The sequence below is a fragment of the Heterodontus francisci genome, chromosome 48, assembly GCF_036365525.1.
Source record: "Heterodontus francisci isolate sHetFra1 chromosome 48, sHetFra1.hap1, whole genome shotgun sequence".
In the NCBI taxonomy this organism is placed as follows: Eukaryota; Metazoa; Chordata; class Chondrichthyes; order Heterodontiformes; family Heterodontidae; genus Heterodontus; species Heterodontus francisci.
In genome coordinates this window covers 10,681,791-10,742,738 of record NC_090418.1, presented here as the reverse complement: position 1 = coordinate 10,742,738, position 60,948 = coordinate 10,681,791, and the positions used below count along the sequence as shown (strand labels likewise).

Sequence of the window (60,948 nt, the reverse complement as noted above, 5' to 3'; positions counted from 1 at the left end):
TTTGTTTACCAGAACACAACCCATTCAATACGTCAATGATTCCAAGGTCTTCACCTCTATCATTCTGTTCAGAAGTCCCAACTAAGTATTGGCCACTCCCTGTTTATCATTCCTGATCTCATTCCCAAAGTTACCTTTTACTATTCAAACCTGTGTCGTTTGTTTAACCGTTTCCATATTGTTCACTATCTTATATATCACAATAAGATCACTGCTCAGGTAGCTCAAACGCCCAAGTCACTCCAATCTTTCCTCATAACTCAGACCCTACGGCCTGGGGATCAGTCTTGTGTCTCTTCTCCTCACTGCCTCCGGTGTTTGAATGCCTCACTGGTGTTTCATTGACCAGAACTGAACGTAGTCCTCAAGCTGTGATCTGACCAGAGTTTGATTACAATTTCTTGCTGTTCTGATCTATGGAGTTCAACATTGCATTAACCCTCAAATATCGAGGTGTTAGTGTGGAGAAAGAGAGGGATAAGGGCAGGATAGAAAGGACATTGAGAAAAAGTGAGAGAGGTTTATTCATAAGGAGAAATCAAACGGACAAACTGGGAGATAGGATCAGCAGCGTGAGAGAGAAAGATGGCTTACAGAGAAAGAGAATACACAGAGGCAACGATTTCCCCTTTACTGTCTGTGTTACAGAATCTACCTGGTGTCTGGTACCCAATAAAACAATTACCTGTAGGAAGCTGAGAGACAGCGCTCCATATTCTCGAATCTTTCTCTGTTGTGTCGAATACTGATCCAACAAACACAGCTCCCTGCGATCGATGTGCTGGTTAATTTGAATGAGATTCAATGATATTTGGAACAGACCAGCAAACAGCACTCGGCACCCCTTTCAGAGCCTGCAGTCCAGCCAGTTATATCTCAGAGCAGAGTTTGAAACTGTAGGAAGGGCTGGTAAAAAATACCTGAGGGAATAGATTAGGATTCGTCAGACTTGGCAGCTGGACAGAAAAGCTTGGCAGTGAGTGAGACAGAATAACTGAGAGAATCTTACCAGCGGGCAATGTGAAGCTGCCATTTGAGAAAAAATGCAAAGTAACTTGTTATTCCTGATTGACTGTTCTGATAACAGCAATGTAGTTGGGAAACGAGTTTATCCTGTAACAAGCTCAGTTCAGTTCTAATGAAATAATTCCTCATCATTAGCTTCAATATGTGATCCCACACAATGTGTCAATTTAATTCCTTTCATTACACTGCAAGGGAATTGCTCCCATTCCTCTTGGCATTTCCTCGCTGATGAAGATTTTGGGAAGGTTGTACCCACCGGTTGCAGGCAAGCTGGTGGTTGGTCAGGCCTTTCCGTCATCAGCAGATTCTCCCACAGTGGGTACAAGTGAAGGTGTAGTTGCTGCTGGGGGTAATTGGATCTATCCTTCTCCTCCTTTTCTCTTTCATGCTGGTTCTTCGCTCAGTCTCAGAGGTGTCTGTAGCCCTCTTGATGTAGCATCTCCAGGCATCACGATCTATGGTCTGCACTTCCCACTGGCGATGGTCGATGTGACACACAGAGAGGGACTTCTTCAGGGAGTCCTTGAAACATTTGCATGGGCCCCCTCTGTTCCTTTTACCAGTGGTCAGCTTCCCGTACACCATGACCTTGGGCAGGCGACTGTCGTCCATCTGACTAACGTGACCCACCCATCACAGTTGGCTTTGCAGGAGGATGGCCTTGATGCTGGCGATGTTGGCTGTTTCCAGGACTTCAATGTTTGTGATGCAGTCCTGCCAGCGGATCTTGAGGATGCTGCGGACGCAGCACTGATGGAGGTGGTCTAGAAGGCGTACATGATGGCGGTATAGGACCCATGACCTGGTGCCATACAGAAGGGTGGTGAGGACTTTGAGTTTGTACACTTTGAATTTGGTCTTTGCTCTGAGGCTGTGGTTGCTCCACACACATTGGTATAGTCTGCCAAATGTACTGTTTACTTTTGAAAGCCTATAGTCCACTTCCATGTCTATGGTGGCATCAAACGAGATGACACTCCTCAAATAAGTAAATTGCTTGACGGCATTCAGCTCGGTTCCCTCGATGACCATGCTCGGTGGTCTATATTCTTCTTGGGGTGCAGGCTGACGCAGGTCTTCAGTTTTCTTCACACTGATTTTTAGTTCGAAGAGTTGTGCTTCCTTGGAAACATGTTGTTATGTGTTGCAGGTCTGACCGACTGTGGGCCAGGAGAGCACAGTCATCGGCGAAAAGAAGTTCACGGATGAGTTTTTCCTGTATCTTTGTGTGAGCCTGAAGACGCCTGAGGTTCAAAAGATCTCCATCAGTCCAGCAGTGAATGTAAACTCCCTCCTCAAGGTCTTCCGTTGCCTTCTGCAGCTCAGCCAGCCAGTCAAGAGAAAAAGACAGCCGACCGTCAAGCATGCAGCACCCTTTGCAGCATCATGCTGAAAAAGATGGTGAATAGGGTCAGGGCCAGCACACATTGGAGATACGGAAGGGACTCAAGAGGTCGTTGTTTTGCTTGACTTGTCCGTACTGATTTTCATGAAACTGCTTCACCATGGCCAGGAACCTGGGTGGACATCCAAGTTTTACCAGGATTTTCCAAAGTCTACCTCTGTTCACAGTGTCGAATGCCTTGGTGAGGTCTACGAAAGTGGCGTATGGGCCTTTGTTTTGCTCAAGACACTTTTCTTGTAATTGTCTGAGTCCAAATACCATGTCTGCGGCGCCTCTGTTTGCTCTGAAACCACACTGGCTCTCTGGGAGGTTTTCTTCCGCAATGGTAGGCACAAGCCTGCTCAATGGTGTTCCAGCCAGGATCTTCCCAGCAATAGAAAGGAGGCTGATCCCGGTAGTTGGAGCAGTCTGATTTTTCTCCTTTGTTTTTGTACAAGGTGATGATAACGGTAGCACGAACATCCCGTGGAATCCTGCCCTGTCCCCAGCAGGCCGTGAAACACTCCTGGAGCTTGGTGTAGAGGGCAGGGCCACCTTGTTTTAAGGCTTCGGGTGGAATTCCATCGGCTCTGGGGGCTTTGTTGTTCTTCGTCTAGTTGATGGCGGTCACAGTTTCCTCCAGAGTTGGGCTCTCACCCAGTTCTTCTTTGGCAGGCTGTTGTTGGATGTGTTTGATGGCAGTATCATGCACTGTGCACTTGGTGCTGAAGAGAGTTTCAAAGTGCTCTGACCAGCGTTCCAGGACTGACTCCTTGTCGGTGTGTAGGGTCTTGCCATCGGTGCTCCTCAGGGGGTTTTGGATTTGATTTGCTGGTCCATAGATAGATTTTAATGTTTCGTAGAAACTTCTTATGTGGCCAGTTTCAGCGTACAGTTGAGTTATTTCCACAAGTGTGATCCACCAGTCATTGTGGATGTTCCTCAGTTTGCATTGTAGGGTGCTGCATGCTTGACGGTCGGCTGTCTTTTTCTCTTGACTGGCTGGCTGAGCCGGGTGACCCTGATGAGCTGACCTTTCTCCTTGTCATTTTCATCAAACCAGTCCCTATTCTTCTTGGTGCTGGGTCCGATGACCTCGTTGGAAGTATCCAATACAGAATTGCTCCCATTGGAGGAGAATCAAACATCGGAGACAGTGCGGATAAAAACCACGAGGCGGATTCCTAGCAGCGGGGTTCTGCGTTACGAGGAAAGTCGGGAGAGACTTGGGCTTTCCGACCTGTCTAAGAGGTGATCTTATAGACCAATAAAAGGTAGTAAATAATAGGGAGAAACTTTAACTGGTTTGAAATAAACTCTAAGGCCTCAGAATTGGGCTCCATCATGACGTCAGTGCCGGACTGACAGAAGCCCTGAAGGGAAATAATGGCGGATACGGGGAAAGAGCCAGGGAGTGGGACTTACTGGATTGCACTTCGGAAGAGCCGGCACAGACTCGTGCTGAACTATCCTATGATTTCATAGACTATCCCAGCACAGAAGGAGGTCATTGTGCGACAGAGGCTGAAAATCCACAGTGCGTCTTAAATGCCAAAGTACTGAGATGCACCCTCTCAAAATCATAATGCTTTCCTGTAGGAAACAAATGGAAAACAACAATCCAGTCCAAGACTTCAAAGTTACAGCCTGACCCTTTGTGGAGTATCCTAGAATCATACAATTATAGAATCTTACACTACAGATGGAGGCCATTCGGCCCATCGTGCCTGTGCTGACTCTTTAAAAGAGCTCTCCAATTTCGTCCCACATCCCAGCATTTTCCCCATAACCCTGTAAATTAGTTCTCTTCATGTACCTGCCCAATTGCCTTTTGATAGTTCCAATGGAATCAGATTGTACCATCCTTTCAGATCATCTGTTCCAGATCAGAACAAGCCTCCGGAGGCAGGAGTTTCTCTTCATTACCTTTCGAGTTCTTTAGCCAATTATTTGAAATCGGTGTCCTCTGGTGACCCACCCACTTCCCAGAGGGAGCGGTTTCTCCCTACTTGCTCTATCAAAGCCCCTCACGATGTTGGACACCTCGATTTAAATCTCCCCTTAACCTTCTCTGCTCTAAGGAGACCAATCCCAGCTTCTCCAGTCTCTCCACATTACTGATTCCCTCATTCCTGGTATCATCCTGAAACTCTGACCCCTCTCCAAGGCTTTGACATCCTTCCTAAAGTACGGTGCCCAGAATTGGACACAATGCTCCAACTGAGGCTTAACCAGAGAGTTGTTTGAAAAAAAGAAAGTCTTGCATTCATATAGCACCTTTCACGAGCACAGGACATCCCAAAGCGCTTTATAGCCAATAAAACAACTTTTGAAGTGTAGTCGCTGTTGTAATGGAGGAAACATGGCAGCCAATTTGTGCACAGCAAGATCCCACAATCAGGAATGTGACATTGGCCAGATAATTCTAGACTATTGTATGAATAGTTTCCGTCAAAATGAGCAATCGTGGAGCTGATTTGTGTCAGGTGACATGGGGAAACTCAGAGTCACTCCTATTGGTCTAAATAAAATAGGCCCGCCTGGCAATGAATCCATGAGTTCTGTCATTGGGTGTAAATTGTGGAGATTGGGGCTGGTTAATTGGCTCAATGTTGCTGCTTCTGGGATCATTGGTGTCAGGTGACTGCAGGTTGTGTGTATAAAAGGAGCTGGTTGGTGGGTGAAGGGATGGTTGAGTTGTTTGGTATCATGGGGGATTTTGTAATGAGGGGTTTGTTCCCAGTGCTGGTGTTAGTTGGAGTTGTCTGTTGCTCTGATACTTGGCAACAGTTTCGAGACCAGAGGTTTCCATGGACAATAGTAAAAGCCACCCCTGTGCCTCAGAGAGTCCCTCCAACTGGGTCTCCCTTTGGTTCCCATTTCCGTGTGTCTGAGGGTCGAAGTGTGTCTCCACTGCAGACTGTGACGGTGCAGTGTGGAGAGCAGAACCTGCTGGTCAGGGTCCAGATGGATTTATTTGGAACCAGGCACCTGATTAAAGCTGCTGACCTGACCCTGGGGACAGCAGGTTGTCGGCCGACCAGGATCTACTCTCAGAACCACACTGTCCTCTTTGACTATGGGCTCCATGAGTGTGGCAGCAGATTACAGGTAATGAGTCCTTGACTCTTGCTCTAAGCTGGGTGTATAGATTGTTGCTAACTCTTCATTCCAATACATTGTGAAATATCATTGAGATGTCTGTCTCCTGCATTATCAAACTTCAATCTTGTTAGTTGTGTATTGTACTTTGTTTTATCCAGTCTCTCCTTCTTTCCCACCTTGTATTATCAGCCCAATTGGTTTTGAACCTTCTCTTTGGTCTCCAAGCTTTCCTTTTTTTTTCTTATCCTCATTAATTTTTTTTTCAGTTCTACTGCCCCTCATTAAACTCAACTTGAATCTTCAGTTTCAGTCCAGTTTTATTTAATCTGGTTGACTCTTCAATGAACAGAATGAAAAATTAGGTTTGATGCCACATTTCCTGCTTTCCCTGTAACTGGATTACGTGCAGCCCTGCTTCAAGACTGGTTTATTTCAGGGCTCTAAATTGCTGTAACTTGTGGCTGTTAAGGGAATGGCCCAAAAGGACAGCTTCACTTTTATTTTGTTTAGTTCGTGTGCTCAGTCTCTCCTTTTTACTTGTGTTAATTCTCCAGAGCAACATGCTGTACAGCCCCTCTAGCTGCTTTTAAGATTGTGCTTAAACTTCTCAAATTCCATGTCCTCATCTCATTCTGATTCACTTTATGCCCAAAAAGATATCCATCCATCTTGAATATCATCCATGAGGATTTGTCTGTCTCGGGTAGAGAATTCCAAAGATTCATGGTTTTTTGAATGAAGCTTTTTTTAATCACGTCAATCGTGAATGACCCTGTATCTGAGTCTACACTACTTAATTTTACTAGTCAGTTGGGGAACTGACTCAGCACTACCCTGTCAAGCCCACTAAGAACTGTTTTGTTAGGATCACTTCATTCTTAACTCCTGTACAGAGTATTTTCCTTTTGGTCTGATCTCCCTGCTTCAATATGATGTCTTTCAGATGGCTGGAGATTTCCTGGTCTACACCACCCACCTGAACCACACCCCCCAGTATCATGGATCTGTCATTGTGAGAACAAATGGAGCTGTCGTTCCCATCGAGTGTCATTATTTTAGGTAATAGATGAGTGATTTTTATTCATGAATTTTCAGTCCAATGCAAGTTCTCTGAAGTTGTCCTAAAATGACTCTCCTGTCCTTCCAGGAAGGGCAATGTGAGCAGTAACCCCATCAAGCCCACCTGGATCCCATTCAGCTCCACCAAGTCTGGAGAAGGGCATCTGTCATTCTCTCTGCGCCTAATGAATGGTATGTGATGGGTGGATGGGGAGTGATTTCCTGTACTCACCCACTGGGAGTTGTACCCACTGTCTCCAACCCTTGTCCTCTTGTACTTCAGATGACTGGCTTACAGAGCGCACCTCGACTGTCTACTACCTGGGTGACCTCATTCACATTGAGGCCTCTGTTTCAATGACCAACCACATGCCCCTGAAGCTCTACATTGACCACTGTGTAGCTACATTGAGCCCAGACAAGGATTCCACCCCGAGATACAGCATCATTGACTATAATGGGTAAGGAGCTCTCTGCTTTCTCCAGTTGGTCCCATCTCAATGGCTTCACTTGATTCAATTCATGTCCCTTTTTTGAATCTTTCTCCAGTTGCCTCCTGGACAGCAAAGCTGAGGACTCCTTTTCAACCTTCGTGTTGCCAAGAGACGAGCGTGAGCTGGACAAGCTCCGGTTTGACCTGGATGCTTTCCGCTTCTTTGGAGATGACCGTTCCTTGGTAAGAGGAATCTGATCATTGGGCCCTCCATGTTTGGAGGGAGTCACTAAATGACTTGTGTTGAAATTTATCCCTCAGATTTTCATCACCTGTCACCTGAAAGTTGCTGCAGTGGATCGGAGAGATTCCATGAACAAAGCTTGTACTTTCCAGAAGATGCAGAATGTGTAAGTTCCTTTTTCTCTCCTGAGGGATGTTGTATGGAAAGGTGATGGACAACCTGTTTGAGCAACTTTGTCTTGTTTAGCTGGACCCCATTGGAGCAATCCAACAATGACATTTGTGCCTGTTGCCATGTGGGTAACTGTGGTGCCACAAGGGAGTTCTGATTTCTTTCCAGAGGAAGGAGGGATCTTGTACCTGAAGCTGGTAGGACATTGATCCTCTAGATGTGGGAGGTCTCCCTTTACCCCCTCTAACTGGCATGTTTGATATTGCAGAGATTGAAGTGGGAGGGTGAGGCCTCACTTGGACCCCTGGTCATTCTGGATACTGAGGTGACTGACCTGGCAACGGAGTCCTTGAATGAGGTTGAGCGAAGGCTGCAGGCGAGGTCTCCAGGTGGTGAGTTGGCTGACTGCTAGTTTCCATTTTCCCTTCAGTGTTTCCTTCACTAACCATTGGTATCTCATTGCTTTGTAGGTGTGGAGTCTGAGGTGGTCCTGATTGTGGCCCTGACTGTGACAGCTGTCTGTCTGATCTCTGCTTCATTGATTGCTTTGTTCCTGTACAGGAAATGCAAGCAAACTCCAGTTCTCCAATGATCAATAAAGCAATGATACTTGTATCTTTTTCTATTTATTTCGTGTCAGCCCAATGAACAACAGCCCAGTTTAGTGATACTAGAGCATTCTCCTAATTGTGAAATAGACCAATTTCTCCCGAACCTATTTCGGGTTTGGACTTGTCAAGTTGCAGCCTGACCTATAAGAAGGATTAGTGAAATGAATCCGATCTGAGCTGATTTATCTATTCAGCTGCATCTCAGTCCCATGTTGCTGAGATTTATCCACCAGTTAGAGGAGCTGTCTGGTTGGCCAATAAAGGTCAACATTCTGAGGTCCATGGATGTATCCTCTCCACCTGAGTTCATGTCAATGTCCCATATCCCTGGTTTTCTACAACCTAAGGGTGTTGCTGTGCAGAGTTGAGGCTGGATGTTAGTTTCCTTTGTCTTTCATTGACAGCTTAGATTTTTTTTTTCATATGGGCATTCAACTGACTGTCACTTGTGGGAAGCTACAAGCATTGGGGAGGATGAGCAGTTTAGCTATGAGTTGCTTGGTCAAGTTCTCTAACTGTCGAAGACTAATTGGATTTTGAAGTTACTACCAAGTGAGTTGTTTGGCATGTTGTCTGTGGACCTCAAAAAGGTTCCCTGTAAGACTGAGGCAGCCTTTTCCACTTGGATGTGGTTTTGGGAGATACTAAGTGTTTATATTGACTGGGATGTGACCAGTGGTGATCCCTCGGGTTCTACAGTCTGTACTGGCTACTGTTACATGAAGGAATCTTGATGTGTTATATCCAAGTTTGCAGGTGATCTCCTGTGCCAATGAGAGCAGGAAGTTCCAAAAGGGGCACTGAGTGGATGGGCAGAGTGACAACTGCAGCTGACTGAAATTCTTCAGACTTGACTGAAGATTAAAAATTTAAGTCAAATTATCACCAATGAGATTTGAAGGTCCAAGTCCTTTATTTTAATAAACTATAGCAAACATTTTGCTGAACTATAGGCTTGTCACAAAGTGGAATGGCTGATGGTTCAGTTGCTGTGTACTTTGTCCAAACTCCAATGTTTTGGAGTACTACATAAATTTTTGGGCACTACATCTGGGAAGGATACTGCTGGATTTGGTTGGGTTGTAGCACGGGTTGACCAGGGTTAAGTTGAGGGCTAGTTGCACAAACCTGTGAAGATGATTGGAAGAATGACCTAATCAAGGGCCTGTTAAATGTTAGGGTTTGATAGGATAGATAGAGATTATGGGGAGGTGGTGGCCTAGTGGCTTTATCACTGGATTAGTAACCTGGAGACCCAGGGTATTTCTCTGGGGACATGGCTTCAAATCCCACCACAGCAGGAGGTGGAATTTGAATTCAATTAATAAATCTGGAATTAAAAAGCTAGTCTAATGATGGCCATGAAACCATTGTCTGTTTAAAAACCCATCTGGTTCACTAATTCCCTTTTTTTTTTTAGGGAAGGAAATCTGCTGTCCTTACCTGGTCTGGCCTGCATGTGACTCCAGATCCACAGCAATGTGGTTAACTCTAACACTCAGTGCAAGGGTGATTGGGGATGGGTAATAAATGCTGGCCTGGCCTATGACACCCACATCCCGTGAAAGAATTTAAAAAAAAAAAAACTTCATGTGGGGTGTTAAAGGGAGCTAAACTTAATAGATTATTCAGGAGTTCTCTCTTACTCCGCCATTGTGATGTGATGTGTGTTTGTCAGGTTACCTCCGTGTGACTATTTGAGCGGCACCATCTTTAGTCCTGGCATCCAGAAGTCGCAGTCTGTGACGTTTTAGAGGCACATGCTGCATGTGCGCAACAAGATGGAACAGGTCCCAGAACCCAGGGAAGGGGGGTCAGGCTGACTGGGGCCAGTCAGGCTGGGTCGTAAGGGGGTTGTTGGCGAGGGCAGAGAGGAGGGTGTTTCAGTGGGGGCAGCCCTCCACCGGGTGTCCCCTCCATGGGCCACAGGGTGCCCGATCAGGAGGGCTCCCCATAACCCAAGACCACATGGAGGACGACAGCTTTTACTGGGTAGACTTCCCACGTGCTGGAGGGACTCCCAACCCATCGGCCATTGGGGCTCAGGGCAGGAATGCCATCCTCCACCATCCCCCCCCGATTGAACTAGATGGAGTCGGGAACGGCGACAGGCATTCCCCGTCCCGCTTTCCCTTCCGATTCCACGACCACCTACGAACCTATGAATTAGGAGCAGAAGCAGGCCATTCAGCCCCTCGAGCCTGCTCCGCCATCAATAAGATCATGGATGATCTGTTTGTGTCTGAATTCCACACTGCTTGGAAACATGTGTTTTGTGTTGCAGGTCTGACTGACTGGGGGCCAGGAGAGCAAGTCATCGGCGTAAAGAAGTTCACAGATGAGTTTTTCCTGTACCTTTGTGTGAGTCTGAAGACGCCTGAGGTTGGAAAGGTCTCCATCAGTCCGGCAGTGAACGTAAACTCCATCCTCAAGGTCTTCCGTTGCCTGCTGCACCATCATGCTGTGCAGGAAACGCGAGCAAACTCTGATCATGATCAAATGATCAATAAAGCAATGATACTTGTATCTGGTAGCTCATTTGTCACTGGATCCTCTTAATTGACTCATTTAATGTATCTAATCACTGGTATCAGCCTGGAACTAGACTTGAGGTGGTGAGGTAGAACTGGATGTTATCAACATATATGTGGAAACTGACTGTCTTTAGATCACCAAGGGGCAGCATGCCAATAAATAAGAGGGAGCTGATCGAACCTTGTGCCACACTAGAAAGTGTTTCTGGAGTAGCACGAGTAGATGTTCCTATGGCTCGGACTGGATTGCTAAGAATAGAACCAGGTGACTTTAAAGCAGCTGCCCAATGAGGGAGAGGAATTGGAGAAGCAGGTTGTGGTTGCTCCTGGCGGACTGCAGCTAGGTCAGGAATGACGGAGGGATAGTTTATCACGGTTGCAACATTCCATTTGTATTTTTGATAAAAAGCCATTCTGGTGTTGCGATTGACGTACTGCTAATTGGAGTGATGGCAAACATGGGGGTCCCATTTGTCTGGAACTCAATATGGGAGGTGTCATGTTCAAGGATGTAGGTGATGGAGAGAGAGGTAGATTACAAGGACAGAGGGGTCAGCTTGGTTGAGAAGGGGGGGTAATGATGGCAGATGTGAAGGGGAGGGGAACAAATGAGAAGCAAGTATCAGCTAATTTAGGGGCCGAGAAGGGAAATTGGGTGGTTTGCAGTTTAGTGGGAATAGGGTTGAGAAGATGAAGTGGGGTGTCATAGACAAGATGAGCTTGGAGTGGCACTGAGGGAAGATAGAGGAAGATACATTTTAGGGCAGGGTGTCAGGTGATCCTTTAGCCCAGCAGGCCAAACATGTTGCTAGGAAGTAGCAGAAGCAGCTGAATGGTCTTTGTAGTTAGATGTGAGCGTGGGGTTAGAGAGTAAATCTCCCTCGACTCTGCCCCATCTAACACTCCCAGGACAAGTTAGAGTGTAGATGGCATGTAACCTCTGCAGCATGAGGGAAACCCTGGTCCATACGTACATCCTAGCTGCATCTACCCTGTCTATCCCTTTGAAACTTACAAAATACTTAATGAGATCACCTCTCATTCTTTGAAATGCGAGAGAATACAGGCTCAGTTTTCCCAATCTCTCTTCATAGGACAGTCCCATCATGCCAGGAAAAAGTGTGGGGAATTTCTGTTACACTCCCTCTATGGTAATAATATCCAGGTGCTGTCTAACCAAGGTTCTATACAATTCCCACGTTCTATTCCATCTGCCACATTCTTGCCCACTCACTAAGTCTGTCCAAATCCCTTTGAAGCCGCTTTGCATCTTCTTCACAACACACATTCCCACCTAGTTTTGTGTCATCCGCGAACTTGGAAATACTACATTTGGTCCCCACATCCAAATCATTGATATGTATTGCAAACAGCTGGGGCCCAAGCACTGATCCCTGCGGCACCCCACTAGTCACAGCCTGCCAATGCGAGAATGGCCAGTTTATTCCTACTTTCTGTTTTCTGCCTGTTAACCAATCCTTAATCCAAGCCAGTATATTACCTCCTATCCCATGTGCTTTAATTTTACTAACCAACCTCCTGTGGGGGACTTTATCAAAAGCCTTCTGCTTATCCTCGTATACTACGTCCACCGACTCCCCTTTATCAATTCTGTTAGTAACATCCTCAAAAAAACTCCAAGAGGTTTGTCAAACATGATTTCCCATTCATAACTCCATGTTGAGTATGCCCAATCAGATCATTATTTCCCGGTGTCCCTTTATCACATCCTTTCGAAAAGATTATAGCATTTCCCCAACAGGTCTGTAATTCCCTGTTTCTCTCTCCCTTCCTTCTTATTTGCTACCTTCCAATCTGCAGGAACCAATCCAGAATCTATAGAATTTTGAAAGGTGATCACCAATGCATTCACTATCTGAATAGCTACCTCTTTCAACACTCTGGAATGTAGAATATCAGGTCCTGAGGACTTATCAACCTTCAGCCCTTTAATTTCTCCAATACAACCTGCTTACTAATACTAATTTCCTTCAATTCCTCATTCTCCCTAATCCCTTGGATCTCTAATTCCGGGAGATTTCTTGTATCTTCCTCAGTGAAGACAGACACAAAGTAATCATTTAGCTTCTCTGCCATTTCTCTATTCCCCATTATAAATTCTCCTGACTCTGTCTGTAATGCCTATGTACTGTCATGTGTATTCATGTATTTTCCCAATCCACCTCAGCTACTTAGGCCCTTATTCTTCAAAATTCCCTTTGTTCAAATTTAACACCCTGGCTTCAGATTGAACTACCTCACTTTCAAACATAATGTAAAATTCTATCATATTATGGTCACTCATCCCTAAAGGTTCTTTTCCAACAAGATTATTAATTAGCCCTTTCTCATCACATATACTAGATGTAAAATAGCCTGTTCCCTATTCGGTTCCACAACATACTGCACCAGAAAACCATCCCTAGCACACTCCAGACACTCGACCTCCACAGCATTAATGCTCATTAGGTTTACCCATTCTATAGTTATTTTCTTTGCATTTCAAAAGAAGTCAAATGCAGACACCATCAATCAATACCTGCCTGTGTCACACAGCTTCATGCAGCTTTTATGAAAACTTAGAAACTTCAAGCACACCGTGGACCAATTTTGTAGCACAATCCACACACACACACACACACACTCTCTCTCCCCAACTTTTTCTTCTGGTCACACATTCCAGAAGCATCAAGGTAATTAAACAATCAGAATCAACACAAATTGTCGACTCTGTGAAATAGCTCAGAAATTCCAAAATGCCAATTTGTGATGGAATACAGGGATAATAGGCTGGAGTAGATATATTTTCGGCATACTTAATATATTATACTTCTTAGAATTAAAGATTGAGTGAATGGTTAGGTTTTCAAGACTCAGTGACATTCCCCTTTAAGAAGGTAGACTTAGAAATTTCGAGGTCCCTGTTGCAAACTTTTAAGTTGGAGAATCCATTTCAGTGCCTCTGTTGCGAGGGACTTGGTAGATAAACTTGCACATTGAAATATCCTGCGTCATATCAGTAACAGGTAACCATAAATTTAACTAATTGATGGTGTTGGTAAATGTCGACAGATTGACCCACAAGGGAAGTTCAAACTACAATAAAAAAGGCAATCAAGAGTACTCACAGGAACAAGAGGTCAGGTAAACACAATTATAAACGTTTTGACTAGATAAATGCTCACAACTTCAAGAGCAAGAGAACTCCAGTAAAACATTAAGTGGAGATGGTAAAGATATGGATTTTAAAAAACAAGGAAAACACACACAGGAAGGTAATGCCTATATGCTAAAAGTCAGATGACACTTCAGAAACAGTAAAAACATGAGAAGTTTGAAGCAAAGATTAGAAATATTGAATCCTCAACAATGCTTCTCAACTACGGGGAATTTAAGGTAAAATTTTTACTTTAAATTTTGATGGAAATTCGGGATATTCTAAGATATTTTGCTGTAACATTAGCAAGGTTAAACGTTTGGATTCTATGTTAGAAATAAGATTGTGTTACATCTTTTAGTAATATTTAATATTGTAATATACTTATCCACTTAGACGTGTATTGCATGTTAACATTTATATATTTATTAAATAATTTAATAAATTGCCACATGTAACATTCTGTATACAACTACAAAGAACCCCCTCTCTGTGTCTCTTTAAGTGGAGAGATACGTATTGAAGAGAGTTCCCAGACCCTGACAATATCTGGGATATTTATGACTTAGCCATAATTATTAAAAGTAGGCTATCCGAAAGATGGTAATATTCTCTGTTGGTTTTCTTTTCTTGAGGGAAACCTAGTATAATTCTTTGGACCCAAATAAGTGTCTGAGAATTTGTCTGGTTTGAACTTGATTAAAGGAGATTCATAGGGATGTACTCCTGATTTGGTTTGGTCCCTATAAGAGGTTAAAGTCATAAATCACTTCAAATTATTGATTTGATAATCTCATGTTCCAGAATTAGAGACTCTCATGCAATTCACAACAACCAGAATTTCACCGTGGCCGCAATGAAAGACCGGTTTTCACAACTTAATATGTTAATCAAACTGAACGTGTGCTCCTCGTGTCTCAGGAGCTGAAGAGGCATCTGACTGCTGCTCCTCCGTACATAATGTCTTCAGGCACATGGGAGACGGTGGTGTAAGTGGAAATGTCATTGAACTAGTACTCCAGAGGCACAGGCTAATGACCTAGGGATATGGATTTAAATGCCACCATGGCAGCTGGTGGAAATTAAATATTCAATTAAACAATAAAAAAATCAATTAATTCATAAAAATCTGGAATCAAAAGGTAGTCTCAGTAACGGTGCCATGAAACTATCATCGATTGTTGTAAAAGCCCATCTGGTTCATGAATGCCCTTGAGGGAAGGAAATCTGCCATCCTGACCTGGTCTGACCTACATGTGACTCCAGACACACAGCAATGTGCTTGACTCTGAACTGCCCTCTGAAATGGCCTGGCAAGCCACTCAGTTCAAGGGCAATTAGGGATGGGCAATAAATGCTGGCTTTGTCAGTGATGCCCACATCCCATGAAAGAATGAAAAGACTTGAACCATGCGGATTTGGGACTCCAAAGTTAGAGATGATAAAGTGGGATGTGGAAAGGAGCAGTGACCGCACTCCGTGTCCCAAAGCCCCCTTGTCAACTTTTGGAGCTATAGTTTCTGCTTTCATGGACTTACAATCTCAGCTCACTTTATTTTAGATGAGAATTGAGGATGAAACACAATTCCAACAATATTGAGAAATAATAAAAAGGAGAAGAGAGTTTCAATCTGGCAGTGGTGATTAGGGGTAGGTATTCCCACGGTGCTGTTGGGAAGGGATTTCCAGGATTTTGACCCAGCGACAGTGAAGGAACGGCGATATAGTTCCAAGTCAAGATGGTGTGTGGCCTGAAGGGGAACTTGCAGGTGCTGGTGTTCCCATGCATTTTCTGCCCTTGACCTTCTAGGTGGTAGAGGTCACAGGTTTGGAAGGTGCTGTCGAAGGAGCCTTGGCGCGTTGCTGCAGTGCGTCTTGTAGATGGTACACACTGCTGCCACTGTGCGTCGGTGGTGGAGGGAGTGAATGTTTGTGGATGGGGTGCCAATCAAGCGGGCTGCTTTGTCCTGGATGGTGTCGAGCTACTTGAGTGTTGTTGGAGCTGCACCCATCCAGGCAAGTGGAGAGTATTCCATCACACTCCTGACTTGTGCCTTGTAGATGGTGGACAGGCTTTGAGGAGTCAGGAGGTGAGTTACTCACCTCAGGATTCCCAGCCTCTGACCTGCTCTGGTAGCTACGGTATTTATATGGTTACTTTAGTTCAGTTTCTGGTCAATGATAACCCCCAGGATGTCGATAGCAGGGAATTTTGTGATTATAATTCCATTGAATGTCAAGGGGTGATGGTTAGATTCTCTCTTGTTGGAAATGGTCATTGCCTGGTACTTGTATGGCGCGAATGTTACTTGCCACTTATCAGCCCAAGCCTGGATGTTGTCTACACAGGCATTTCTACACGGATTGCTTCAGTATCTGAGGAGTCGCAAATGGTGCTGAACATTGTGCAATCATCAGCGAACATCCCTACTTCTGACCTTATGACTGAAGGAAGGTCATTGATGAAGCTGAAGATGGTTGGGCCTAGGACACTACCCTGAGGAACTCATGCAATGATGTCCTGGGACTGAGATGATTGACCTCCAACAGACACAACCATCTTCCTTTTCACTAGGTATGACTCCACCCAGTGGAGAGTTTTACCGCTGATTTCCATTGACTCCAGTCTTGCTAAGGCTCCTTCATGCCATACTCGGTCAAATGCTGCCTTGATGATACCTCACCTCGAGAGTTCAGCTCTTTTGTCCATGTTTGAATTATGGCTGTAATGAGGTAAGAAGCTGAGTGGCCCTGGCAGAACCCAAACTGAGCATCAGTGAGCAGATTATTGCTAAGCAAGTGCCGCTTGATAGCACTGTTAACGACACCTTCCCTCACTTTACTGATGATCGAGAGTAGACTGATGGGGCGGTAATTGGCCGGGTTGGACTTGTCCTGCTTTTTGTGTACCTGGGCAATTTTACACATTGCCGGGTAGATGCCAGTGTTGTAGCTGTAATGGGGCATGGCTTATTTTGGGGCACAGGTCTACAGTACAATTGCAGGAATATGACTATGATTGTACAGACAATGAAACCGTTGCCTAGATTGCAACATATTGGGGAAGGAGGGACAGTCAGTCGGAGTCTATGTTTGGTCTGATTAAAATCTAGTCAGAATTTGGAATATATCCCCCTCTACTATAAACTCATCTTTCCAATATTGTTTCCCTTTCTGAAGCCCCAGTTCCTTGGTACAGAATTCCCACATCTGGGGGTACAGCGATGGATTTACAGGCAGTAGGCAGATTACATTGCCTTGTAAAGGAGGCAGGTTTTGCAGCTGAGAGAGGAAGACACTTTTCACAGCTGATAAATCTTTCCCAAACATGTCTATTCTGTAAACATAGTTTCCCATTGGATCTCTGTAGGGAGCTGTGCCCAAACTCACAGCACGTGTGTTCTCCTTTCTATCTGCTATCCAGCTGATATCCCGCTTCAGTAAAATATCCAGGTTGCTCTCCAGTGGTTTGAATACGCCTCCTCTGTGAACGATTCTCCTGCCCGGCAGCACTGTGTCAATTACGGTTCTGTTCAGGAATACCGACCTCACTTCATCTGGTTGCAGGGAGATCGGTTCCCAATATTCAGCCCCACTTTTCTTCATGTTACTGATCAGCTCACTCTTCAAAGTGGGAACATTTATTGATGGAAATTGAAGAGAAATCAAGGACTGGAAACAAAAGATATCGGGGAAAGGGTTAGTGATGAAATGTGAGATGAGGATTAAATATTAAATACATGAAATTTAATGCAAAGTGATACATTTTGGTCAGGAGCACGAGGAGAGGCAATACAAAATAAAGGGTCCAATTCTAAAGGGGCTTCAGGAACAGAGGAACCAGGGGGCTATGTGTACACAAAGCATTGAAAGTGGGTAATAAGGCACATGGGATCCTGGGCTTTATAAATAGAAGCATTGAGTCGAAAGACAAGGAAGTTATGAAGGATCCTTATAAAAACATTAGTTTGGCCTCAACTGGAGTATTGTGTCCAATTCTGGACACTACATTTAGGAAGGATGTGAAGGCTTTAGAGAGGCTGCAGAATAGATTCACGAGAATGGTTCCAGGGATGAGGAACTTCAGTTACGTGGATAGATTGGAGAAGCTGGGGCTGTTCTCCTCCGAGAAGAGAAGGTTGAGAGGAGATTTGATAGAGGTGTTCAAAATGATGAGGGATCTAGACAGAGTAGATTGGGAGAAACTGTTCCCATTGGCAGAGGGGTCAAGAACGAGTGGACAATGATTTAAAGTGAATGGCAAAAGAACCAAAGGCAGCATGAGGAATTATTTTATTTACACACAGCCAGTGGTTACGATCTGGAATTCAGGAGCTGAGAGGGTGATGGAGGAAACATCAGCAGGGCTACGAGGAAAGGGAGGGGAGAGTGGGACTGACTAAATTGTTCTTGCAGAGAGCCTGCACGGACATGATGGGCTGAATGGCCTCCTTGTGTGCTGTTATCATTCGATGATTCTATATTATTCACCAGTGGAATGTTTAATAGTAAAAATATTCAGAGAATCTCTCACTATCTCCTTCTTGTAAAATACGCATTTCTGACAAACCCTTTCTGTCAAACCTCATCTGAAACTATTTTCCAGTATAACAGAATTTGTTTATTACTGGGGTTTGTTAAAATATTCCAGGTGAAATCATTATGCTAATCAATGCAAATCTATGTGAGAGTTTAGCTGCATGTTAATCGCACCTGTTTGCCTCGTGGATGAAATCCCTTGAAAATGTCTTGCCCTGTGACACCGCTCTGGTTTTTCACCTCCGGGTACCTCGCTCTTACACACTGGAGAATATGTTTGTAAATCAACCGGACAATTCCTTTGCCCCTTTCTGAAGGATGAACATTTAATGCTTCCATTGCAGCTGTCTGTCCATCATCCACGATGTGAGCAGAAACCAGAGCGACCTGGAAATAGAGAGGAAGACAGGGAGGATTCCCACTGGTGTCCATGTATCAGAAGCACAAGTGTATAAAGCAGAGCGACTGACCTGTTCTTTCTGCCTGATGCTATGGGTTTACATTGGTGTTTCACCTGAAACACTCCAAACTTCTAAGATAAAAGCAAAATACTGCGGATGCTGGAAATCTGAAACAAAAACAAGAAATGCTGGATTCACTCAGCAGGTCTGGCAGCATCTGTGGAAAGAGAAGCAGAGTTAACGTTTCGGGTCAGTGACCCTTCTTCGGAACTGACAAATATTAGAAAAGTCACAGATTATAAACAAGTGAGGTGGGGGTTGGGCAAGAGATAACAAAGGAGAAGGTGTAGATTGGACCAGGCCACATAGCTGACCAAAAGGTCACGGAGCAAAGGCAAACAATATGTTAATGGTGTTTTGAAAGACAAAGCATTAGTACAGATTAGGTGTGAATATACTGAATATAGAACATCAGCAAGTGCAAACCTGAAGAAAAACAACCTGAAAAAAACAGTGGGTAAGCAAACTGAACAAACTAAGATGAAATGAAATAAATGCAAAAAATGTAAAAAGGAATGCAAAAAAAAGGAAGAAAAAATAACTAAAAATGACTAAAAATGAAAGTAAAGTGGGGGGCTGTCATGCTCTGAAATTATTGAACTCAATGTTCAGTCCGGCAGGCTGTAGTGTGCCTAATCGGTAGATGAGATGCTGTTCCTCGAGCTTGCGTTGATGTTCACTGGAACACTGCAGCAATCCCAGGACAGAGATGTGAGCATGAGAGCAGGGGGGAGTGTTGAAATGGCAAGCAACCGGAAGCTCAGGGTCCTGCTTGCGGACTGAGCGGAGATGTTCCGCAAAGCGGTCACCCAGTCTGCGCTTGGTCTCCCCAATGTAGAGGAGACCACACTGTGAGCAGCGAATACAGTATACTACATTGAAAGAAGTACAAGTAAATCGCTGCTTCACCTGAAAGGAGTGTTTGGGGCCTGGGATAGTGAGGAGAGAGGAGGTAAATGGGCAGGTATTACACCTCCTGCGATTGCAAGGGAAGGTGCCCTGGGACGGGGACGAGGTGGAGGGGGTAATGGAGGAGTGGACCAGGGTGTCGCGGAGGGAACGATCCCTTCGGAATGCTGACAGGGGAAGGGAGGGGAAGATGCGACTGGTAGTGGCATCACGCTTGAGGTGGCGAAAATGGCGGAGGATGATCCTTTGGATATGGAGGCTGGTGGGATGAAAAGTGAGGACAAGGGGAACCCTGTCACGGTTCTGGGAGGGAGGGGAAGGGGTGAGGGTAGAGGTGCGGGGAATGGGTCGGACACCTCTACCCTCACCCCTTCCCCTCCCTCCCAGAACCGTGACAGGGTTCCCCTTGTCCTCACTTTTCATCCCACCAGCCTCCATATCCAAAGGATCATCCTCCACCATTTACGCCACCTCCAGCGTGATGCCACTACCAGTCGCATCTTCCCCTCCCTTCCCTGTCAGCATTCCGAAGGGATCGTTCCCTCCGCGACACCCTGGTCCACTCCTCCATTACCCCCACCACCCCGTCCCCGTCCCAGGGCACCTTCCCTTGCAATCGCAGGAGGTGTAATACCTGCCCATTTACCTCCTCTCTCCTCACTATCCCAGGCCCCAAACACTCCTTTCAGGTGAAGCAGCGATTTACTTGTACTTCTTTCAATGTAGTATACTGTATTCGCTGCTCACAGTGTGGTCTCCTCTACATTGGGGAGACCAAGCGCAGACTGGGTGACCGCTTTGCGGAACATCTCCGCTCAGTCCGCAAGCAGGACCCTGAGCTTCCGGTTGCTTGCCATTTCAACACTCCCCCCTGCTCTCATGCTCACATCTCTGTCCTGGGATTGCTGCAGTGTTCCAGTGAACATCAACGCAAGCTCGAGGAACAGCATCTCATCTACCGATTAGGCACACTACAGCCTGCCGGACTGAACATTGAGTTCAATAATTTCAGAGCATGACAGCCCCCCACTTTACTTTCATTTTTAGTCATTTTTAGTTATTTTTTCTTCCTTTTTTTTGCATTCCTTTTTACATTTTTTGCATTTATTTCATTTCATCTTAGTTTGTTCAGTTTGCTTACCCACTGTTTTTTTCAGGTTGTTTTTCTTCAGGTTTGCACTTGCTGATGTTCTATATTCAGTATATTCACACCTAATCTGTACTAATGCTTTGTCTTTCAAAACACCATTAACATATTGTTTGCCTTTGCTCCGTGACCTTTTGGTCAGCTATGTGGCCTGGTCCAATCTACACCTTCTCCTTTGTTATCTCTTGCCCAACCCCCACCTCACTTGTTTATAATCTGTGACTTTTCTAATATTTGTCAGTTCCGAAGAAGGGTCACTGACCCGAAACGTTAACTCTGCTTCTCTTTCCACAGATGCTGCCAGACCTGCTGAGTGAATCCAGCATTTCTTGTTTTTGTTCCAAACTTCTAAGACTTTGCTTCAGATTTCCATCATCTGCAGATCTTTTGCCATTTGGTTTTAAAGAAAAGCAAATCCAGAGTGCGGAGAGAACATTCTAGAATCCAACAGCACAGAAGGAGGCCATTCTACCCATCAAGCCTGTGCCGGCTCTCCAATTCGTCCCACTCCAGCCTCCCACGTTTTCATTCAATTTTCTCAATGTTTGGGGCCTTGGATAGTGAGGAGAGAGGGGGTAAATGGGCCGGACACAGTTGCACGATTGCAGGGGAAGGTGACGTGGGACGGGGACGAGGTGGTGGGGGGTAATGGAGGAGTGGACCAGGGTGTCACGAAGGGAACGATCCCTTCGGAATGCTGACAGGGGAAGGGAGGGGAAGATACCTTTGGTAGTGGCATCACACTGGATGTGGCGTAAGTGGCGGAGGATGATCCTTTGATCTGGAGGCTGGTGGGGTGGAAAGTCAGGACAAGGGGAACCCTGTCGCGGTTCTGGGAGGGAGGGAAGGGGTGAGGGTAGAGGTACAGGAAATGGGCCGGACACAGTTGAGGGCCCTGTCAACCACAGTGAGGGGGAATCCTCAGTTGAGGGAAAAGGAAGACATATCAGAAGCACTGTCGTGGAAGGTAGCATCATCAGAGCAGATGCGTCTGAGACGGAGAAACTGGGAGAATGGAATGGAGTCATTACAGGAGGCAGGATGTGAAGTGTAGTCGAGGTAGCTGTGGGAGTCAGTGGGCTTATAATGAATATTATAAGCTCTCGTGCTCACATCTCTGTCCTGGGATTCCAGTGAACATCAACGCAAGCTCGACGAACAGCATCTCATTTACCGATTAGACACTGCAGCCTGCCGGACTGAACATTGAATTCAATAATTTCAGAGCATGATGGGTCCCACCCCCTTCTTATGTCTATGGAGGAGTTGAGGAAAATAGCTGAGCAGTGTGGGATCACTGTACGTGGCAAGGCTCGGAAGTCTGAACTCCTAAGGCTAGTGGCCAACCATTTTCCCCTTGAATCTGAAGAAGCAGAAGCAGTGTTAGAAGCAGACCCAGACAGGGTACTGCTAGAAAAGATACAATTGGATCAAAGGAAACTTGAATTAGAAGACAGGGAAAGACAGATAGAGAGAGAGAGACAGGAGAGGGAGAAAGAGAGAGCCTTCCAGAAGGAAAGGGAAGAAATAGAGAGAGAAGAGAGAGAGAAAGAAAGGCAGCAGAAGGAAAGAGAGAGAGAGGGAGACAGAGAAAGAATATGCCTGAAAGAATCCAAAGAAAGAGAGCTGAAGTGGCTTGAGTTAACTAGGGGGCGACAGAGTAACCCCAGTGAAAGCATGGTCAATATGCAGGAGCATAATTCAGAGCTGGGTACGAAATTGTTAAAACTCGCCCAACTCATTCCAAAATTCAATGAGGAAGATTGGAAACGTTTTTTGTGTCTTTTGAGAAACTGGCAAGGCAGCTAAAATGGCAAGCTGCGACCTGGTCTCTCTTAATACAAAGCAAGCTAACTGGAAAAGCCCATGAGGTTTATTCCTTGTTGCCAGATGAGAGTTCTCCTCGGAACATATGAATTAGTACCCGAAGCCTACAACCAAAAGTTTAGAGCCCTCAAAAAGCAAGTTAATCAAACTTATCTGGAGTTTGAAAGAAGTAAGCAGCTGACTTTTGACCAGTGGCTGGTTGCTCTTAAAATACAGCTCAGCTATGAGACTCTCAGAGAAGTAGTTCTGTTAGAGGAATTTCAAATATCTCTCCCACTCACAATAAAGACCCAGGTAGAAGAGCAGTGGGTTCAGGGAGCCATTCGGGACGATGAGTTTGCTTTAATTTTTAAGTCGGTTTTCCCGGGGACAACCTTTCCTAATCACCCCCACAAATCCGAAAGGGAAGAAGGGTGAGAAGGTGATATCTGCCCAGGCAGTGCTGGGAGAGAAAGGAAAGCAGGAGACACGGGCAGGTCTGGGGGTTGGGGGGTCCTCCTCTAGCCAAAAAGGAAGGTGCTATGAGCAAGAGGACCTGCATGCTTCCATTGTAATAAAGCAGGGCATTTTAAAGCTAACTGCTGGAAACTAAAGGGAAAACCAGTAGAGTTAAACAGGGCACACCCGCTCAGTGAAGAGAGAATCCTGATGGAAGGCACAGAACAAGCTGTGGCTGTAACTGCATTACGAGTGCAACCCAGGAAGCTTACTGCGGCCAGTGCAAGAAAAGGTAATAAGATTCCTGAAGGTTATCAGGGTTTTATGTCTGAAGGGGAAGTAACCCCATACCCCTCGAGTGGAGCAAGCAAGCCCATAGTGATTCTCAGGGATACAGGAGCCTCTAGATCCCTTTTCATGGGAAAAGGCCTGACCTTTCCCCCAGAGAGTGCAGTGAACACCACAATGGTGGTGAGTGGTATTGGAGGGCCGTGTATACCTGTACCTGTACACTGGGTACACCTGGAGTGCGACCTGGTTTCGGGACCAGTGACCATAGGGATTGTCCCTAGTTTGCCTGGGGACAGGGTTGACCTGCTCCGAGGTAATCTGGAGGGGGAAAAGGTGGTAGCGCCCCCAGTAGTGAATGAATGACCGCAGGAGGTCAGAGAGACAGGGCGGTGGCAGAAGACGGTCTCCTGCAGTTTCCCTGAATGTGTAGTGGGTCAGGCCATGATCAAACCAGCTCCCCCAGAGGAGACTGCATTGGCGCTGCAGGCAGATGACCAGGCCTGCCTGTCCGAGACTTTCTTTGGAAAGTTAGGAGACCCAGGGAATGAATTAAATGGATTTTCCCCAGCTGAGGCTTAGCGAGCCGAAACAGTATTGCGAGAGTTAGCACAGACTGCCCAGTCTGAAAATGAAGCAGAGGGAGTCCCTGATTGCTACTATTTAAAGAATGAGGTAATGGTGAGGAAATTGAGTTCTCCTCACAGATCTGAGGGCAAGGAGTGGACCGTAGTCCACCAGTTAGTGGTGCTGCAGAGGTACCGGGGAGCAATATTAAGAAGGGCCCAAGAGACTACCGTGGCTGTACATCTGGTATACGAAAGACCAAAGCCCGCATAAGACAACAGTTTGACTGGCCAGAACTCCACAAAGATGTGGTGGAGTACTGCAGGAGTTGTCATGTGCCAGGTTGAGGGGAAACAGCAATCTGCAGTGAAACCTGCACCCCTAAGTCCCGTACCAGTGTTAGGAGGACCCTCCAGCAGAGGGCTGGTGAACTGTAAGGGACCCCCGCCGAGAACAAAAGGGGACAGGCAGGCACACGGTTGGCAAAAGTGTGGAAAGAGAAGGGGAAAAAGTGACCAAGAGGGCAGGTTAAAGGAAACATTGGCACCTAGAAAAGACAATTCTAATCGGCTTTAAGATTGATGAATGAATGGAAGTGAATGAGAGAAATGCATGGTTTTTCTTTCTGTATCTTATATTTCTCTCAAACCTTTCAATGAAATGTGCCGTTTTTATTCAAATCACATTTCATTCCCCTGGATGTGGAGGTGTCATGCAGACCCCCACCTGCCAAGAATGAGACACATATTTCACCACATGCACATTGATTTTTAAACTGTTAGTGGAGTAAAGAAAGAATTGGTTTAAGAAAAAACCACCAGACCCTTGACTGGACAGACATTTGCATAGTAACAGACTGTAATTGGAAAAGTCAAAAAGGGGCCACTCCCTGCTTCAATTTAATCCATAATGGACTTTTGATTACCAGACGTTGAAGGTGGAGAGGTTAGCATTCCATGTTAACTGCTAAGATGGCCGAATACACAAACAGACGTGGTCAGACCAGTTTGGTCACATGACCAACTGGCTTTTGGAGTTTTTTGAATTTGAACTTGCCACAGAGAATTTGAACTCAGAAAGCTGCTTGCTCCTGGATTGAAAAGACCTCGCTCCTGTTTGCTCATCTCTTTCTCACCAGCTTTGGAATCCATTGAAGACACAGGAACCCCAAGAGAGAAAAGTCTCCTACAGTGAACAAGGTTTAAGAAGAATACTGGGCCCCAATGAAAAGCAAGAATTACCAACAAGCAAGAACTACCTATAAAAAGGACTACAGTGAGCTCGAAGCACAGGAACAAGAAATTCTTCTGATATTGCCTCAAACCTCTCCACTTTATTTTTCTTCTGCTCTTTTCTGTCTCTATTTGCATGTGCGTACCACTTATGCATGCCAGTGTGGGGCGCGCCTTGTATCAGTAGTCGCTAACCGAATTAGAGTTTAAGTTTAGGTTTTAATAAATTTCGCTTTTCTTCTTTAAACCTAAGAAAGCCTGTTTATGCTCATTTCTTTGCCTTATAATTGGAAAGTGGTGAACAAGGATTCACCAAAGGGGGAGCTCAAAACACAGTGTGTTTAAAATTAAACCCTTGTTACAATAAGACCAGGTGACGGCTGAGATAAACCCCTAGACATCTTTCTCACCTGGTCGTAACAGGACAAAATTGAACAAAAACAGAGATTTGTGGTGAATGGCTGTTTTTCAGACTTGAGAGGGGTATACTGTGGTGTTCCCCAGGATTCAGGACAAGAACAACTGATGTTTTTGATACCATTAATGACGTAAAATTGCAGGTAGAGGGCACGGTTTTGGAATTTTCAGTGTATGTGAAACATCTTGTAGATGGTACACACTGCTGTCACTGTGCGTCGGTGGTGGAGGGAGTGAATGTTGAAGGTGGTGGATGGGGTGCCAATCAAGCGGGCTGCTTTGTCCTGGATGGTGTCGAGCTTCTTGAGTGTTGTTGGAGCTGCACCAATCCAGGCAAATGGAGAGTATTCCATCACACTCCTGACTTGTGCCTTGTAGATGGTGGACAGGCTTTGGGGAGTCAGGAGGTGAGTTACTTCCCGCAGGATTCCTAGCCTCTGACCTGCTCTTGCAGCCACGGTATTTGTATGGCTACTCCAGTTCAATTTCTGGTCAATGGTAACCCCTGGGATGTTGATAGTGGGGGAATTCAACAACCGTATTGCCATTGAATGTCAAGGGGAGATGGTTAGATTCTCTCTTGTTTGAGATGTCATTGGCTGGCACTTGTGTGGCCCGAATGTTACTTGTCACTTATCAGCCCAAACCTGGATATTGTCCAGGTCTTGCTGCATCGGGACACGGACTGCTTCATTATCTGAGGAGACACGAATGGTGCTAAACATTGTCCAATCATCAGCGAACATCTCACCTTATGATGGAGGGAAGTTCATTAATGAAGCAATGTCACACGGACACTTTCACCATTCGTCCACGACGATCACAGCAACAATCTCTGGGCTCTAACAATTAGTGAGATGATGGCTATCGAAAGAAAATGGTCCTGAGCAGAACGAGATACGATACAGGCCAATTAACAAGGAACGATGCAGCCAGATTTATATCGGCTTCCATTTTTGAGGAGACTGGATCAAAAGGTGCAGATGTTGTACCCGACTGTGACAAACTAGCAACGAATCCTTTGATCGGTTTTGATCCAATTCCTCTGTAACTGACAGACAAAGTTTTACCCTCAATATTAATGTGTTTATTATTGATATCACAGAGTGATTTCAGCTTCACTGATTTTGGTTGTAAATTATTTTAAATGGAGACAAGTGAAATTGTGATTTAAACTGGATTGATGCAAAGTGTAATCTAATAATCTATAACAGGATTATTTTCACAATTCTAAAAGGAACTCACCACTCGACTGTTCCGTTTTGCTAAAATGACCATTCGGTTTCTCTCTTTGAGCCAGTGGTGGTAGGTGCTTGGCAAGTAATCTGTCTCGTTGACAAGGAGGGAAAGAACCTGCTCAAAATCCTCTTCTGTAGCCAGGGAAAAGTCCAGGTCTGACTCTGAGTACTTGACACATAAATAAAAGAAAAAGATTAATATCACAGCTGAATATAGCATGAGGTTTGGCTTCTGATTTACAGGCGGAATGCGATGATCCCAGGCCTCAGGGGCTGACAGTCACTCAGGCACCAAATGCAGAGTTTCGTTTGGTTCGATAGTTCATGTCTGCGTCTATAGATGGTAGTTGAGTTAACAAACATGAAGAGCAACAACATGTATCAAGCACTATTAATATAGAAAACAATCTTATCCACATCAGAGAAGCGTAATTGGACACAAATTGACACTGAAGCAAAGAAGGATATATATTAGGAGGACTAAAATGTTGGCCAAAGAGGTCGGTTTTCATGAATGGTCTTAAAGGAAGAGAGAGAGGCTGAGAGTTTAGGGAGAGAATTTCAGAGCTTGGGCCTCAGATGGTGGAAGGCACGGCCATCAATGGTGGGGCAAAGGCCGGGGAGGCACAAGAGGCCCGAGTTGCAGGAACGCTGATTTCTTGGAGGGTTGTAGGGCTGGGGGAGGTTACCAAGATAGGAAGAGACACGACCATTAAGAGCTTAAACAGAAGGATCTGAATTTTAAACTGCAGGACTTGGAGACATCGTCAGCCAGCGAAGGTGGGTGACCAGGACTTGGAAGGAGTTCAGTTACAGAGGTTTGGCTAAGGTGAAGCCCATGGAGGTAGCAGGCCGACCAGGAAAGCATTGGAATAATCGGCCCTGAGGCACGTGTAGAGACAGGTGAAGTTATGGAGGTGGAAGTGTGCGGTCTTTAGGATGGAAAGGATGGGGGTGTCAGCAGCTCAGCTCAGGGTCAGATAGGATGAGGAGGGTGTAAACAATCAGCTTCAACTTTAGACAGTAGCCGGGCTGAGTGATTAAATTGGTGGTGAGGGAACGGAGTTTGTGTTGCAGGCTGTAAGACGATGGCTTCAGTCTTCCCAATGTGAAGACAGTTGCAACCCACCCAGGACTGGATGTTCTACAAGCAGGCTGACTATACAGAGGCAGAGATACTGGAGAGCTAGGTATCATTACTGTGTCTGTGAAACCTGATATCCTGTCTCCAGATGATGCTGTGGAGAAGCAGCATGGAAATAAAGAATAGGAGGGGGCGAAGGATAGATCTTTGTGGGGTCCTGGGGGTATTGGTGTGGGGTTCGGAAGAGAAACCATTCCTGGAAGTACTTTGGTTATGATTGGGTTTCTGAGTTAAGATAGGGAGGAACCTCAGGGGACGTTTGGCTTGGTGGGGAAGGGGTGATATGCCAGTGGCAGCCGAACAGATGCTTAACATTTTCCAGCCCAGGCCTGGCGATGGACGGAGAAACCAATTGTGTGCCAGTTACATTGAAGTCTGCTCCCCTTGGATTTGAGATGGGCGAAGATGTGGGTCACACCTGGAGGAACCAGGGTGAGAGAGAGAAAGAGTTTGACCAGGTGCAGGGAGACAAAGATGGAAATGAGAGAGTGATTGAGCAGATCGCCAGCTGCAGAAGTGTTAGAGTGAATGGATGGCCAAAGGCTAGACAATAGGGAGTTTGAAAGTGCCACTGTAAATGGAGTGTGGGAGAGTTTCATCCAGGGTGGATATCGCAATGACTGATGTTGGAACAGCCAACCAAATCGGAACTCAGTGATGCCATTGATTCCCTAGCCAGCGGAAAAGCCCCTGGGAAGGACAGCATTACCCCTGAAATAATCAAGAGTGCCAAGCCTGCTATACTCTCAGCACTACATGAACTGCTATGCCTGTGCTGGGACGAGGGACCAGTACCCCAGGACATGCGCGATGCCAACATCATCACCCTCTATAAAAACAAAGGTGACCGCGGTGACTGCAACAACTACCGTGGAATCTCCCTGCTCAGCATAGTGGGGAAAGTCTTTGCTCGAGTCGCTCTGAACAGGCTCCAGAAGCTGGCCGAGCGCGTCTACCCTGAGGCACAGTGTGGCTTTCATGCAGAGAGATCGACTATTGACATGTTGTTCTCCCTTCGTCAGATACAGGAGAAATGCCGTGAACAACAGATGCCCCTCGACATTGCTTTCATTGATCTCACCAAAGCCTTTGACCTCGTCAGCAGACGTGGTCTCTTCAGACTACTAGAAAAGATCGGATGTCCACCAAAGCTACTAAGTATCATCACCTCATTCCATGACAATATGAAAGGCACAATTCAACATGGTGGCTCCTCATCAGAGCCCTTTCCTATCCTGAGTGGTGTGAAACAGGGCTGTGTTCTCGCACCCACACTTTTTGGGATTTTCTTCTCCCTGCTGCTTTCACATGCGTTCAAATCCTCTGAAGAAGGAATTTTCCTCCACACAAGATCAGGGGGCAGGTTGTTCAACCTTGCCCGTCTAAGAGCGAAGTCCAAAGTACGGAAAGTCCTCATCAGAGAACTCCTCTTTGCTGACGATGCTGCTTTAACATCTCACACTGAAGAATGCCTGCAGAGTCTCATCGACAGGTTTGCGTCTGCCTGCAATGAATTTGGCCTAACCATCAGCCTCAAGAAAACGAACATCATGGGGCAGGATGTCAGAAATGCTCCATCCATCAATATTGGCGACCACGCTCTGGAAGTGGTTCAAGAGTTCACCTACCTAGGCTCAACTATCACCAGTAACCTGTCTCTAGATGCAGAAATCAACAAGCGCATGGGTAAGGCTTCCACTGCTATGTCCAGACTGGCCAAGAGAGTGTGGGAAAATGGCGCACTGACACGGAACACAAAAGTCCGAGTGTATCAGGCCTGTGTCCTCAGTACCTTGCTCTACGGCAGCGAGGCCTGGACAACGTATGCCAGCCAAGAGCGACGTCTCAATTCATTCCATCTTCGCTGCCTTCGGAGAATACTTGGCATCAGGTGGCAGGACTATATCTCCAACACAGAAGTCCTTGAAGCGGCCAACACCCCCAGCTTATACACACTACTGAGTCAGCGGCGCTTGAGATGGCTTGGCCATGTGAGCCGCATGGAAGATGGCAGGATCCCCAAAGACACATTGTACAGCGAGCTCGCCACTGGTATCAGACCCACCGGCCGTCCATGTCTCCGTTATAAAGACGTCTGCAAACGCGACATGAAATCGTGTGACATTGATCACAAGTCGTGGGAGTCAGTTGCCAGCATTCGCCAGAGCTGGCGGGCAGCCATAAAGACAGGGCTAAATTGTGGCGAGTCGAAGAGACTTAGTAGTTGGCAGGAAAAAAGACAGAGGCGCAAGGGGAGAGCCAACTGTGCAACAGCCCCAACAAACAAATTTCTCTGCAGCACCTGTGGAAGAGCCTGTCACTCCAGAATTGGCCTTTATAGCCACTCCAGGCGCTGCTTCACAAACCACTGACCACCTCCAGGCGCGTATCCATTGTCTCTCGAGATAAGGAGGCCCAAAAGAAGAAGATGTTGGAATGGAGTTGGGAGATTGCAAGTGGTGAGTGATACGAGGAAGTGATCAGAAATGGTTTTGTCTGTGATGGAGATGAAGGGAATCGAGAGATTATGAGGGACGGCAAGGTCGAGGGAGTGGCCATGGAGATTGGTCATTAATTTATATGGAAGCAGAGGTTAAGGGAGGATCGGGAGGGAGTGAAATGAGAGGAGAGAGGGTACGGGCAGTTGAGATATAGTTTGAAATCACTGAGGACGAGGAGTCACCCAGTGCAGAGGCTGAGGGAGAGACGGAGTGAGGGGATCTCAGAGTGAGGTTTGGGTGGATGGTGGAAGACGTGGATTTTAAAGAAGAGGTGATAGGGGTGGAACAAAGTGAAAGATTAAAAGGAGGAGAAGGTGCCAGAGGGGATGGGGTGGAGACCAAGGTCTGAGTTGGTGAGACCTCTGCACGGCCAGCATAATGAAAGGAGCTTGATATAACTTACCCCCCTGGTACAGCACATCCTCACTCCCGGCCGATCCATCAGTCGTGTACCTGGTGTTCTCCGGTAAGCGTGGATCCCAAAACCTGTCAGTGCCCTGGATACAGGAGGGCTGGATGTGAGATGTGTGGAAGGGCAGAGCATGGAGGCAAATAAAATGAACTTTCAATGTAGTAATCTGAAACTGCAACATCAGTTTCTCCATGGAAACCGACACCCAGGTCCATCTCACCACCACCTCTCTCGACCCCTGTACTGTCTCTAAATTGTCAGACTGCTTGTTCAACATCTAACACTGGATGACCAGAAATTTGCTCCAACTAAATATTGGGAAGACCGAAGCAATTGAGCTGAATTTAATGCCGGAGGCGGTGGCCATGACAGTGGGCCGGAAAGCTGGGGGCAACCCCGCCGCGACTGATTCCTGGAGCCCCGACACGATTCTATTCCCATCAGGCAATTAACTGCCTGGCATTGGCCACCCATCCCTTTAAGAGCAGAGATCCCGCATCCAGGAGCTGCCAGCAATTGGAGGGCCGGCAGCTCACCAGTCGCAGTGGTGACACTGGGAGGAGTGATCACTGCTGGGACTGCACCCGGCCAGGACCAACAAGATGGAACATGTCCCGGAACCCAGGGAAGTGGGGTCAGGTTGACCGGGGCCAGTCAGGCTGGGTTGTTAGGGGGATGTTGGCGAGGGCAGAGTGGAGGGTGTTTCAGTGGGGGCAGCTCTCTCCACCGGCTGTCCCCTCCATGGGCCACAGGGTGCCCGATCAGGAGGGCTCCCCACAACCCGAGCCCACATGGAGGACGACAGCTTTTACTGGGTAGACTTCCCACGTGCTGGAGGGACCCCCAACCCATCGGCCATTGGGGCTCAGGGCGTGAATGCCGTCCTCCACCATCCCCCCCCCGATTGAACTAGATGGAGTCAGGAACGGCGACAGGCATTCCACGTCCCGCTTTCCCTTCCGATTCTACGGCCTCCTACGAACCTACGAATTCAGGCAGAAGCAGGCCATTCGGCCCCTCGAACCTGCTCTGCCATCAATAAGATCATGGATGATCTGTTTGTGTCTCGAATTCCACACTCCCATTTAACCTGATCTTTGATTCCCTTACCTAACAATATTCAATGACCCCGCCTCCACCATCTCCTGAGGCAGGGAGTTCCACAGTCGCACAACTCTCTGAGAGAAAAAAATTCTCCTCCTCTCTGTCCGAAAAGGGCGACCCCTAATTTGAAAACAGTGCCCCCTAGCTCTGGACTCACCCACAAGAGGAAACATCCTTTCCACATCCACCTTGTCAAGACCGTTCAGGATCTTATATACTTTAATCAAGTCTCCCCTCACTCTTCCAAACTCCAGTGAAAACAAGCCCAGTCTGTCCAACCTTTCCTCATAAGACAACCCACTCATTGCAGGTATCAATCTAGTGAACCTCCTCTGAACCACCTGCAACACAGTTACATCATAATAAAGGATAGCATTCCATTAGCCTTCTTTATGACTTGCTCTGCCTGTATACTAACTTTTTGTGACTCCTGCATTAGAACACCTCGATCCCTCTGCACCTCGGAATTCTGCAGTTATTCTCTGTTTAAGTAATACTCAGATTTTTTTATTCTTCCTGCCAAAGTGAGCAACTTCACATTTCCCCACTTTATACTCCATCTGCCAGATTTTTTCCCACTCACTCAACCGATCTATATTAGTCTGCAACCTCTTCATGTCCTCTTCACAACATACTTTCCTACCTATCTTTGTGTCATCTGCAAATTTAGCTACAATGCCATCGCTCCCCTCATCTAAGTCATTGATATAAATTGTAAAATGTTGAGGCCCCAGCACAGACCCTTGCAGGATTCCACTCGTCACCTCCTGCCAATCAGAGAATGACACATTTAGGCGTACTCTCTGTTTTCTGCCAGCCAGCCAATCTTCTATCCATGTTAATATGTTACCCCCAACACCATGAGCTTCTACTTTGCGCAATGACCTTTTATGTTTTGCACTGGAGTGCTGTCTTGGGTTGCATTAGAGTGCTGAAGTGTGAGTGTTGTGACTGAGGGTAATCAAGGTTTAGTTGTATCTAAAATCTAGTGTTACTTTTAAATAGAAAATTAACTTAACAGTTGCTGTTTGGGTTGGAGAAGGTGAGTTTTAGACTAGCTTTAAACAGAGTTCACTCAGGCTCTGCTTGCAGCTGCACCTTGTTCATTAGATAATTGGCTTAAACCAGTTTTCAGGGACTCGAGTCAGACAGTATAAAAGTGGGCCATCTTACTATACTGACTTTGTTTGCACTGGAGCGCTGACTTGGGTTGCATTAGAGTGCTGAAGTGTGAGTTTTGTGATTGAGGGAGTTCGGTGAGGAGGAGCGAGGAGCTCCTTTCATTTCCTACCTGTCCTCAAAGGGCGTAAGAGGAGCCGAGAGTTTCCACATAGCACAGCTGACTGGTGAGTAAGTCCTGGTGGGTATTTTTCAAGCTGGATTGAATTGTAAGTCATTGTTTTAGCAAGACTTAGTTGAATGATTTTTTTTTTACTATAATGGTCTTCTAAAGTTTTAAATTTAAAGGGTTTAGTCAAGGCAGGAGAGCTTAAAACCGTGGGTTGCTCCTCTTGCTGCATGTGGGAATCCGGGAACATTTCCAGTCCCCGGGACCAGCATGTGTGCAGCAAGTGTGTCCAGCTGCAGATCCTGGAAGCTCGGGTTTCAGAGCTGGAACGGCAGCTGGAAACACTGTGGAGCATCCGCGAGTCTGAGAGCATTGTGGATAGCACGTATAGAGAGGTGGTCACACCGCAGCTGAAGGGACTTGAGGAAGGAAGGGAATGGGTGACCACCAGGTAGTCCAAGAGAATCAGGCAGCTAGTTCAGGAGTCCCCTGGGGTCCCGCTTGCAAATCGGTATTCCATTTTGGAGGCTGATGAGGCTGGTTCCTCCAGGGAATGCGGACCGAGCCAAGCTTCTGGCACCACAAGCAGCCTGTCTGCACAGGAAAGGGGAAAGAGAGGAAGAGCAATAGTAATAGGGGATTCTATAGTCAGGGGAACAGATAGGCGCTACTGTGACCATCAACATGACTCCAGGATGGTGTGTTGCCTCCCTGGTGCCAGGGTCCGGGATGTCACTGAACGGCTGCAGGCCATCCTGAAGGGGGAGGGTGATAAGGCAGAGGTCATGGTACATGTTGGTACCAATGACATAGGTAGAAAGAGGGATGATGTCTTGCATCAAGAATTCAGGGAGTTAGGCAGTGGACTAAAAAGCAGGACCTCTCGGGTTGTAATCTCTGGATTACTCCCAGTGCTAGCGAGTATAGAAATAGGAGAGGCAAAATTTGGTTTGGAATAGTCAGCATGGCTTTGTCAGAAGGAGGTCATGCATCACAAATTTGATTGACTTTTTTGAGCATGTGACCAGGTGTGTAGATGAGGGTATTGCAGTTGACGTAGTTTACATGGATTTCAGCAAAGCCTTTGACAAGGTCCCACACGGGAGCAAATGCACATGGGATACAAGGTAACTTGATAAGGTGGATTCAAAATTGGCTTAGCTGCAGGAGACACAGAGTGATGACAGACGGTTGTTTTAGTGACTGGAAGCCAGTGTCCAATGGCCTACCACAGGGATCTGTGCTGGGTCCCCGACTGTTAGTCATCTATGTCATTTATATAAATGACTATGTGGGGGGTAGGATCAGTAAGTTCGCGGATGACACAAAGATTGGACGAGTGGTTAACAGTGAGGTTGAGTGTCTTGGGTTAGAAAATGGGCCGAAAAGTAGCAGATGGAACTTAACCCTGAAAAGTGTGAGGTGATACACTTTGGAAGGAGTAATGTGACATGGAAGTATTCAATGAATGGCCTGACACTGGGAAGTTCTGAGGAACAAAGGGACCTTGGCGTGTTTGTCCATAGATCTCTGAAGGCAGAAGGGCAGGTTAATAGGGTGGTGAAAAAGGCATATGTGACACTTGCCTTTATCAATCGAGGCATAGATTACAAAAGCAGGAAGATCATGTTGGAGTTGTACAGAACTTTGGTAAGGCCACAGCTGGAGTACTGTGTGCAATTCTGGTCGCCACATTATAGGAAGGATGTGATTGCACTGGAGGGGGTGCAGAGGCGATTCACCAGGATGGTGCCTGGGATGGAACATTTAAGCTATGAAGAGAGGTTGGATAGGCTTGGGTTGTTTTCGCTGGAGCAGAGAAGACTGAGGGGTGACCTGATCGAGGTGTACAAGATTGAGGGGCATGGACAGGGTGGATAGGGAGCAGCTGTTCCCCTTAGTTGAAGGGTCAGTTACTAGGGGACACATGTTTAAGGTGAGGGGCAGGAGGTTTAAGGGGGATTTGAGGAAGAACTTTTTAACCCAGAGGGTGGGACGGTCTGGAATGCACTGCCTGGGAGGGTGGTAGAGGCAGGTTGCCTCACATCCTTTAAAAAGTACCTGAATGAGCACTTGGCATGTCATAACATGCGAGGCTTTGGGCCAAGTGCTGGCATATGGGACTAGGTAGACAGGTCAAGTGTCTTTAATGCATCGGTGCAGACTCGATGGGCCGAAGGGCCTCTTCTGCGCTGTATTATTCTGTGATTCTGTGATGTGGCACTTTGTCAAATGCCTTCTGGAAATCCAAGTCCAGTGTGTCACTGGGCTCCACTTTGTCCACAGCACATGTTACTCCTTCAAAGCTCTCCAATAAATTGGTTAAACATGATTTCCCTTTAATAAGCCATGCTGACTATTCCCGATTACCTTGAGTTTTTCAAAGTGCCCAGCTATAGTCTCCTTAATGATCCATTCTAACACCTTCCCCATGACAGACATCAAGCTAACTGGCCTATAGTTACCTGTTTTCTGCCTCCTCCCCTTCTTGAAAAAAGAGGTTATATTCGCGACTTTCCAGTCTGGTGGAACCTTTCTAGAATCCAGCGAAACTTTGAAAAATTAACACCAACCCATCTATGACCTCATTAGCCACCTCTTTTAAGACCCTCGGATGAAGCCCATCAGGACGCAGGGACTTGTCAGCCTCCCACCGCCTCACTACCCATTCTCGTCAGCTGGTTTAAATTCCACCCTTGTCCTCGGTTCCCACCATAAACTCCTCTCCCTAGCTACCAACTCCCTAGTAACTGCCTGAGGTTGAACCAGACTGTTCACAACATCAGTGTCATATTTAACCCCAAAATGAGCTTCCGACCACATCTCTACACCATCACTAAGACTGTAACATCAACTGACTCCGCCACTGTCTCAGCTCATCTGCTACTGAAACCCTCATCCATGCCTTCATTGCCTCTAGACTTGACCATTCCAACGCTTTCCTGTTCTACCCTCGGTAAACTTCAGCTCCGAACTCGCACCGACTCCCATTCACACTTCATCCCTGTGCTCACTGATCTACTTCGGCTCCCAGTTTAGCAACAACTCGATTTGAAAATTCTCATCCTTGTTTTCAAAACCCTCCACAGCCTCGCCCCTCCCTATCTCTGTAATCTGCTTCAGCTTCAAGATCCTCTGAGATAACAACACTCTTCCAATTCTGGCCTCTCCACCATTCCTGACTGTAATCGCTCCACCGTTGGTGTCGGTGCCTTCAGCTGCCGAGGTCCTAATCTCTGGAATCCTCTCCCTAACCCTCTCCGCCTCACTACCTTCCTTTCCTCCTTTAAGTCACTCCTTAAACATCGCTCTTAGACCAAGCTTTCAGTCACCTGTCCTAATATCTCTTTATATGGCTCGGTGTGGTATGTTCCTTTACAACACTCCTGCGAAGCACCTTGGCTCATTTAGATCATCGTGAAGAGAAGCGGCCCCAACCACTACCGATAATGTCAACACTTTGTTTACCAGAACACAACCCATTCAATACGTCAATGATTCCAGGGTCTTCACCTCTATCATTCTGTTCAGAAGTCCCAACTAAGTATTGGCCACTCCCTGTTTATCATTCCTGATATCATTCCCAAAGTTACCTTTTACTATTCAAACCTGTGTCGTTTGTTTAACCGTTTCCATATTGTTCACTATCTTATATATCACAATAAGATCACTGCTCAGGTAGCTCAAACGCCCAAGTCACTCCAATCTTTCCTCATAACTCAGACCCTACTGCCTGGGGATCAGTCTTGTGTCTCTTCTCCTCACTGCCTCCGGTGTTTGAATGCCTCACTGGTGTTTCATTGACCAGAACTGAACGTAGTCCTCAAGCTGTGATCTGACCAGAGTTTGATTACAATTTCTTGCTGTTCTGATCTATGGAGTTCAACATTGCATTAACCCTCAAATATCGAGGTGTTAGTGTGGAGAAAGAGAGGGATAAGGGCAGGATAGAAAGGACATTGAGAAAAAGTGAGAGAGGTTTATTCATAAGGAGAAATCAAACGGACAAACTGGGAGATAGGATCAGCAGCGTGAGAGAGAAAGATGGCTTACAGAGAAAGAGAATACACAGAGGCAACAATTTCCCCTTTACTGTCTGTGTTACAGAATCTACCTGGTGTCTGGTACCCAATAAAACAATTACCTGTAGGAAGCTGAGAGACAGCGCTCCATATTCTCGAATCTTTCTCTGTAGTGTCGAATACTGATCCAACAAACACAGCTCCCTGCGATCGATGTGCTGGTTAATTTGAATTAGATTCAATGATATTTGGAACAGACCAGCAAACAGCACTCGGCACCCCTTTCAGAGCCTGCAGTCGAGCCAGTTATATCTCAGAGCAGAGTTTGAAACTGTAGGAAGGGCTGGTAAAAAATACCTGAGGGAATAGATTAGGATTCGTCAGACTTGGCAGCTGGACAGAAAAGCTTGGCAGTGAGTGAGACAGAATAACTGAGAGAATCTTACCAGCGGGCAATGTGAAGCTGCCATTTGAGAAAAAATGCAAAGTAACTTGTTATTCCTGATTGACTGTTCTGATAACAGCAATGTAGTTGGGAAACGAGTTTATCCTGTAACAAGCTCAGTTCAGTTCTAATGAAATAATTCCTCATCATTAGCTTCAATATGTGATCCCACACAATGTGTCAATTTAATTCCTTTCATTACACTGCAAGGGAATTGCTCCCATTCCTCTTGGCATTTCCTCGCTGATGAAGATTTTGGGAAGGTTGTACCCACCGGTTGCAGGCAAGCTGGTGGTTGGTCAGGCCTTTCCGTCATCAGCAGATTCTCCCACAGTGGGTACAAGTGAAGGTGTAGTGGCTGCTGGGGGTAATTGGATCTATCCTTCTCCTCCTTTTCTCTTTCATGCTGGTTCTTCGCTCAGTCTCAGAGGTGTCTGTAGCCCTCTTGATGTAGCATCTCCAGGCATCACGATCTATGGTCTGCACTTCCCACTGGCGATGGTCGATGTGGCACACAGAGAGGGACTTCTTCAGGGAGTCCTTGAAACATTTGCATGGGCCCCCTCTGTTCCTTTTATCAGTGGTCAGCTTCCCGTACACCATGATCTTGGGCAGGCGACTGTCGTCCATCTGACTAACCTGACCCACCCATCACAGTTGGCTTTGCAGGAGGATGGCCTTGATGCTGGCGATGTTGGCTGTTTCCAGGACTTCAATGTTTGTGATGCAGTCCTGCCAGCGGATCTTGAGGATGCTGCGGACGCAGCACTGATGGAGGTGGTCTAGAAGGCGTACATGATGGCGGTATAGGACCCATGACCTGGTGCCATACAGAAGGGTGGTGAGGACTTTGAGTTTGTACACTTTGAATTTGGTCTTTGCTCTGAGGCTGTGGTTGCTCCACACACATTGGTATAGTCTGCCAAATGTACTGTTTACTTTTGAAAGCCTATAGTCCACTTCCATGTCTATGGTGGCATCAAACGAGATGACACTCCTCAAATAAGTAAATTGCTTGACGGCATTCAGCTCGGTTCCCTCGATGACCATGCTCGGTGGTCTATATTCTTCTTGGGGTGCAGGCTGACGCAGGTCTTCAGTTTTCTTCACACTGATTTTTAGTTCGAAGAGTTGTGCTTCCTTGGAAACGTGTTGTTATGTGTTGCAGGTCTGACCGACTGTGGGCCAGGAGAGCACAGTCATCGGCGAAAAGAAGTTCACGGATGAGTTTTTCCTGTATCTTTGTGTGAGCCTGAAGACGCCTGAGGTTCAAAAGATCTCCATCAGTCCAGCAGTGAATGTAAACTCCCTCCTCAAGGTCTTCCGTTGCCTTCTGCAGCTCAGCCAGCCAGTCAAGAGAAAAAGACAGCCGACCGTCAAGCATGCAGCACCCTTTGCAGCATCATGCTGAAAAAGATGGTGAATAGGGTCAGGGCCAGCACACATTGGAGATACGGAAGGGACTCAAGAGGTCGTTGTTTTGCTTGACTTGTCCGTACTGATTTTCATGAAACTGCTTCACCATGGCCAGGAACCTGGGTGGACATCCAAGTTTTACCAGGACTTTCCAAAGTCTATCTCAGTTCACAGTTTCGAATGCCTTGGTGAGGTCTACGAAAGTGACGTATGGGCCTTTGTTTTGCTCAAGACACTTTTCTTGTAATTGTCTGAGTGCAAATACCATTTCTGTGGTGCCGCTGTTTGCTCTGAAACCACACTGGCTCTCTGGGAGGTTTTCTTCCGCAATGGTAGGCACAAGCCTGCTCAAAGGTATTCCAGCCAGGATCTTCCCAGCAATAGAAAGGAGGCTGATCCCACGGTAGTTGGAGCAGTCTGATTTTTCTCCTTTGTTTTTGTACAAGGTGATGATAACGGTAGCACGAACATCCCGTGGAATCCTGCCCTGTCCCCAGCAGGCCGTGAAACACTCCTGGAGCTTGGTGTAGAGGGCAGGGCCACCTTGTTTTAAGGCTTCGGGTGGAATTCCATCGGCTCTGGGGGCTTTGTTGTTCTTCGTCTAGTTGATGGCGGTCACAGTTTCCTCCAGAGTTGGGCTCTCACCCAGTTCTTCTTTGGCAGGCTGTTGTTGGATGTGTTTGATGGCAGTATCATGCACTGTGCACTTGGTGCTGAAGAGAGTTTCAAAGTGCTCTGACCAGCGTTCCAGGACTGACTCCTTGTCGGTGTGTAGGGTCTTGCCATCGGTGCTCCTCAGGGGGTTTTGGATTTGATTTGCTGGTCCATAGATAGATTTTAATGTTTCGTAGAAACTTCTTATGTGGCCAATTTCAGCGTACAGTTGAGTTATTTCCACAAGTGTGATCCACCAGTCATTGTGGATGTTCCTCAGTTTGCATTGTAGGGTGTTGCATGCTTGACGGTCGGCTGTCTTTTTCTCTTGACTGGCTGGCTGAGCCGGGTGACCCTGATGAGCTGACCTTTCTCCTTGTCATTTTCATCAAACCAGTCCCTATTCTTCTTGGTGCTGGGTCCGATGACCTCGTTGGAAGTATCCAATACAGAATTGCTCCCATTGGAGGAGAATCAAACATCGGAGACAGTGCGGATAAAAACCACGAGGTGGATTCCTAGCAGCGGGGTTCTGCGTTACGAGGAAAGTCGGGAGAGACTTGGGCTTTCCGACCTGTCTAAGAGGTGATCTTATAGACCAATAAAAGGTAGTAAATAATAGGGAGAAACTTTAACTGGTTTGAAATAAACTCTAAGGCCTCAGAATTGGGCTCCATCATGACGTCAGTGCCGGACTGACAGAAGCCCTGAAGGGAAATAATGGCGGATACGGGGAAAGAGCCAGGGAGTGGGACTTACTGGATTGCACTTCGGAAGAGCCGGCACAGACTCGTGCTGAACTATCCTATGATTTCATAGACTATCCCAGCACAGAAGGAGGTCATTGTGCGACAGAGGCTGAAAATCCACAGTGCGTCTTAAATGCCAAAGTACTGAGATGCACCCTCTCAAAATCATAATGCTTTCCTGTAGGAAACAAACGGAAAACAACAATCCAGTCCAAGACTTCAAAGTTACAGCCTGATCCTTTGTGGAGTATCCTAGAATCATACAATTATAGAATCTTACACTACAGATGGAGGCCATTCGGCCCATCGTGCCTGTGCTGACTCTTTAAAAGAGCTCCCCAATTTCGTCCCGCAACCCAGCATTTTCCCCATAACCCTGTAAATTAGTTCTCTTCATGTACCTGCCCAATTGCCTTTTGATAGTTCCAATGGAATCAGATTGTACCATCCTTTCAGATCATCTGTTCCAGATCAGAACAAGCCTCCGGAGGCAGGAGTTTCTCTTCATTACCTTTCGAGTTCTTTAGCCAATTATTTGAAATCGGTGTCCTCTGGTGACCCACCCACTTCCCAGAGGGAGCGATTTCTCCCTACTTGCTCTATCAAAGCCCCTCACGATGTTGGACACCTCGATTTAAATCTCCCCTTAACCTTCTCTGCTCTAAGGAGACCAATCCCAGTTTCTCCAGTCTCTCCACATTACTGATTCCCTCATTCCTGGTATCATCCTGAAACTCTGACCCCTCTCCAAGGCTTTGACATCCTTCCTAAAGTACGGTGCCCAGAATTGGACACAATGCTCCAACTGAGGCTTAACCAGAGAGTTGTTTGAAAAAAAGAAAGTCTTGCATTCATATAGCACCTTTCACGAGCACAGGACATCCCAAAGCGCTTTATAGCCAATAAAACAACTTTTGAAGTGTAGTCGCTGTTGTAATGGAGGAAACATGGCAGCCAATTTGTGCACAGCAAGATCCCACAATCAGGAATGTGACATTGGCCAGATAATTCTAGACTATTGTATGAATAGTTTCCGTCAAAATGAGCAATCGTGGAGCTGATTTGTGTCAGGTGACATGGGGAAACTCAGAGTCACTCCTATTGGTCTAAATAAAATAGGCCCGCCTGGCAATGAATCCATGAGTTCTGTCATTGGGTGTAAATTGTGGAGATTGGGGCTGGTTAATTGGCTCAATGTTGCTGCTTCTGGGATCATTGGTGTCAGGTGACTGCAGGTTGTGTGTATAAAAGGAGCTGGTTGGTGGGTGAAGGGATGGTTGAGTTGTTTGGTATCATGGGGGATTTTGTAATGAGGGGTTTGTTCCCAGTGCTGGTGTTAGTTGGAGTTGTCTGTTGCTCTGATACTTGGCAACAGTTTCGAGACCAGAGGTTTCCATGGGCAATAGTAAAAGCCACCCCTGTGCCTCAGAGAGTCCCTCCAACTGGGTCTCCCTTTGGTTCCTATTTCCGTGTGTCTGAGGGTCGAAGTGTGTTTCCACTGCAGACTGTGACGGTGCAGTGTGGAGAGCAGAACCTGCTGGTCAGGGTCCAGATGGATTTATTTGGAACCAGGCACCTGATTAAAGCTGCTGACCTGACCCTGGGGACAGCAGGTTGTCGGCCGACCAGGATCTACTCTCAGAATCACACTGTCCTCTTTGACTATGGGCTCCATGAGTGTGGCAGCAGATTACAGGTAATGAGTCCTTGACTCTTGCTCTAAGCTGGGTGTATAGATTGTTGCTAACTCTTCATTCCAATACATTGTGAAATATCATTGAGATGTCTGTCTCCTGCATTATCAAACTTCAATCTTGTTAGTTGTGTATTGTACTTTGTTTTATCCAGTCTCTCCTTCTTTCCCACCTTGTATTATCAGCCCAATTGGTTTTGAACCTTTTCTTTGGTCTCCAAGCTTTCCTTTTTTTTTCTTATCCTCATTAATTTTTTCAGTTCTACTGCCCCTTATTAAACTCAACTTGAACTTTCAGTTTCAGTCCAGTTTTATTTAATCTGGTTGACTCTTCACTGAACAGAATGGAAAATCAGATTTGATGCCACATTTCCTGCTTTCCCTGTAACTGGATTACGTGCAGCCCTGCTTCAAGACTGGTTTATTTCAGGGCTCTAAATTGCTGTAACTTGTGGCTGTTAAGGGAATGGCCCAAAAGGACAGCTTCACTTATTTTGTTTAGTTCGTGTGCTCACAGTCTCTCCTTTTTACTTGTGTTAATTCTCCAGAGCAACATGCTGTACAGCCCCTCTAGCTGCTTTTAAGATTGTGCTTAAACTTCTCCTCAAATTCCATGTCCTCATCTCATTCTGATTCACTTTATGCCCAAAAAGATATCCATCCATCTTGAATATCATCCATGAGGATTTGTCTGTCTCGGGTAGAGAATTCCAAAGATTTATGGCTTTTTGAATGAAGCTTTTTTTAATCACGTCAATCGTGAGTGACCCTGTATCTGAGTCTACACTTCTTAATTTTACTAGTCAGTTGGGGAACTGACTCAGCACTACCCTGTCAAGCCCACTAAGAACTGTTTTGTTAGGATCACTTCATTCTTAACTCCTGTACAGAGTATTTTCCTTTTTTTGGTCTGATCTCCCTGCTTCAATATGATGTCTTTCAGATGGCTGGAGATTTCCTGGTCTACACCACCCACCTGAACCACACCCCCCAGTATCATGGATCTGTCATTGTGAGAACAAATGGAGCTGTCGTTCCCATCGAGTGTCATTATTTTAGGTAATAGATGAGTGATTTTTATTAATGAATTTTCAGTCCAATGCAAGTTCTCTGAAGTTGTCCTAAAATGACTCTCCTCCCCTTCCAGGAAGGGGAATGTGAGCAGTAACCCCATCAAGCCCACCTGGATCCCATTCAGCTCCACCAAGTCTGGAGAAGGGCATCTGTCATTCTCACTGCGCCTAATGAATGGTATGTGATGGGTGGATGGGGAGTGATTTCCTGTACTCACCCACTGGGAGTTGTACCCACTGTCTCCAACCCTTGTCCTCTTGTACTTCAGATGACTGGCTTACAGAGCGCACCTCGACTGTCTACTACCTGGGTGACCTCATTCACATTGAGGCCTCTGTTTCAATGACCAACCACATGCCCCTGAAGCTCTATATTGACCGCTGTGTAGCTACATTGAGCCCAGACAAGGATTCCACCCCGAGATACAGCATCATTGACTACAATGGGTAAGGAGCTCTCTGCTTTCTCCAGCTGCTCCCATCTCAATGGCTTCACTTGATTCACTTCATGTCCCTCTTTGAATCTTTCTCCAGTTGCCTCCTGGACAGCAAAGCTGAGGACTCCTTTTCTACCTTCGTGTTGCCAAGAGACGAGCGTGAGCTGGACAAGCTCCGGTTTGACCTGGATTCTTTCCGCTTCTTTGGAGATGACCGTTCCTTGGTAAGAGGAATCTGATCATTGGGGTCTCCACATTGGGAGGGAGTCACTAAATGACTTGTGTTGAAATTTATCCTTCAGATTTTCATCACCTGTCACCTGAATGTTGCTCCAGTGGATCAGAGAGATTCCATGAACAAAGCTTGTATTTTCCAGAAGATGCAGAATGTGTAAGTTCCCTTTCTCTCCTGAGGGATGTTGTCTGGAAAGGTGATGGACAACCTGGTTTAACAACTTTCTCTTGTTTAGCTGGACCCCATTGGAGCAATCCAACAATGACATTTGTGCCTGTTGCCATGTGGGTAACTGTGGTGCCACAAGGGAGTTTCGATCTCCTTCCAGAGGAAGGAGGGATCTTGTACCTGAAGCTGGTAGGACATTGATATTCTAGATGTGGGAGGTCTCCCTTTACCCCCTCTAACTGGCATGTTTGATATTGCAGAGAGTGAAGCTGGATTGAAGTGGGAGGGTGAGGCCTCACTTGGACCCCTGGTCATTCTGGATACTGAGGTGACTGACATGGCAACTGAGTCCTTGAATGAAGTTGAGCAAAGGCTGCAGGAGAGGTCTCCAGGTGGTGAGTTGGCTGACTGCTACTTTCCATTTTCCCTTCAGTGTTTCCTTCACTAACCATTGGTTTTTCATTGCTTTGTAGGTGTGGAGTCTGAGGTGGTCCTGATTGTGGCCCTGACTGTGACAGCTCTCTGTCTGATCTCTGCTTCATTGATCGCCTTGTTCCTGTACAGGAAATGCAAGCAAACTCCAGTTGTCAAATGATCAATAAAGCAATGATACTTGTATCTTCTATTTATTTCGTGTAAGTCCAATGAACAACAGCCCAGTTAAGTGATACTGGAGCATTCTTCTAATTGTGAAATAGACCAATTTCTCCTGAACCTATTTCGGGTTTGGACTTGTCAAGTTGCAGCCTGACCTATAAGAAGGATTAGTGAAATGAATCCGATCTGAGCTGATTTATCTATTCAGCTGCATCTCAGTCCCATGTTGCTGAGATTTATCCACCAGTTAGAGGAGCTGTCTGGTTGGCCAATAAAGGTGAACATTCTGAGGTCCATGGATGTATCCTCTCCACCTGAGTTCATGTCAATGTCCCATATCCCTGTGGTTTTCTACAACCTAAGGGTGTTGCTGTGCAGAGTTGAGGCTGGATGTTAGTTTCCTTTGTCTTTCATTGACAGCTTAGATTTTTTTTTTTCATATGGGCATTCAACTGACTGTCACTTGTGGGAAGCTACAAGCATTGGGGAGGATGAGCAGTTTAGCTATGAGTTGCTTGGTCAAGTTCTCTAACTGTCGAAGACTAATTGGATTTTGAAGTTACTACCAAGTGAGTTGTTTGGCATGTTGTCTGTGGACCTCAAAAAGGTTCCCTGTAAGACTGAGGCAGCCTTTTCCACTTGGATGTGGTTTTGGGAGATACTAAGTGTTTATATTGACTGGGATGTGACCAGTGGTGGTCCCTTGGGTTCTACAGTCTGTACTGGCTACTGTTACATGAAGGAATCTTGATGTGTTATATCCAAGTTTGCAGGTGATCTCCTGTGCCAATGAGAGCAGGAAGTTCCAAAAGGGGCACTGAGTGGATGGGCAGAGTGACAACTGCAGCTGACTGAAATTCTTCACTCAAGTCTGAAGATTAAAAATTTAAGTCAAATTCTCACCAATGAGATTTGAAGGTCCAAGTCCTTTATTTTAATAAACTATAGCAAACATTTTGCTGAACTATAGGCTTGTTACAAAGTGGAATGGCTGATGGTTCAGTTGCTGTGTACTTTGTCCAAACTCCAATGTTTTGGAGTACTAAAATTTTTGGGCACTACATCTGGGAAGGATACTGCTGGATTTGGTTGGGTTGTAGCACGGGTTGACCAGGGTTAAGTTGAGGGCTAGTTGCACAAACCTGTGAAGATGATTGGAAGAATGACCTAATCAAGGGCCTGTTAAATGTTAGGGTTTGATGGGATCGATAGACATTATGGGGAGGTGGTGGCCTAGTGGCTTTATCACTGGATTAGTAACCTGGAGACCCAGGGTATTTCTCTGGGGACATGGCTTCAAATCCCACCACAGCAGAAGGTGGAATTTGAATTCAATTAATAAATCTGGAATTAAAAAGCTAGTCTAATGATGGCCATGAAACCATTGTCTGGTTAAAAACCCATCTGGTTCACTAATGCCCTTTTTTTTAGGGAAGGAAATCTGCTGTCCTTACCTGGTCTGGCCTGCATGTGACTCCAGATCCACAGCAATGTGGTTAACACTAACACTCAGTGCAAGGGTGATTGGGGATGGGTAATAAATGCTGGCCTGGCCTATGACACCCATATCCCGTAAAAGAATTAAAAAAAAAAAAAACTTCATGTGGGGTGTTAAAGGGAGCTAAACTTAATAGATTATTCAGGAGTTCTCTCTTACTCCGCCATTGTGATGTGACGTGTGTTTGTCAGGTTGCCTCCATGTGACTATTTGAGCGGCACCATCTTTAGTCCTGGCATCCAGAAGTCGCAGTCTGTGACGTTTTAGAGGCACATGCTGCATGTGCCACAGCACCGCCACCTAGCGGTAGTGTTTGGAGGGCCAGCAGCTCACCAGCCGCAGTGGTGACACTGGGAGGAGTGGTCACTGCTGGGACTGCACCCGGCCAGGAGCAACAAGATGGAACAGGTCCCAGAACCCAGGGAAGTGGGGTCAGGCTGACCGGGGCCAGTCAGGCTGGGTGGTAAGGGGGTTGTTGGCGAGGGCAGAGTGGAGGGTGTTTCAGTGGGGGCAGCCCTCCACCGGGTGTCCCCTCCATGGGCCACAGGGTGCCCGATCAGGAGGGCTCCCCATAACCCAAGCCCACATGGAGGACAACAGCTTTTACTGGGTAGACTTCCCACGTGCTGGAGGGACTCCCAACCCATCGGCCATTGGGGCTCAGGGCAGGAATGCCATCCTCCACCATTCTCCTCCTCCCCCTACCCCCCCCCCCCGGTTGAACCAGATGGAGTCGGGAACGGCGACAGGCATTCCCCATCCCGCTTTCCCTTCCGATTCCACGACCTCCTACGAACCTATGAATTAGGAGCAGAAGCAGGCCATTCAGCCCCTCGAGCCTGCTCTGCCATCAATGAGATCATGGATGATCTGTTTGTGTCTGAATTCCACACTGCTTGGAAACATGTGTTTTGTGTTGCAGGTCTGACTGACTGGGGGCCAGGAGAGCAAGTCATCGGCGTAAAGAAGTTCACAGATGAGTTTTTCCTGTACCTTTGTGTGAGTCTGAAGACGCCTGAGGTTGGAAAGGTCTCCATCAGTCCGGCAGTGAACGTAAACTCCATCCTCAAGGTCTTCCGTTGCCTGCTGCACCATCATGCTGTGCAGGAAACGCGAGCAAACTCTAATCATTGTCAAATGATCAATAAAGCAATGATACTTGTATCTGGTAGCTCATTTGTCACTGGATCCTCTTAATTGACTCATTTAATGTATCTAATCACTGGTATCAGCCTGGAACGAGACTTGAGGTGGTGAGGTAGAACTGGATGTTATCAACATATATGTGGAAACTGACTGTCTTTAGATCACCAAGGGGCAGCATGCCAATAAATAAGAGGGAGCTGATAGAACCTTGTGCCACACTAGAAAGTGTTTCTGGAGTAGCACGAGTAGATGTTCCTATGGCTCGGGCTGGATTGCTAAGAATAGAAGCAGGTGAGTTTAAAGCAGCTGCCCAATGAGGGAGAGGAATTGGAGAAGCAGGTTGTGGTTGCTCCTGGCCAGACTGCAGCTAGGTCAGGAATGACGGAGGGATAGTTTATCACGGTTGCAACATTCCATTATGTTTTTGATGAGCCATTCTGGTGTTGCGATCGACGTACTGCTAATTGGAGTGATGACAAACATGGGGGTCCCATTTGTCTGGAACTCAATATGGGAGGTGTCATGTTCAAGGATGTTGGTGATGGAGAGAGAGGTAGATTACAAGGACAGAGGGGTCAGCTTGGTTGAGAAGGGGGGGGTAATGATGGCAGATGTGAAGGGGAGTGGAACAAAGGAGAAGCAAGTATCAGCTAATTTAGGGGCCGAGAAGGGAAATTGGGTGGTTTGCAGTTTAGTGGGAATAGGGTTGAGAAGATGAGGTGGGGTGTCATAGACAAGATGAGCTTGGAGTGGCACTGAGGGAAGATAGAGGAAGATACATTTTAGGGCAGGGTGTCAGGTGATCCTTTAGCCCAGCAGGCCAAACATGTTGCTAGGAAGTAGCAGAAGCAGCTGAATGGTCTTTGTAGTTAGATGTGAGCGTGGGGTTAGAGAGTAAATCTCCCTCGACTCTGTCCCATCTAACACTCCCAGGACAAGTTAGAGTGTAGATGGCATGTAACCTCTGCAGCATGAGGGAAACCCTGGTCCATACGTACATCCTAGCTGCATCTACCCTGTCTATCCCTTTAAGTATTTTGTAAGTTTCAATGAGATCACCTCTCATTCTTTGAAATGCGAGAGAATACAGGCTCAGTTTCCCCAATCTCTCTTCATAGGACAGTCCCATCATGCCAGGAAAAAGTGTGGGGAATTTCTGTTACACTCCCTCTATGGTAATAATATCCAGGTGCTGTCTAACCAAGGTTCTATACAATTCCCACGTTCTATTCCATCTGCCACATTCTTGCCCACTCACTAAGTCTGTCCAAATCCCTTTGAAGCTGCTTTGCATCTTCCTCACAACACACATTCCCACCTAGTTTTGTGTCATCCGCGAACTTGGAAATACTACATTTGGTCCCCACATCCAAATCATTGATATATATTGTGAACAGCTGAGGCCCAAGTACTGATCCCTGCGGTACCCCACTAGCTACAGCCTGCCAACGCGAGAATGCCCCATTTATTCCTACTTTCTGTTTTCTGCCTGTTAACCAATCCTTAATCCAAGCCAGTATATTACCTCCTATCCCATGTGCTTTAATTTTACTAACCAACCTCCTGTGGGGGACTTTATCAAAAGCCTTCTGCTTATCCTCGTATACTACGTCCACCGACTCCCCTTTATCAATTCTGTTAGTAACATCCTCAAAAAAACTCCAAGAGGTTTGTCAAACATGATTTCCCATTCATAACTCCATGTTGAGTATGCCCAATCAGATCATTATTTCCCGGTGTCCCTTTATCACATCCTTTCGAAAAGATTATAGCATTTCCCCAACAGGTCTGTAATTCCCTGTTTCTCTCTCCCTTCCTTCTTATTTGCTACCTTCCAATCTGCAGGAACCAATCCAGAATCTATAGAATTTTGAAAGGTGATCACCAATGCATTCACTATCTGAATAGCTACCTCTTTCAACACTCTGGAATGTAGAATATCAGGTCCTGAGGACTTATCAACCTTCAGCCCCTTAATTTCTCCAATACAACCTGCTTACTAATACTAATTTCCTTCAATTCCTCATTCTCCCTAATCCCTTGGATCTCTAATTCCGGGAGATTTCTTGTATCTTCCTCAGTGAAGACAGACACAAAGTAATCATTTAGCTTCTCTGCCATTTCTCTATTCCCCATTATAAATTCTCCTGACTCTGACTGTAATGCCTATGTACTGTCATGTGTATTCATGTATTTTCCCAATCCACCTCAGCTACTTAGGCCCTTATTCTTCAAAATTCCCTTTGTTCAAATTTAACACCCTGGCTTCAGATTGAACTACCTCACTTTCAAACATAATGTAAAATTCTATCATATTATGGTCACTCATCCCTAAAGGTTCTTTTCCAACAAGATTATTAATTAGCCCTTTCTCATCACATATACTAGATGTAAAATAGCCTGTTCCCTATTCGGTTCCACAACATACTGCACCAGAAAACCATCCCTAGCACACTCCAGACACTCGACCTCCACAGCATTAATGCTCATTAGGTTTACCCATTCTATAGTTATTTTCTTTGCATTTCAAAAGAAGTCAAATGCAGACACCATCAATCAATACCTGCCTGTGTCACACAGCTTCATGCAGCTTTTATGAAAACTTAGAAACTTCAAGCACACCGTGGACCAATTTTGTAGCACAATCCACACACACACACACACACACACACACACACACACACTCTCTCTCCCCAACTTTTTCTTCTGGTCACACATTCCAGAAGCATCAAGGTAATTAAACAATCAGAATCAACACAAATTGTCGACTCTGAAATAGCTCAGAAATTCCAAAATGCCAATTTGTGATGGAATACAGGGATAATAGGCTGGAGTAGATATATTTTCGGCATACTTAATATATTATACTTCTTAGAATTAAAGATTGAGTGAATGGTTAGGTTTTCAAGACTCAGTGACATTCCCCTTTAAGAAGGTAGACTTAGAAATTTCGAGGTCCCTGTTGCAAACTTTTAAGTTGGAGAATCCATTTCAGTGCCTCTGTTGCGAGGGACTTGGTAGATAAACTTGCACATTGAAATATCCTGCGTCATATCAGTAACAGGTAACCATAAATTTAACTAATTGATGGTGTTGGTAAATGTCGACAGATTGACCCACAAGGGAAGTTCAAACTACAATAAAAAAGGCAATCAAGAGTACTCACAGGAACAAGAGGTCAGGTAAACACAATTATAAACGTTTTGACTAGATAAATGCTCACAACTTCAAGAGCAAGAGAACTCCAGTAAAACATTAAGTGGAGATGGTAAAGATATGGATTTTAAAAAACAAGGAAAACACACACAGGAAGGTAATGCCTATATGCTAAAAGTCAGATGACACTTCAGAAACAGTAAAAACATGAGAAGTTTGAAGCAAAGATTAGAAATATTGAATCCTCAACAATGCTTCTCAACTACGGGGAATTTAAGGTAAAATTTTTACTTTAAATTTTGATGGAAATTCGGGATATTCTAAGATATTTTGCTGTAACATTAGCAAGGTTAAACGTTTGGATTCTATGTTAGAAATAAGATTGTGTTACATCTTTTAGTAATATTTAATATTGTAATATACTTATCCACTTAGACGTGTATTGCATGTTAACATTTATATATTTATTAAATAATTTAATAAATTGCCACATGTAACATTCTGTATACAACTACAAAGAACCCCCTCTCTGTGTCTCTTTAAGTGGAGAGATACGTATTGAAGAGAGTTCCCAGACCCTGACAATATCTGGGATATTTATGACTTAGCCATAATTATTAAAAGTAGGCTATCCGAAAGATGGTAATATTCTCTGTTGGTTTTCTTTTCTTGAGGGAAACCTAGTATAATTCTTTGGACCCAAATAAGTGTCTGAGAATTTGTCTGGTTTGAACTTGATTAAAGGAGATTCATAGGGATGTACTCCTGATTTGGTTTGGTCCCTATAAGAGGTTAAAGTCATAAATCACTTCAAATTATTGATTTGATAATCTCATGTTCCAGAATTAGAGACTCTCATGCAATTCACAACAACCAGAATTTCACCGTGGCCGCAATGAAAGACCGGTTTTCACAACTTAATATGTTAATCAAACTGAACGTGTGCTCCTCGTGTCTCAGGAGCTGAAGAGGCATCTGACTGCTGCTCCTCCGTACATAATGTCTTCAGGCACATGGGAGACGGTGGTGTAAGTGGAAATGTCATTGAACTAGTACTCCAGAGGCACAGGCTAATGACCTAGGGATATGGATTTAAATGCCACCATGGCAGCTGGTGGAAATTAAATATTCAATTAAACAATAAAAAAATCAATTAATTCATAAAAATCTGGAATCAAAAGGTAGTCTCAGTAACGGTGCCATGAAACTATCATCGATTGTTGTAAAAGCCCATCTGGTTCATGAATGCCCTTGAGGGAAGGAAATCTGCCATCCTGACCTGGTCTGACCTACATGTGACTCCAGACACACAGCAATGTGCTTGACTCTGAACTGCCCTCTGAAATGGCCTGGCAAGCCACTCAGTTCAAGGGCAATTAGGGATGGGCAATAAATGCTGGCTTTGTCAGTGATGCCCACATCCCATGAAAGAATGAAAAGACTTGAACCATGCGGATTTGGGACTCCAAAGTTAGAGATGATAAAGTGGGATGTGGAAAGGAGCAGTGACCGCACTCCGTGTCCCAAAGCCCCCTTGTCAACTTTTGGAGCTATAGTTTCTGCTTTCATGGACTTACAATCTCAGCTCACTTTATTTTAGATGAGAATTGAGGATGAAACACAATTCCAACAATATTGAGAAATAATAAAAAGGAGAAGAGAGTTTCAATCTGGCAGTGGTGATTAGGGGTAGGTATTCCCACGGTGCTGTTGGGAAGGGATTTCCAGGATTTTGACCCAGCGACAGTGAAGGAACGGCGATATAGTTCCAAGTCAAGATGGTGTGTGGCCTGAAGGGGAACTTGCAGGTGCTGGTGTTCCCATGCATTTTCTGCCCTTGACCTTCTAGGTGGTAGAGGTCACAGGTTTGGAAGGTGCTGTCGAAGGAGCCTTGGCGCGTTGCTGCAGTGCGTCTTGTAGATGGTACACACTGCTGCCACTGTGCGTCGGTGGTGGAGGGAGTGAATGTTTGTGGATGGGGTGCCAATCAAGCGGGCTGCTTTGTCCTGGATGGTGTCGAGCTACTTGAGTGTTGTTGGAGCTGCACCCATCCAGGCAAGTGGAGAGTATTCCATCACACTCCTGACTTGTGCCTTGTAGATGGTGGACAGGCTTTGAGGAGTCAGGAGGTGAGTTACTCACCTCAGGATTCCCAGCCTCTGACCTGCTCTGGTAGCTACGGTATTTATATGGTTACTTTAGTTCAGTTTCTGGTCAATGGTAACCCCCAGGATGTCGATAGCAGGGAATTTTGTGATTATAATTCCATTGAATGTCAAGGGGTGATGGTTAGATTCTCTCTTGTTGGAAATGGTCATTGCCTGGTACTTGTATGGCACGAATGTTACTTGCCACTTATCAGCCCAAGCCTGGATGTTGTCTACACAGGCATTTCTACACGGATTGCTTCAGTATCTGAGGAGTCGCAAATGGTGCTGAACATTGTGCAATCATCAGCGAACATCCCTACTTCTGACCTTATGACTGAAGGAAGGTCATTGATGAAGCTGAAGATGGTTGGGCCTAGGACACTACCCTGAGGAACTCATGCAATGATGTCCTGGGACTGAGATGATTGACCTCCAACAGACACAACCATCTTCCTTTTCACTAGGTATGACTCCACCCAGTGGAGAGTTTTACCCCTGATTTCCATTGACTCCAGTCTTGCTAGGGCTCCTTCATGCCATACTCGGTCAAATGCTGCCTTGATGATACCTCACCTCGAGAGTTCAGCTCTTTTGTCCATGTTTGAATTATGGCTGTAATGAGGTAAGAAGCTGAGTGGCCCTGGCAGAACCCAAACTGAGCATCAGTGAGCAGATTATTGCTAAGCAAGTGCCGCTTGATAGCACTGTTAACGACACCTTCCCTCACTTTACTGATGATCGAGAGTAGACTGATGGGGCGGTGATTGGCCGGGTTGGACTTGTCCTGCTTTTTGTGTACCTGGGCAATTTTACACATTGCCGGGTAGATGCCAGTGTTGTAGCTGTAATGGGGCATGGCTTATTTTGGGGCACAGGTCTACAGTACAATTGCAGGAATATGACCATGATTGTACAGACAATGAAACCGTTGCCTAGATTGCAACATATTGGGGAAGGAGGGACAGTCAGTCGGAGTCTATGTTTGGTCTGATTAAAATCTAGTCAGAATTTGGAATATATCCCCCTCTACTATAAACTCATCTTTCCAATATTGTTTCCCTTTCTGAAGCCCCAGTTCCTTGGTACAGAATTCCCACATCTGGGGGTACAGCGATGGATTTACAGGCAGTAGGCAGATTACATTGCCTTGTAAAGGAGGCAGGTTTTGCAGCTGAGAGAGGAAGACACTTTTCACAGCTGATAAATCTTTCCCAAACATGTCTATTCTGTAAACATAGTTTCCCATTGGATCTCTGTAGGGAGCTGTGCCCAAACTCACAGCACGTGTGTTCTCCTTTCTATCTGCTATCCAGCTGATATCCCGCTTCAGTAAAATATCCAGGTTGCTCTCCAGTGGTTTGAATACGCCTCCTCTGTGAACGATTCTCCTGCCCGGCAGCACTGTGTCAATTACGGTTCTGTTCAGGAATACCGACCTCACTTCATCTGGTTGCAGGGAGATCGGTTCCCAATATTCAGCCCCACTTTTCTTCATGTTACTGATCAGCTCACTCTTCAAAGTGGGAACATTTATTGATGGAAATTGAAGAGAAATCAAGGACTGGAAACAAAAGATATCGGGGAAAGGGTTAGTGATGAAATGTGAGATGAGGATTAAATATTAAATACATGAAATTTAATGCAAAGTGATACATTTTGGTCAGGAGCACGAGGAGAGGCAATACAAAATAAAGGGTCCAATTCTAAAGGGGCTTCAGGAACAGAGGAACCAGGGGGCTATGTGTACACAAAGCATTGAAAGTGGGTAATAAGGCACATGGGATCCTGGGCTTTATAAATAGAAGCATTGAGTCGAAAGACAAGGAAGTTATGAAGGATCCTTATAAAAACATTAGTTTGGCCTCAACTGGAGTATTGTGTCCAATTCTGGACACTACATTTAGGAAGGATGTGAAGGCTTTAGAGAGGCTGCAGAATAGATTCACGAGAATGGTTCCAGGGATGAGGAACTTCAGTTACGTGGATAGATTGGAGAAGCTGGGGCTGTTCTCCTCCGAGAAGAGAAGGTTGAGAGGAGATTTGATAGAGGTGTTCAAAATGATGAGGGATCTAGACAGAGTAGATTGGGAGAAACTGTTCCCATTGGCAGAGGGGTCAAGAACGAGTGGACAATGATTTAAAGTGAATGGCAAAAGAACCAAAGGCAGCATGAGGAATTATTTTATTTACACACAGCCAGTGGTTACGATCTGGAATTCAGGAGCTGAGAGGGTGATGGAGGAAACATCAGCAGGGCTACGAGGAAAGGGAGGGGAGAGTGGGACTGACTAAATTGTTCTTGCAGAGAGCCTGCACGGACATGATGGGCTGAATGGCCTCCTTGTGTGCTGTTATCATTCGATGATTCTATATTATTCACCAGTGGAATGTTTAATAGTAAAAATATTCAGAGAATCTCTCACTATCTCCTTCTTGTAAAATACGCATTTCTGACAAACCCTTTCTGTCAAACCTCATCTGAAACTATTTTCCAGTATAACAGAATTTGTTTATTACTGGGGTTTGTTAAAATATTCCAGGTGAAATCATTATGCTAATCAATGCAAATCTATGTGAGAGTTTAGCTGCATGTTAATCGCACCTGTTTGCCTCGTGGATGAAATCCCTTGAAAATGTCTTGCCCTGTGACACCGCTCTGGTTTTTCACCTCCGGGTACCTCGCTCTTACACACTGGAGAATATGTTTGTAAATCAACCGGACAATTCCTTTGCCCCTTTCTGAAGGATGAACATTTAATGCTTCCATTGCAGCTGTCTGTCCATCATCCACGATGTGAGCAGAAACCAGAGCGACCTGGAAATAGAGAGGAAGACAGGGAGGATTCCCACTGGTGTCCATGTATCAGAAGCACAAGTGTATAAAGCAGAGCGACTGACCTGTTCTTTCTGCCTGATGCTATGGGTTTACATTGGTGTTTCACCTGAAACACTCCAAACTTCTAAGATAAAAGCAAAATACTGCGGATGCTGGAAATCTGAAACAAAAACAAGAAATGCTGGATTCACTCAGCAGGTCTGGCAGCATCTGTGGAAAGAGAAGCAGAGTTAACGTTTCGGGTCAGTGACCCTTCTTCGGAACTGACAAATATTAGAAAAGTCACAGATTATAAACAAGTGAGGTGGGGGTTGGGCAAGAGATAACAAAGGAGAAGGTGTAGATTGGACCAGGCCACATAGCTGACCAAAAGGTCACGGAGCAAAGGCAAACAATATGTTAATGGTGTTTTGAAAGACAAAGCATTAGTACAGATTAGGTGTGAATATACTGAATATAGAACATCAGCAAGTGCAAACCTGAAGAAAAACAACCTGAAAAAAACAGTGGGTAAGCAAACTGAACAAACTAAGATGAAATGAAATAAATGCAAAAAATGTAAAAAGGAATGCAAAAAAAAGGAAGAAAAAATAACTAAAAATGACTAAAAATGAAAGTAAAGTGGGGGGCTGTCATGCTCTGAAATTATTGAACTCAATGTTCAGTCCGGCAGGCTGTAGTGTGCCTAATCGGTAGATGAGATGCTGTTCCTCGAGCTTGCGTTGATGTTCACTGGAACACTGCAGCAATCCCAGGACAGAGATGTGAGCATGAGAGCAGGGGGGAGTGTTGAAATGGCAAGCAACCGGAAGCTCAGGGTCCTGCTTGCGGACTGAGCGGAGATGTTCCGCAAAGCGGTCACCCAGTCTGCGCTTGGTCTCCCCAATGTAGAGGAGACCACACTGTGAGCAGCGAATACAGTATACTACATTGAAAGAAGTACAAGTAAATCGCTGCTTCACCTGAAAGGAGTGTTTGGGGCCTGGGATAGTGAGGAGAGAGGAGGTAAATGGGCAGGTATTACACCTCCTGCGATTGCAAGGGAAGGTGCCCTGGGACGGGGACGAGGTGGAGGGGGTAATGGAGGAGTGGACCAGGGTGTCGCGGAGGGAACGATCCCTTCGGAATGCTGACAGGGGAAGGGAGGGGAAGATGCGACTGGTAGTGGCATCACGCTTGAGGTGGCGAAAATGGCGGAGGATGATCCTTTGGATATGGAGGCTGGTGGGATGAAAAGTGAGGACAAGGGGAACCCTGTCACGGTTCTGGGAGGGAGGGGAAGGGGTGAGGGTAGAGGTGCGGGGAATGGGTCGGACACCTCTACCCTCACCCCTTCCCCTCCCTCCCAGAACCGTGACAGGGTTCCCCTTGTCCTCACTTTTCATCCCACCAGCCTCCATATCCAAAGGATCATCCTCCACCATTTTCGCCACCTCCAGCGTGATGCCACTACCAGTCGCATCTTCCCCTCCCTTCCCTGTCAGCATTCCGAAGGGATCGTTCCCTCCGCGACACCCTGGTCCACTCCTCCATTACCCCCACCACCCCGTCCCCGTCCCAGGGCACCTTCCCTTGCAATCGCAGGAGGTGTAATACCTGCCCATTTACCTCCTCTCTCCTCACTATCCCAGGCCCCAAACACTCCTTTCAGGTGAAGCAGCGATTTATTTGTACTTCTTTCAATGTAGTATACTGTATTCGCTGCTCACAGTGTGGTCTCCTCTACATTGGGGAGACCAAGCGCAGACTGGGTGACCGCTTTGCGGAACATCTCCGCTCAGTCCGCAAGCAGGACCCTGAGCTTCCGGTTGCTTGCCATTTCAACACTCCCCCCTGCTCTCATGCTCACATCTCTGTCCTGGGATTGCTGCAGTGTTCCAGTGAACATCAACGCAAGCTCGAGGAACAGCATCTCATCTACCGATTAGGCACACTACAGCCTGCCGGACTGAACATTGAGTTCAATAATTTCAGAGCATGACAGCCCCCCACTTTACTTTCATTTTTAGTCATTTTTAGTTATTTTTTCTTCCTTTTTTTTGCATTCCTTTTTACAATTTTTGCATTTATTTCATTTCATCTTAGTTTGTTCAGTTTGCTTACCCACTGTTTTTTTCAGGTTGTTTTTCTTCAGGTTTGCACTTGCTGATGTTCTATATTCAGTATATTCACACCTAATCTGTACTAATGCTTTGTCTTTCAAAACACCATTAACATATTGTTTGCCTTTGCTCCGTGACCTTTTGGTCAGCTATGTGGCCTGGTCCAATCTACACCTTCTCCTTTGTTATCTCTTGCCCAACCCCCACCTCACTTGTTTATAATCTGTGACTTTTCTAATATTTGTCAGTTCCGAAGAAGGGTCACTGACCCGAAACGTTAACTCTGCTTCTCTTTCCACAGATGCTGCCAGACCTGCTGAGTGAATCCAGCATTTCTTGTTTTTGTTCCAAACTTCTAAGACTTTGCTTCAGATTTCCATCATCTGCAGATCTTTTGCCATTTGGTTTTAAAGAAAAGCAAATCCAGAGTGCGGAGAGAACATTCTAGAATCCAACAGCACAGAAGGAGGCCATTCTACCCATCAAGCCTGTGCCGGCTCTCCAATTCGTCCCACTCCAGCCTCCCACGTTTTCATTCAATTTTCTCAATGTTTGGGGCCTTGGATAGTGAGGAGAGAGGGGGTAAATGGGCCGGACACAGTTGCACGATTGCAGGGGAAGGTGACGTGGGACGGGGACGAGGTGGTGGGGGGTAATGGAGGAGTGGACCAGGGTGTCACGAAGGGAACGATCCCTTCGGAATGCTGACAGGGGAAGGGAGGGGAAGATACCTTTGGTAGTGGCATCACACTGGATGTGGCGGAAGTGGCGGAGGATGATCCTTTGATCTGGAGGCTGGTGGGGTGGAAAGTCAGGACAAGGGGAACCCTGTCGCGGTTCTGGGAGGGAGGGAAGGGGTGAGGGTAGAGGTACAGGAAATGGGCCGGACACAGTTGAGGGCCCTGTCAACCACAGTGAGGGGGAATCCTCAGTTGAGGGAAAAGGAAGACATATCAGAAGCACTGTCGTGGAAGGTAGCATCATCAGAGCAGATGCGTCTGAGACGGAGAAACTGGGAGAATGGAATGGAGTCATTACAGGAGGCAGGATGTGAAGTGTAGTCGAGGTAGCTGTGGGAGTCAGTGGGCTTATAATGAATATTATAAGCTCTCGTGCTCACATCTCTGTCCTGGGATTCCAGTGAACATCAACGCAAGCTCGACGAACAGCATCTCATTTACCGATTAGACACTGCAGCCTGCCGGACTGAACATTGAATTCAATAATTTCAGAGCATGATGGGTCCCACCCCCTTCTTATGTCTATGGAGGAGTTGAGGAAAATAGCTGAGCAGTGTGGGATCACTGTACGTGGCAAGGCTCGGAAGTCTGAACTCCTAAGGCTAGTGGCCAACCATTTTCCCCTTGAATCTGAAGAAGCAGAAGCAGTGTTAGAAGCAGACCCAGACAGGGTACTGCTAGAAAAGATACAATTGGATCAAAGGAAACTTGAATTAGAAGACAGGGAAAGACAGATAGAGAGAGAGAGACAGGAGAGGGAGAAAGAGAGAGCCTTCCAGAAGGAAAGGGAAGAAATAGAGAGAGAAGAGAGAGAGAAAGAAAGGCAGCAGAAGGAAAGAGAGAGAGAGGGAGACAGAGAAAGAATATGCCTGAAAGAATCCAAAGAAAGAGAGCTGAAGTGGCTTGAGTTAACTAGGGGGCGACAGAGTAACCCCAGTGAAAGCATGGTCAATATGCAGGAGCATAATTCAGAGCTGGGTACGAAATTGTTAAAACTCGCCCAACTCATTCCAAAATTCAATGAGGAAGATTGGAAACGTTTTTTGTGTCTTTTGAGAAACTGGCAAGGCAGCTAAAATGGCCAGCTGCGACCTGGTCTCTCTTAATACAAAGCAAGCTAACTGGAAAAGCCCATGAGGTTTATTCCTTGTTGCCAGATGAGAGTTCTCCTCGGAACATATGAATTAGTACCCGAAGCCTACAACCAAAAGTTTAGAGCCCTCAAAAAGCAAGTTAATCAAACTTATCTGGAGTTTGAAAGAAGTAAGCAGCTGACTTTTGACCAGTGGCTGGTTGCTCTTAAAATACAGCTCAGCTATGAGACTCTCAGAGAAGTAGTTCTGTTAGAGGAATTTCAAATATCTCTCCCACTCACAATAAAGACCCAGGTAGAAGAGCAGTGGGTTCAGGGAGCCATTCGGGACCATGAGTTTGCTTTAATTTTTAAGTCGGTTTTCCCGGGGACAACCTTTCCTAATCACCCCCACAAATCCGAAAGGGAAGAAGGGTGAGAAGGTGATATCTGCCCAGGCAGTGCTGGGAGAGAAAGGAAAGCAGGAGACACGGGCAGGTCTGGGGGTTGGGGGGTCCTCCTCTAGCCAAAAAGGAAGGTGCTATGAGCAAGAGGACCTGCATGCTTCCATTGTAATAAAGCAGGGCATTTTAAAGCTAACTGCTGGAAACTAAAGGGAAAACCAGTAGAGTTAAACAGGGCACACCCGCTCAGTGAAGAGAGAATCCTGATGGAAGGCACAGAACAAGCTGTGGCTGTAACTGCATTACGAGTGCAACCCAGGAAGCTTACTGCGGCCAGTGCAAGAAAAGGTAATAAGATTCCTGAAGGTTATCAGGGTTTTATGTCTGAAGGGGAAGTAACCCCATACCCCTCGAGTGGAGCAAGCAAGCCCATAGTGATTCTCAGGGATACAGGAGCCTCTAGATCCCTTTTCATGGGAAAAGGCCTGACCTTTCCCCCAGAGAGTGCAGTGAACACCACAATGGTGGTGAGTGGTATTGGAGGGCCGTGTATACCTGTACCTGTACACTGGGTACACCTGGAGTGCGACCTGGTTTCGGGACCAGTGACCATAGGGATTGTCCCTAGTTTGCCTGGGGACAGGGTTGACCTGCTCCGAGGTAATCTGGAGGGGGAAAAGGTGGTAGCGCCCCCAGTAGTGAATGAATGACCGCAGGAGGTCAGAGAGACAGGGCGGTGGCAGAAGACGGTCTCCTGCAGTTTCCCTGAATGTGTAGTGGGTCAGGCCATGATCAAACCAGCTCCCCCAGAGGAGACTGCATTGGCGCTGCAGGCAGATGACCAGGCCTGCCTGTCCGAGACTTTCTTTGGAAAGTTAGGAGACCCAGGGAATGAATTAAATGGATTTTCCCCAGCTGAGGCTTAGCGAGCCGAAACAGTATTGCGAGAGTTAGCACAGACTGCCCAGTCTGAAAATGAAGCAGAGGGAGTCCCTGATTGCTACTATTTAAAGAATGAGGTAATGGTGAGGAAATTGAGTTCTCCTCACAGATCTGAGGGCAAGGAGTGGACCGTAGTCCACCAGTTAGTGGTGCTGCAGAGGTACCGGGGAGCAATAT

General features: G+C 46.0%; 2 protein-coding genes and 1 pseudogene across 2 annotated transcripts; 2 read left to right on the top strand and 1 right to left on the bottom strand.

The window, feature by feature from the left end:
* Positions 1–3,500: 3,500 nt before the first annotated feature.
* On the top strand, positions 3,501–8,014 carry LOC137357437 (zona pellucida sperm-binding protein 3-like; annotated as a pseudogene).
* Positions 8,015–16,826: 8,812 nt separating this feature from the next.
* LOC137357436 (histidine N-acetyltransferase-like) lies at positions 16,827–38,333 on the bottom strand. The gene is made up of 6 exons (XM_068023782.1): positions 38,220–38,333; positions 37,381–37,476; positions 32,584–32,715; positions 26,795–26,956; positions 18,438–18,650; positions 16,827–17,396 (listed from the first exon to the last, which is right to left on the bottom strand). Exons 1-6 carry the CDS (start codon positions 38,331–38,333, stop codon positions 16,827–16,829), a joined length of 1,287 nt encoding a protein of 428 aa, XP_067879883.1.
* Positions 38,334–40,197: 1,864 nt separating this feature from the next.
* LOC137357435 (zona pellucida sperm-binding protein 3-like) lies at positions 40,198–44,723 on the top strand. Its single transcript, XM_068023781.1, has 11 exons — positions 40,198–40,358; positions 40,438–40,663; positions 42,027–42,218; positions 43,159–43,274; positions 43,363–43,466; positions 43,558–43,735; positions 43,823–43,949; positions 44,028–44,116; positions 44,196–44,313; positions 44,409–44,523; positions 44,602–44,723. Exons 1-11 carry the CDS (start codon positions 40,198–40,200, stop codon positions 44,721–44,723), a joined length of 1,548 nt encoding a protein of 515 aa, XP_067879882.1.
* The last annotated feature ends 16,225 nt before the right edge of the window (positions 44,724–60,948 follow it).

What these genes read in the sequence shown, in the direction of transcription:
- LOC137357436 (XM_068023782.1), bottom strand. Translation starts at nt 38,333, where the DNA reads ATGGACGACAGTCGCCTGCCCAAGATCATGGTGTACGGGAAGCTGACC. An exon ending in TGTCTCTCAGCTTCCTACAG is followed by an intron (nt 32,716 to 37,380) that starts GTAATTGTTTTA and finishes TCTGATTGGCAG; the next exon opens with GAGGTGACGAGTGGAATCCT. An exon ending in TTCATCCACGAGGCAAACAG is followed by an intron (nt 17,397 to 18,437) that starts GTGCGATTAACA and finishes TTTTGTTTCCAG; the next exon opens with TCCTTGATTTCTCTTCAATT.
- LOC137357435 (XM_068023781.1), top strand. Translation starts at nt 40,198, where the DNA reads ATGACCTCGTTGGAAGTATCCAATACAGAATTGCTCCCATTGGAGGAG. An exon ending in AGTGTGGCAGCAGATTACAG is followed by an intron (nt 42,219 to 43,158) that starts GTAATGAGTCCT and finishes GATGTCTTTCAG; the next exon opens with ATGGCTGGAGATTTCCTGGT. An exon ending in ATCGAGTGTCATTATTTTAG is followed by an intron (nt 43,275 to 43,362) that starts GTAATAGATGAG and finishes CTCCCCTTCCAG; the next exon opens with GAAGGGGAATGTGAGCAGTA.